The sequence below is a fragment of the Rhinoderma darwinii genome, chromosome 2 (genome assembly GCF_050947455.1).
Source record: "Rhinoderma darwinii isolate aRhiDar2 chromosome 2, aRhiDar2.hap1, whole genome shotgun sequence".
Lineage (NCBI taxonomy): Eukaryota > Metazoa > Chordata > Amphibia > Anura > Rhinodermatidae > Rhinoderma > Rhinoderma darwinii.
Window position 1 is genome coordinate 251438389 of NC_134688.1, and position 71776 is coordinate 251510164.

Below are 71776 nucleotides of genomic sequence, written 5' to 3' on the forward strand. Positions count from 1 at the left end.
AGGCTGTGGCGGAATGGGTCCAACCTGCCTCCCTGAAGGCGCTACAGTGTTTTTTGGGGTTCGCTAACTATTACAGGAGATTTATTGCCAACTTCTCGGTCGTCGCTAAGCCTCTTACGGACCTTACTCGCAAGGGTGCTGATGTCCTCCATTGGCCCCCTGAGGCCGTCCAGGCTTTTGAGACCCTCAAGAAGTGCTTTATCTCGGCCCCCGTGCTGGTTCAGCCCAACCAAAGGGAGCCATTTATTGTGGAGGTTGACGCATCCGAGGTGGGAGTGGGGGCCGTCTTGTCCCAGGGTACCAGCTCCCTCACCCATTTCCGCCCCTGTGCTTACTTCTCTAGGAAGTTTTCGCCCACGGAGAGTAACTATGATATTGGCAACCGCGAACTTTTAGCCATTAAATGGGCTTTTGAAGAGTGGCGTCACTTCCTGGAGGGGGCCAGACACCAGGTAACGGTCCTTACTGACCACAAGAATCTGGTTTTCCTAGAATCCGCCCGGAGGCTTAATCCTAGACAAGCTCGTTGGGCACTATTCTTTACCAGATTTAATTTCTTGGTTACCTATAGGGCTGGGTCCAAAAATATTAAGGCTGATGCACTATCACGTAGTTTCATGGCCAATCCTCCTTCCGAGTAGGATCCTGCTTGTATTTTACCCCCTGGTATAATCGTTTCTGCCACTGATTTTGATTTAGCTTCTGACATCGCGGCTGATCAAGGTTCAGCTCCCGGGAACCTCCCTGGGGACAAACTGTTTGTCCCCCTGCAATACCGGCTAAGGGTACTCAGGGAAAACCATGACTCCGCACTATCTGGTCATCCTGGCATCTTGGGTACCAAACACCTCATTACCAGAAACTATTGGTGGCCTGGGTTGCCTAAAGACGTTAGGGCTTACGTCGCCGCTTGTGAGGTTTGTGCTAGGTCCAAGACCCCTAGGTCCCGACCTGCGGGCTTACTACGTTCCTTGCCCATTCCCCAGAGACCTTGGACCCATATCTCCATGGATTTTATCACCGATTTGCCTCCATCCCAGGGCAAGTCGGTGGTGTGGGTGGTAGTAGACCGCTTCAGCAAGATGTGCCACTTTGTGCCCCTTAAGAAACTACCTAACGCCAAGACGTTAGCTTCTTTGTTTGTTAAACACATCCTGCGTCTCCATGGGGCCCCAGTCAATATCGTTTCTGACAGAGGGGTACAATTATTTTGGAGAGCTTTTTGTAAAAAGTTGGAGATTGATCTGTCCTTCTCCTCCGCCTTCCATCCCGAAACTAATGGCCAAACGGAAAGGACTAACCAATCCCTGGAACAATATTTAAGGTGTTTCATCTCTGACTGTCAATTTGATTGGGTCTCATTCCTTCCCCTTGCCGAATTTTCCCTGAATAACCGGGTCAGTAACTCGTCAGGGGTCTCCCCGTTTTTCTGTAATTTCGGGTTTAACCCAAGGTTCTCCTCCGTTTCTCCTGGTTGTTCCAATAATCCCGAGGTAGAGGACGTTCATCGGGAACTGTGCACAGTCTGGGCCCAGGTTCAGAAGAACCTAGAGGCGTCCCAGAGCGTACAAAAGATTCAGGCTGATAGTAGACGTTCTGCTAACCCCCGGTTTGTCGTCCGGGATCTGGTCTGGTTGTCGTCCAGGAACTTGCGCCTTAAGGTCCCGTCCAGGAAGTTTGCTCCCCGATTTATTGTACCTTATGAGATCATTGAAGTCCTCAACCCTGTATCCTTCCGTCTGGAGCTGCCCCCATCCTTTCGCATACATGACGTCTTCCATGCCTCCCTCCTTAAACGCTGCTCCCCGTCCTGGTCCCCCTCGAGGAAACCTCCTGTTCCCGTTCTCACCCCTGAGGGGGTGGAATTCGAGGTGGCCAAGATTATGGACAGTAGGATGGTCCAGGGCTCCCTCCAGTACCTGGTCCATTGGAGAGGATACGGGCCGGAGGAGAGGACTTGGGTACCTGCTCGTGATGTTCACGCTGGGGTATTGATCAGGAGGTTCCACCTTCTCTTCCCCACTAAACCGGGTCCTCTTAGTAAGGATCCGGTGGCCCCCCATAAAAGGGGGAGTACTGTAAAGGATCTGCCAGGTACTACGTCTGTGTATACTCCCGGGATTAATCAGTCGACACCTGAGGCCAGACCTCTTAGACTGACACCGGCTCCCACCAACCAGGGTGGCAGGCTCAGGAGTGGGAGAGCCTATCGCGGCCTGGTCAGTCGGAGTTAGCTCCGCCCCCTGTCAATTTATACCTGCCGTGTTCTGTTCCTCAGTGCTTGTTGTTCTTCTTGGATTCCTGGCCCCACTGCTGCCTTGCTCCAGCCTGCTTCTGCCGTGCTTCTGCCTTGCTTCTGTTCCTCTTATCCTGCTTCGCTTTTCCCCTGGCTTGCTTCCTGCTCCGTGCTCTCGTTGGTATACTCCACTACATCCTGATCCTGACTGACTCATTCACCGCTCCGTTTCCTCGCGGCGTTACGTGGGCTACCGCCCCTTCCCTTGCGTGTTCCCTGTTTGTACTCCCTTGCACTTAGACAGCGTAGGGACCGCCGCCAAGTTGTACCCCGTCGCCTAGGGCGGGTCGTTGCAAGTAGGCAGGGACAGGGCTGTGGGTAGATTAGGGCTCACTTTTCCCTTCACCTCCTTCCTGCCATTACAAAATTATTTGTTTTTGCATCGTTGCTTTCCAAGAGCCGTAACTTTTTTATTTTTCCATCAATGTAGTGATTTTTTGGGGTTGTTTTTTGCGGGACGAGACGTAGTTTTGATTGGTACTGTTTTGGGATGCATGGGACTTATTGATTCATTTTATTATGACTTTTTTGGGGGCGATGGAAAAAAATTGCAATTTCGCCATTGTTTTTTGCGTTTTTTTTTACGGTGTTCACCTTGCGGTTTAAATTACATATTAACTTTATTAATTCAGTCATTACGGTCGCGGCGATACCATATATGTGTACTTTTATTTATTTTTTACCAGAGCATTATTGTAAATCTGACAGGCAATCTATTAGGACGTGCCTCTGGCGCGTCCTAATAGGCATATGTCCAGGGCAGACCTGGGGGCTTTTATCAAGCCCCCAGCTGCCATGACACCCCATCGGAGACCTGCACTCCCTCTGTAAACAAGAAAAATGCAGCGGTCTAAATTGACGGCGGCATTTAACAGGTTAAACGGCCGCGATCGAAGTAAACTTCGATCGCGGGTGTTGGAGCAGGAGCCCAGCTGTCATCAGACAGCAGAGCCCCGGCTCCAGCCTGCACGGGACACCCGTGCAGGACTTAGACTGGGCCAACGTGAAAAGGCGCCGGCCTAGCCTAAGGCACCTTAGTGACCAACGTGAAAAGGCGTATTGGTGGTCACTAAGGGGTTAAACTCACCCATTACGTATAGGCCTATATGGGCACATTCAATATCCTAAGCGTGCTCAGCCCATTTAGTTAGGCTGTGCACATCAGAAGGGTGGAGGACAGTGCGGAGTGCACAGTAAGCCGCGACAACTCTCCCGCCTAATGCACAGATACGGTGTCAGGAGCAAGCTCAGTACATATATACAGCACCAGAATGAAGCTCAGTACATATATACAACACCAGAACAAAGCTCAGTATATATACACTAGTCCTTCTCAATGAATTAGAATATCATCAAAAGTTAATTGATTTCAGTAATTCAATTCAAAAAGTGTCTCTCATATATTATATAGATTCATTACACACAGAGGGATCTTTTTCCAGCATTTTTTTCTTGTAATGTTGATGATTATGGTAACAGATCATGAAAACCCAAAATTTAAGTCACCCAGAAAATTAGAATATTATATAAGCCCAATTTCACAAAAATGATTTTTAATACCGAAATGTTGTCCTACTAAAAAGTATGTACAGTATATGCCCTCAATACTTGGTCGCTGCTCCTTTTGCATGAATTACTGCATCAATGGTGTGGCATGGAGGCGATCAGCCTGTGGCACTGCTGAGGTGTTATGGAAGCCCAGGTTGCTTTGATAGCGGCCTTCAGCTCGTCTGCATTGTTGGGTCTGGTGTCTCATCTTCCTCTTGAAAATACACTATAGATTCTCTGTGGGGTTTAGGTGAGGTGAGTTTTCTGGCCAATCAAGTGCAGTGATACTGTGGTTATTACACCAGGTATTGGTACTTTTGGCAGGGTGGCAGGTGTCGAGTCCTGCTGGAAAATGTCATGCTAGACGCTGCGCTTACTCTGGACTTGATATAACACAGTGGACCAACACCAGCAGATGACAGGGCCCCCAAACCATCACTGACTGTGGAAACTTCACAGTGGACTGCAAGACACTTGGATTGACGCCTCTCCACTGTTCCTCCAGACTCTGGGACGAGATTTCCAAATGAAATGCAAAATTCACTTTGTGAAGTTTCCACAGTCAGTGATAAGCAACCTGGGCTTCCACAACAGCTCAGCAGTGCCACAGGCTGATCGCCAACATACCACGCCGCATTGATAACACCTCAGCAGTGCCACAGGCTGATCGCCTCCATGCCACGCCATTGATGCAGTAATTCATGCAGAGTCGGAGCCCCGACCAAGTATTGAGGGCATATACTGCACATACTTTTCAATAGGACGACATTTCTGTATTAAAAATCATTTTTTAAATTGAGCTTATATAATATTCCAATTTTCTAAGACTACATTTTGGGTTTTCATTAACTGTTCCCATAATCATCAACATTAAAAGAAAAAAATGCTGGAAATAGATCCCTGTGTAATGAATCTATATAATATATGAGAGACACTTTTTGAATTGAATTATATATGTTTTGAGCTCGGTTGTTCTGATATATATGTACTGAGCTTGGTTCTGGTGGGTATATATGTACTGAGCATGGTTCTGATGCTGTATTTAAGTACTGAGCTTTATTCTGGTGTTGTATTTATGTACTGAGCTTGGTTCTGGAGTTGTATATATGTACTAAGTTTGGTTCTGGTGTTGTACATGTGTATGAGTTTGGTTCTGTTGCTGTATATGTCACGAAAGGTCTGTGGACCCACTGGGCCGTACCGCTTTGGCGGTAAGGCAGCTGGCCAACGGGGAGCAGGTGAAAGTCTATAGGTATCTGTGGCAGCGTAGACAGCAGCAGGGCAGGTTCGGCTGGGACTAGGTAGCAGGCGGACATCAGGCGAGGTGAAGCAGGTCAGACGTGGATGCAGCACGGCACGACTTTGGCACAGCACAGTGCTAGACCAGGAATGTATGGATTGCTAGGAACAGGAACTGGAAACAGGTATAGGTACAGGGACTGGAACAGGAAACACACTAGGAGGCCATCACAAAGACAAAAATAGGGAACACAACAACGCTCAGGCATAGAACTAGGGGGCTGGACCCCTCTTATAGTCCAGGGTTCTCAGTTCATCAATGAGGTCCGGTGCGCGCGCTGCCCCTACGGGTTCCGGCAGAGGTGAGTGGACGCGAGCGCTGGCGTCTCCTGAGGAGGAGGCTGGGGCCAGAGCTTGCCGATTCGTGGCTGCGGCTGTCAGGGGGAGGTTGGAGCTTACAGCCCGCAACCACGGACATTACAGTATATATGTACTGAGTTTGGTTCTGGTCTTGTATATGTGTATGAGCTCTGTTCTGATGCTGTATATATGTACTGAGCTTGGCTCTGATGTTGTATATATGTACTAAGCTTGGTTCTGATGCTGTACATATGTTCTGAGCTTCTCTTTGGTGCTGTATATATATATTGAGCTTGGTTCTGGTGTTGAATATATGTTCAGAGCTTCTCTTTTGTACTGTATATATGTATTGAGCTGGTTGTTATGATGAATATAGCTCCAGAACCAAGCTCAGTACATATATACACAGCACCAGAACCAAGCTCAGTACATATATACAGCACCAGTACAAATACAGCTCAGTACAGAGATAATATGCAAATTTAGTTTAACCCCTGCCATATAAGTTTGTACAGAATAAACCTACAGCTCCCAGTATAGCCAGAAAGATGGTAAGGATATGCTGGGAGTTGCAGTTTCACAAAAAAGAACGCTACACACATCATCTCACTGCAGATCATACAGTGACTACAGTACTGAGCAGTCACAGGGAGAATAAACATTTACATTTAGTGACTTACCAGTGACGACTTCTCAGATTCTAGTCGTTCTCTTTACTTTTCCATCTGGTCCAGAACTCTATGATCCCTCCTGGCCATGACCCATTTCTGCGGAAATGGGTCCATTTGCTCAATCAGATGTCTTCGGAAGCTCACTTTTCAACATTTCTGCACCTATGAACGAAGAGCAAATTCTTATGGTGCCACACTCTATGCCACTAAATATAATAGTATCATACACTGTGTCCCCGAATATAATAGTACTACACACTGTGTCCCTGAATATAATAGTACCATACACTGTACCAGATTATAATAGTACCATTCACTGTGCCCATGAATAAATTTGTTTCAAACACTGTAAAGTAATGCACCACACACAGTGCCCCCTGTAGATAGTGCCCCTCATAGAGCCCTCTGTAGATAGTGCTCCCAGTAGAGCCCTCTGTAGATAGTGCTCCCAGTAGAGCCCTCTGTAGATAGTGCTCACCGTAGAGCCTTCTGCAGGTAGTAGCGTTCCCTGCATATAGTGCCCCATGTACCGTTCCCTGCAGACAGGGCTCACTGTAGCATTCCCTGTAGATAGTGCCCCCTGTGGCATTCACTGTAGCGTTCCCTGTATAGTTCCCCCTGTAGATAGGGCCCCCTGTGGTGTTCCCTGTAGACAGGGCCCCCTGAGGCGTTCCATGTAGATAAGGGCCCCTATATAGTCCCATGTAGTTAGTGTTCCCTATATAGTCCCCTGTAGTTAGTGCTCCCTATATAGTCCCCTGTAGGTAGTGCTCCCTATATAGTCTCCTGTAGTTAGTGCTCCCTATATAGTCCCCTGTAGTTCTGTTACCTATGTATAGTCCCCTGTAGTTACTGTTCCCTATATAGTCCCCTATAGCTACTGTTCCCTATATAGTCCCCTGTAGTTACTGTTCCCTATATAGTCCCCTGTAGCTACTGTTCTCTATATAGTCCCCTGTAGCAACTGTTCCCTATATAGTTCCCTGTAGCTACTGTTCCCTATATAGTCCCCTGTAGTTACTGTTCCCTATATAGTTCCCTGTAGCTACTGTTCCCTATATAGTCCCCTGTAGCTACTGTTCCCTATATAGTCCCCTGTAGCTACTGTTCTCTATATAGTCCCCAGTAGCAACTGTTCCCTATATAGATCCCTGTAGCTACTGTTCCCTATATAGTCCCCTGTAGCTAATGGGGACTATATACAACGCTGCCCACAGTAGAAGGAAAAAAAACCAAACCATTTCTTACTTGTCCCATTCCAGCTCCACTTCATGTGCCTCGCCAGGGCAGCGCTAGTGAAGTCAATTGTATCTGCGTCCTAAGGACGCAAATACAATTGTGTGCAGGGGACCTGTTCCGGCTTCCCGCTTCACCCGGTTCTGGGAACCGGCTGTAATTTTAACAACTGGTTCGGGGCGAACCGGCCGGATCCCACCCCTGGTTGTAACTACATCTGTCATGTACGATTTTGATATATGAGTGTTGAACATACTTTCTTTGGCTCTTTCTGGCCTCTTATATGTACATGCAGCTTGTATGCTGTGACCTACTCCACATTCACTTGCTCTCTCCAGTCAATAGTCCCATCTTGTGTGTCACTGTTTGGTGTCCATCTATACTGTGGTAATCATCTCTATATTTGAACTTGTTTGTTGTCTCATTGCCATTAATACATTTATACCTATTTAATAATCTGGTGTGTCAGACTCTGAATTTTTGGGTTGTTACTCTTGATACAAAAGTCCAGAGGCTTAATGCTTTACTTTCTACTTACCACTATGTTATATGGAATTTGACTAGAAATAAATGAGAATTCGAAACTGTTCAACTAGATATGACTGGTCCTCTATAGAAGAGGCCTATGGTCCCATTAGTCCGCAGTACAAAATATTGGGTAATTCCTGAAGATGAACTGTATGGTTATGTCACTGTACATATATACTCTCTAATCTGTAAGATAGAAGCTCATATATAACATGTTAATTGAAATGTTCCATTACAATGTCTGTGGATAAGCGAGTCTACATCTATGTATACAGTCATTGAATCTGGTTTACTGATAATGGATGATTCAGTGGTACAATAAATACCCTTGTTCCTGTCACCCCCTTTTCATGTAGACTGTACGCTTGTGAGCAGGGCCCTCCCTCCTTATATTTACATTGTAACTTATTGGAATTGAAGGTCACTGTAGCCTGTAACTTATTGTACAGCGCTGTGGAAAATGTTGGTGCTTTTTTAATGAAATTATTATAATTTATAATGTGTAGTTACAATGTTATTATAAAGAAAGCGCCGTTACATAAATCAGCGCAGTGACGATATATATTATACAATCAATGCCACCCCCTCACTTTACTATAGGATGCTGCCTGAGTTCAGGGGGCTCTAGAGTTCATACAGGTTGTGTCCATGGGGCTTCCTATAGGGCTGGGATATTGGCAGTGGCGGATCCACATATGGGCGTGAAAAAAAACTCTCCAGGGCTGCTGCCGGCCGCATTCTAGCGGTCATCGGTCCCACGTGCTGATGAAGAGGAGGGGGGGATGTGCAGGGGGAGACAATTGCGGCCAGGGAACAGGGGCACAGAACATCAGCTGTAGAGAGCAGATTGTCAGAGATTGTGATTGGCAGGTGCTGGAGTCTCCCTGACAGTCAGCTCCTCTGTGCTGCTGTACACTGTCCCTCCTGTTTAAACCTCCAGCAGCTGCCTGATAACGGCAAAACTGAAACTAGATGGTGAAGGACCTGTGGTGACATCACAGTCACATGATTAAGGTCCTGAAGGCTGCCAGAGACAAGCACCGCAGAGGAAGAGACTGGTAAGTGTGTGTGTGTGTGTGTCATAATGTAAGTCTATATAGTGTGTGCTGTGTATATAGTGTGTGCTGTGTATATAGTCTATATAGTGTGTGCTGTGTATATAGTGTGTGCTGTGTATATAGTCTATATAGTGTATGCTGTGTATATAGTGTGTGCTGTGTTTATAGTGTGTGCTGTGTATATAGTGTGTGCTGTGTATATAGTGTGTTCTGTGTATATAGTCTATATAGTGTGTGCTGTGTATATAGTGTGTGCTGTGTATATAGTCTATATAGTGTGTGCTGTGTATATAGTGTGTGCTGTGTATATAGTGTGTGCTGTGTATATAGTGTGTGCTGTGTATATAGTGTGTGCTGTGTATATAGTCTATATAGTGTGTGCTGTGTATATAGTGTGTGCTGTGTATATAGTCTATATAGTGTGTGCTGTGTATATAGTGTGTGCAATGTATTTATTCTATATAGTGTGTGCTGTGTATATAGTGTGTGCTGTGTAGATAGTCTATATAGTGTGTGCTGTGTATATAGTGTGTGCTGTGTTTATAGTGTGTGTGCTGTGTATATAGTCTATATAGTGTGTGCTGTGTATATAGTGTGTGCTGTGTATATAGTCTATATAGTGTGTGCAGTGTATATAGTGTGTACTGTGTATATAGTCTATATAGTGTGTGCTGTGTATATAGTGTGTGCTGTGTATATAGTGTGTGCTGTGTATATAGTCTATATAGTGTGTGCTGTGTATATAGTGTGTACTGTGTATATAGTCTATATAGTGTGTGCTGTGTATATAGTGTGTGCTGTGTATATAGTGTGTGCTGTGTTTATAGTGTCTATAATGTAAGTCTATATAGTGTGTGCGTGTAGTGTGTGTGGTTTGAATATATAGTGTGTGGTGTTAGTGTGAATTGTATATAGGGTGATTAATCTCACATTTTTTGTGTGCAAAATAATTTCCCACCCATAGAGCCCTCTGCAGTAAGTCAGATGCTGAGAACGCCCCCTGCAGTGTAATCTCCCCCATAGAGCCCTCAGTAGTTATTATACTGCAGGGGGGGGGGTCAGAGAGTTTGATTGACTGTTGAGGGTTCTATAGGGGAATAACTCCTTCCCCCCCCCAGAGCCATAAGGGCGGATTTACACGAACATGTAATACGTCCGTGAAAAGCACGCGCGTCGCACGGACCTATGTTAGTCTATGGGGAAGTGCAGACTGTCAGTGATTTTTGTGCAGCGTGAGTCCGCTGCTTAAAACTCACGACATGTTCTATATTTCTGCGTTTTTTGCGCATTACGCACCCATTGAAGTCAATGGGTGCGTGAAAATCACGCATGCCACACGGAGGCACCTCCGTGGGACGTGCATGATTTGCTCAACAGCAGTAAAACTATGATTGCAAACAGAAAAGCATCAGGTGCTACAAACATACAAACAGAGTGTCATAATGATGGCACACGGAGCTGTTAAGTGCCTTTTGCGCGCGCAAAACGCCGCATTTTTTGCGTGCGCAAAACGCACACGCTCGTGTAAATCCGCCCTAAGTGTCAGACGCTTAGACCCTCCCATAGGGCCCTCAGCAGTCAGTCAGATGCACTGGGGAGGGGTGTCTGACTGCTTAAAGGGTAACTAACGAAACTTTTTAAAAAAAATTACATGTCATAGTCACATGTCAAATGTTCTAATCGGTGGGGGTCCGGGCACTGAGACCCCACCAATCGCTGAAACAAAGTGGCAGAAGCGCTCAGGTGAGTGCTGTGCCACTTTGTTTCTGATCGTCTTTCCTCTGATAGCCGAGCATGCAGTGTATGGGCACAACAGAAAGTCTATGAGTCCGTACACCGCGCCAAGGAAAGACAATCAGAAATTAAGTGGTACAGCGCTCACCCGGGCACTCCTGCTGCTTTGTTTTAGTGATCAGTAGTGGTCTCAATGCTGGGACGCCCATCGATCAAAACTTCTGACATATCACTCTCACTATGACACGCCAAATGTTTTTTAAATGTTTAGTTACCTCTTGGGGACTGAATTTATTGGTTTGAGTTAATGTATGGGCCTGGGTCTTAATTTGCTTAGAGGTCTGGGGTATAAGACAATTTATGGTGTTTATGTCTGAATTTGTATGTTGCTATAGACGCTGAAAATGGCTACAGAATCAAGGGGAAAAGATTTCTCATCAGGAAACTCTGCAGTCATCAGGAGAAGTCGCCATAACGGTCTGTGTCAGATGGAGAAGAAAAGAGAACGACCCATCAGTGAAGACATCTCCTGTGAGTCATTGCATTTATAGATCTGTCCCCTCTCCTGACATGTCTGTTATCAGAATTCCTTGTATTCCACATAAAGTCTTTGTGTACCCAGGGCTAATAGACAAATGCGTGTTACCATTCTCCTTGTCACGAGGATGTGTCCTTACACAGTGTGATACTGTCAGCGATGGTTGGAGACTGTCAGTATGTAGGGACACAGCCCTTTGACAAGGGGAATCGTAGCACCCATTTGTCAGTGCTCACACTGAAAGGTGGTGTTTAATATAGACATGACGTGGCAGGGCGGTGGTGGAGAAGGGGGCCCAAGCTTGTGGAACAGCCCAGGGCCCATGGTTTACTTAATCCGCCACTGGATATTGGTGTCCTACTGGGGATATATTATTGGGTGTAATTGCACCCACCAGCTGATCGGGGATGTTGGTTATGAACGTTATCAATGTAAACCGCATGTCATTGCAATATCTAAGTTATTTCCTTTGACTGACATTTATTAAATTAATTAAAACTTTTCTGACCTGTCTGTGTCCTTTTGTAAGTATGGCCTTTTTTGTGTTTTTCTGTATATATGTCCCCGTGTTTTTATCTGTATGGTTTGCACATCAGGAACATTAAGTTGCAGTTAGGGACGCGCAAGTCTGGGGATCCTTGTCGTGGATTGAGAACTCGCGTCCTTTTGGCCAAAATGATTACTAATACCCCATGTAATTTTCATGCTTACTTGCATTATATTTGCTTCTTTTGGACACAGCGGGGTCTTTGATGCTGGGAGAGTATGGTGTGTTGTTGTTTGGCATAGCAAGCCGGGTAGCCCGCTCTATGAATTATCAAGGCGTCACAAATAGGCTTCTACCTGGCTATATACGCTGCGCCTCATGACTTACACATTATCCCTCCATGTTTCACACACTTGCACCCCACTATTCAATTTATTTTTATTTAGGCACTTTACTCATTACTGCCCCCTATATTTCACTCCTCATATTATCACTTGCGCATACACAATTCATTTATTATTTTTTACTACAAAAAAGGTTTGAATATGGAGACCAAGTGGATAAAGTGAAGAGATCATATAGTTGGTTTGTGATTGGTTGGCATGTGACTGGCATATGATTGGCCACTCCCTGGCACTCTGCCTGGAATGGTATGATTTGAATTTTCTGCTCGGCCTACAGGTCAGTTGGTTAGTTGGTTGGAAGCAACTGCAGCGTCTTGATACACTCAAGGAGCTATTCAGAGATATTTGAGCCGCAAAGGCACATTTTGGGTTTTTGGGGGAGTTTTTTTTTTGCTGTTTTTCATTCCAGGATTACACCATACTTTCCTGATCATCTACCGGTAAGTGCAGATCTTTACACACCACACACACTACACACAGGACAGTATATACACAGTACACAAGGTATTTGATGACGGGTGTGACCTGTTCAGTCGATTGATATTTTTAGGGGCCATGTAATTTACAGATCAGTTTTCACAGAGAATTGCTGTGGACATGGAGACTGCTTCAGAAGTAAATAATGTCATTCTTAACCCCTTGTGGACACAGCCCATGTTTTCAAATCTGACATGTGTCACTTTATATGGTAATAAATTTGCAACGGTTTTACTTATCTAAGCGATTCTGAGATCGTTTTCTCATGACATTGTACTAAAATTTGGTCGATAAACTCAGTATTTATTTGTAGCAAAAACAACATTTTGGGGAAATTAGCAAAAATGTTCATTTTTCAAAATGTAAATGTACCTGCTTTTAAGACAGATAGTAATACCGCACAAAATAGTTACTAGTTAACATTTCCCATGTCTATTTTATTTTTTTTAAATTTCCAAAGCCTATTTTTTTAGGGACTAGTTGAGTTCTCTAGTGGCTTTGAGGGCCTTATATATTAGAAGGCCCCCCATTTAAAAAAAAAACTCTCAAAGTATTCAAAAACAGCATTTAGAAACTTTCCTAACCCCTTTGTGTTTCACAGGAATCACAGCAAAGTGGAAATGAGATTTACAAAATTCCTTTTTTTTTTTTTAGAAATTCATTTTAATTAATTTTTTCCTAAAACACAGGATGTTTTACTAAAGAATTGCAACTGAATATTTAGTGCCCAGGTTCGGCAATTTTTAGGAATATCCCACCTGTGACCCTAGTGTGCTACATGACTGAAATACTTGCCTCAGAAGCAAAGGAGTACCAAGTGGATTTTGGGGCCTCCTTTTTATTAGAATATGTTCTGGGCACCATGTCAGGTTTGAAGAGGTCTTGTGGTGCCAAAACATAGGAAACACCCCCAAAAAGAGACCATTTTGGAAACTACACCCCCCCCCCCCAACTAATTTATCTAGGGGTATAGTGAGAAATTTAGATCCCACAGTTTTTTTGATAAATATATTGGAATTAGGCCGTGAAAATCAACATTTTTTTTCTCATAGAACATACATTTAGCTCAGATTTTTACATTTAAATAAAGAATTATGGAGAAAAAGCACCCCAACATTTGTAAAGAAATTACTCCCGAGTACGGCAATACCCCATATGTTCTCACTAACTGCTCTTTGGACACACGGCAGAGCTCAGAAAGGAAAGAGAACCATTTGGCTTTTGGAGTTCAAGTTTTGCTATAATGGTTTTTGGGTGTCATGTCGCATTTGCAAAGCCCCGAGGTACCAAAACAGTGGAAACACCCAAAAAGTGACTCCATTTGGAAAACTACACCACTTAAGCAATTCATCTATGGGTATAGTGAGCATTTAGACCCCACAGGTCTTTTGCAGAATTTGTTGGAATTAGGTCATGAAATTAAAAATATACAGATTTTACCAATAAATTGTAGAATTTTTTCATTTTTATAAGTGATAACGGAGAAAAAGAACCCCAACATTTGTAAAGCAATCTCTTCCGAGTACGGCAATACCCCATATGTGATAATAAACTGCTGTTTGGATACACAACAGGGCTCAGAAATGCAGGGGCACTATTTGGCATGATTTTGCAGGATTGGTATTCAGGCGCCACAGTGAATTTGCAAAGCCCCTGTGGTACAAGTACAGTAGAAACCCCTGAGAAGTGACTACATTTTGGAAACTACACCTTTCATCTAGGGGTGTAGTGAGCATTTTGACCCCACAGTTGTTTCATAGATTTTATTAGAATTAAGCAGTGAAAATAAAAAAAAATATTTTTCTCAAACATATGTAGATTTAGGTCCCAATTTTTCCTTTTCATAAGGGGTAATAGGAGAAAAAAACACTACCAAACTTGTTACTCAATATCTCCCGAGTATGGCAATACACTATATGTGGTCGTAAACTGCTATTTGAGCACACGTCAGGGCTCTGAAGGGGTGGAGCGCCATTTGGCATTTAGAGCTCAGATTTTATTGGATTGCTGTTCGAGCGCCATGCCACATTTGCAAAGCCTTGAGGTACCAGAGTACAGTGGAAACCCCCAAGAAGTGACCCCTTTTTTTAAACTACACCCCTCAAGGCATTTATCATTTGCCTGGACATATGACAGAGCTCAGAAGTGAAAGTACCATGCCCATTTGAGTCCTATTTTGGTGATCTTCACAGCATTACCCCACAATTGCAGGGCTCCGGGGTCAAATAGTGAAACACACCCCCAGAAGTGACGCCATTTTTGAAACTACACCCGATTAGGCATTTTTTTAAGGGGTGAAGTGAGCATTTTGACACCACAAGTGTTTTTTTTTATTAGATATCAATGCACAGCGGATGGTGTAAAGCAGAATATTTTTTTTCAACTAATTCTCTAATTATTATGCCGTGTTTCCTAGCTTTAGACACACCCTACATGTTTCCCTAATATTTTTCCTGGACATACGACAGGGATCAGAAGTGAAAAAGCACCATGCGCATTTGAGGTCATTTTGGCGATTTATGCAGCATTGGCCGACAATTGCTGGGCTCACAGGTCAAACAGTAAAACAAATCCCCAAAAAGAGACCCCATTTTGGAAACTACACCCTCAAGGCATTTATCAAGAAGAAATCAATGCGCAGGGGATGGTACAAATTGAGAATTGGAATTTTCTACTGATATGCCATTTTAGAGCACAATATATTGTGCCCAGTTTGTGCCACTGAAGACAAATACCTCATAAACTGTTAAGTGGGTTCTTCCTGGTATGGCGATGCCATATATTTGGACGTAAACTGATGTTTGGGCACACAGTAGGGTTCAGAAGGGAGGGAGCGCCATTTGGAGCGCAGATTTTGCTTGGTGGTTGTTCTGTTTGGGGTTTCGCCGGTGTATCAGTTTATAATTTGGGAGTATATGTATGTTTGTAAGTTGCGCGGAGTACATCAGGGTATAATAATGCAGTTATTAAATAATAATCCACATGTAACACCACTTTGGGCCGACCTCTACAGGCAGGGTGTATTGTAGTTCTCGCCTCTCCGAATCTTGCTAGGAGCTCTATAGGAGCAGGAGGGCCTTCCTCTTCTGCCGGCGGTCGACTCGGGAAACCCCCACCTGAGCTAAGTACACACTCACAAGCGGTTATGGTGAAACTACTCAACAGTTTTATTTAGGGAAAGGTAAACAAGGGCGATCAGAATAAGAATGATGCAAATAAAGAAATAAAGTGCAAATGATATAACAGTTACAGTTTTGTGTGAATAGTGGTGGGCATGGACTATATGCCAGGCCTGGCTGGTACAACACATATCAATATTCCCTGAAATGTTATGGGGATAACAAAGGGTTAAGATACTGTCTTCACCAAACATATACAGTATATCAGTGACCCACACAGGATAATGATCACTCACCCACACTTATACTACTGGTAATAGCTGGAATACAATACAAAATTACTAATGGCTGCAGTAAGTACAAACGTTGGGGCCCTGTTGCCGTGGACGTTGGCGCACTTTTCAGGAACCGTTGGTGCACTTAGATACTGAAATTCCTCCCAAGAACAGTTCTCTCACTAAGTCCTAAATATCAGCACAATAAGTTCCAGCAATGTGTACTACTTCTTGCTGCAAAGATGATATTCCCTCGGGATCCAGCTCGGCGCCGCAGCGTTCAGACGCGTGGACGACAATGGAGTGGCAGGCAAAATCCTCCTGTGCTGCAGACCAGGGAACCTCCCTGGTATCAGGCTGTTTTGCAGAGGTGATGCTGCTGCAGCATTTCTTTCTCTCATACAGTGATCAGGTGGGCTGTCAGGACTGTCTGTACGTCTCTGTGCTGTGTGCCCCAGTGCAGGACTCTCTTCTCTCTGCACTCACAGTCTACCTATCTCCTGACCATGTGTCTCTCCCAAAGATGGCCACTGTCTCTCCTCCCTGCTCAGCCTTGTTCCACAATCCCCTGCTCAGCCAATCAGTGCTCCACTCTGCTGCTCCTCTCCTAGGCTGCAGGGGTATAGAGAAGCAAGTGGTGCTGGGACATGTAGTCCACTGCACTTCAGAAGAAGAAGTGCTAATGTCTGTTGAGATGAGTCCCTGCTTGGCAGTAACTACAGCATCCTCTATACACAATGCTTTCTCTGCAGGTGTTACACACAGATATTTGGCCAGTGTCGAACTGATAAATGGTGCCCGATGTTATCCCCCTTTTGGAACACACTCTGCACATTTTCTGAGAGGCAGAATTTTTTTATATTTTCGTCAACTGAGCTGTGTGAGGGCTTATTTTTTGCGGGACAATCTGTAGCTTTTATTGGTACAATTTTGGGGTACATGCAGCTTTTTGATCACTTTTTATAAAAATGTTTGCGAAGCAAGGTGACCAAAAAACAGCAATTCTGGTATTGTTATTTTTATGGCGTTCACCATGCATTATAAATGACATTGAATTTATTCTGCGGGTCGATACGATTACGGTGATACCAAATGTAGATAGATTTTTTACGTTTTACAGCGCTACCATGGATAAACTTTTTTTTTTTTTAAAGCATTTATTTTTTGGGCTGCCATGTGCTAAGAGCCATAACTTATTTTTGGGTCAACAAGGCTGTGTAAGGGCATGTTTTTTGTGGGACGAGCTGTAGTTTATATTGGCACCATTTTGTGGTACATGCGACTTTTTGATCACTTTATATTACAACTTTTGGGAAGGCGAGGTAACAAAAAAACAGTGACTCTGGCATTGTTTTTTATTATTTATGTTTTTATGGAGTGCACCATGCGGGGAAAGTAATCTTATAGTTTTATATTTGGGGTCGTTACTGATGCGGCAATACCAAATATGTGTAGTCTTTTACGCCCCATGCACACAAACATGCTTTTGCTGCCGCAATTCCTACGAAAATCCACAGGAGAATTGCGGCCCCATTCGTTTCTATGGGGCCATGCACACAACCATGGTTTCCGTGCATGGCCCAGGAGCCTGGACCGCAGAAAGAACGGGCATGTCTTATTACGGCCGTGTTCTGCGGTCCAGGCTCATAGAAAATAATAGACGTGGTCATGTGCATGGCCCGCGATTTGAGGGCGGCTCGCAGGTGACACTCCGCTGCCAGCCGACCCGATAATCACGGCTGTGCACATGGCTACGGTCGTGTGCATGAGGCCTTAATGTTTTCAGTTTTTTCCTATAATAAAACATCTATTATAGGGAAAAAAGCAGTATTTTGTTTATGTAACTTAAAACTTTTTTTTTTTTTATTCAACATTTTTAGTAACTTTTTTTTTGTCCCACTAGGGGACTTAAAGGCGTGAAGCCCTGATCGCTATTCTAATACACTGCACTACATATGTAGTGCAGTGTAAAAGAGCTGTCATCTATTCACTGACAGCAAGCCTATTAGGTACCACCTGTGGACGGGGCCTAATAGGCTTCCGTACTTGGCAACCAGGAGGCCATTGTTAGGCCTCCGGTTGCCATAGCAACCATCAGCACCCTTGCGATCGCATCACAGGGGTGCTGATATTGTACAAACCAACTAAATACTGCCATTACAGCAGAGTGTCAGCTTCTGAGCCTGCTCCATCACTGTCACGTACAGTTACGCGACAATGCGCTAATCCCTTGGCGGCAGCGACGTAACTGTACGTGACATGTCACCAAGGGGTTAATAATATATCTTCTATTTTCTCACATATATGGGGGTCACAGAAAATCAGTACAAGTATTAGATTGTGTTACAAACAAAATCACATTTTTTTACTGAGTTAAAGTCTCCCAATATGTCTCATGCCTTACAATGGTAACTTTGGAATAGATTATCTGAAAAGTTACAAAACTTTTTATATTGGCCCAGTTTTTAGAATTAGAAAACTAATTGCTTATAGTCATGGCTGGAGGCTGGGCATTACCTGGCACATGTACCCGCTTAGCATGTTAGAATTTGAACTGAAACTATTTGGGCCTCTGTAGATTTTTGCTGCAGCAGTCCTATCCATTCAGTTCTGCGCACATAACCCATAAATACTGTGCGGGGCAAGAATTTATTAAGACTGGTCTTCCAGTCCTAATAGGAAACCAGCGGAGTAAGATGCAGCTAAATTATTAAGAGGCACATGCTAGATTTACGCTATAATTTACACCAGTTTCTGGCAGAAATAATAGTAAATGCGTCTGGCCATTAAAAAAAAAGTGTCAAGAGCAACGAAAACAACCCAAAAGTTGAAATTTGTCACTTTTGAGCCGTTTACGGTTTTTTGACGCTAGATAACAGGCGTAGAAAAGTTGTTAAATTCCACCCTATGTTTTCACATGTGATAAGAAAAAGATAATAGTTCTAGAAAATGCTACTAGTACTATTTCTATTCACACCACACATGGATCCTGCGGCAGGGTTGTTGGTGGAGTGATAGTACAGATCTACCAGGTCTGCACAGAACTTTATTCTTTTACAAGTGACTCTGTCATAAAGACGGACTGAAGACCCGACTGAAATGTAGAAGATGAAGCTCCAGATCTCTTAGTGCTCAATGTAGGAATGACTCCCTCCTTACACTTCACATATAAGAACACTACATATTTCTCCATGTTTAAATATCTTTATATACTATCTGTGTGTTCAGCTGCCAGCGACACACGAACTGCCCGCTAGAGCAGAAGACGTGGAGCCGGCAAGAGAAAAAGGCACCGACGACATGAGCACCATGAAGGCATCAGCAGTGCGGACCAGCTTCACTATAAAGGTATGTTCACACGTTGTTTAAACACTGCGGATTATACGTAACGTATTTCATTGTGGAAAATCCACAGGATATTATAGTAGCAGCAAAGTGGATGGGATTTAAACAAATCCCATCCAAACGCAGCATAAAAAGTTCACCAAAAAGACTGAAATGTACCTGTGGTGCGGTTTTTTAATCCGCAGCATGTCAATCGCTGCTTTTCTGTTGTGCATTTTCTCTATTCAATTCAATGGGGTGGTAAAACCCGCAACAAATAGAATATGTTGCAATTTTTGCAGGGGAAAAGATGCGACTCCGTAACAAAATTAGCAATTTAAAGGAAAAAAAAAGCTTTTTGTCGTATAAAATGAGTCAAAAGGTTTATAGTTACGATCCACGCCTTGTCATAGCGATGCATTATTTTATTGTTCGTCATGGCTGGCCTCCTGGGATGACGTTTTATCCCATGTGACTGCTGCAGCGGTCCCATGGGCTGTAGCGTTATCCCAGGAGGCCGGACTGTAAGGACAACAGAGGGACGCGTCGCCATAACTATGGAGAACGGGCTAATTATAAGCTTTTTTTTTCTGCAGCGGAGATTACGCCCGGAAAAACTGCACCACAATTTGGTGTGTTTTTTCAGCCGGAATTCCGTGCGGGTTCCAGGGTGGATATGCTGTGTACTTTTATGCTGCGTATCCGCCCTGTGTGAAAATGGCCTTACTGTCAGGGTCTTTTATTTCTTCATATACAATGAATAGTTATATATATATATATATACACATCAGATAATTGGTGTAGAAAAGTTCCACCGTATGTTTTTACATGTGATAATAAAAAGACAGTAGGAATAGAAATAGTACTAGTAGCATTTTTTAGAACTATCCACACTTCACATGGATCCTGCGGCAGGGTTGTTGGTGGAGTGATAGTACAGATCTACCAGGTCTGCACAGAATTTTATTCTTTTACAAGTGACTCTGTCATAAAGACGGACTGAAGACCTGACTGAAATGTAGAAGATGAAGCTCCAGATCTCTTACGCCTCATTCACACGACAGGGTCCGAGTGTCGGCCGGGAATATCGGCCGTTTTTGGCCGATTTTCCCGGCCGGTTTGCATCCGTTTTGCATCCGTTCCGATTCCGTTCCGGGCCGAGTTGGCGTTTTTACCGGCCGATTTGGACCCGATTTGAATCCGTTTTTTCCCTGTCCGTTTTAAAATCGGATGAATTTCATTTAAAATTTGTTGCCACACACAGCCCTTTGTAGATAATGCCACAGCCCCCCTGGTAGGTAATGCCACCCATCCCCCTGTAGGTGATGCCACACAGCCCCCTGTAGGTGATGCCACACAGCCCCCTGTAGGTAATGCCACCCAGCCCCCTGTAGGTAATGCCACCCAGTCCCCTGTAGGTGATGCCACCCAGCCCCCTGTAGGTGATGCCACCCAGCCCCCTGTAGGTGATGCCACCCAGCCCCCTGTAGGTGATGCCACCCAGCCCCCTGTAGGCGATGCCACCCAGCCCCCTGTAGGCGATGCCACCCAGCCCCCTGTAGGCGATGCCACCCAGCCCCCTGTAGGCGATGCCACCCAGCCCCCTGTAGGCGATGCCACCCAGTCCCCTGTAGGCGATGCCACCCAGTCCCCTGTAGGCGATGCCACCCAGTCCCCTGTAGGCGATGCCACCCAGCCCCCTGTAGGCGATGCCACCCAGCCCCCTGTAGGCGATGCCACCCAGCCCCCTGTAGGCGATGCCACCCAGCCCCCTGTAGGCGATGCCACACAGCCCCCTGTAGGCGATGCCACACAGCCCCCTGTAGGCGATGCCACCCAGCCCCCTGTAGGCGATGCCACCCAGCCCCCTGTAGGCGATGCCACCCAGCCCCCTGTAGGCGATGCCACCCAGCCCCCTGTAGGCGATGCCACCAAGCCCCCTGTAGGCGATGCCACCAAGTCCCCTGTAGGCGATGCCACCAAGCCCCCTGTAGGCGATGCCACACAGCCCCCTGTAGGCGATGCCACACAGCCACCTGTAGGCGATGCCACACAGCCACCTGTAGGCGATGCCACACAGCCACCTGTAGGCGATGCCACACAGCCCCCTGTAGGCGATGCCACCCACCCTGCCCCCTGTAGGCGATGCCACCCACCCTGCCCCCTGTAGGCGATGCCACCCACCCTGCCCCCTGTAGGCGATGCCACCCACCCTGCCCCCTGTAGGTGATGCCACACAGTCCCCTGTAGGTTGCACCCATCCCCCCCCCCTTTCCAGGAGAAGTCACTGACTTCAATGTCCATATATGGACAGTGTAGTCACTGACTTCTCCTGAAGAGGAATTCCCTGCCACAGGTCGGGAATTCCGCTTCAGAAGTGAGTGACGTCACTGTGTCCATATATGGACAGTGTAGTCACTCACTTCTCCTGTAGCGGAATCCCCGGCCATAGAGTCGGGGATTTCGCTGCAGAAGTGAGTCACTTCGCTGTGTCCATATATGGACAGTGTAGTCACTCACTTCTCCTGTAGCGGCATCCCCGGCCATAGAGTCGGGGATTCCGCTGCAGAAGTGCGTGACTTCGCTGTGTCCATATATGGACAGTGTAGTCACTCACTTCTCCTGTAGCGGCATCCCCGGCCATAGAGTCGGGGATTCCGCTGCAGAAGTGCGTGACTTCGCTGTGTCCATATATGGACAGTGTAGTCACTCACTTCTCCTGTAGCGGCATCCCCGGCCATAGAGTCGGGGATTCCGCTGCAGAAGTGCGTGACTTCGCTGTGTCCATATATGGACAGTGTAGTCACTCACTTCTCCTGTAGCGGCATCCCCGGCCATAGAGTCGGGGATTCCGCTGCAGAAGTGCGTGACTTCGCTGTGTCCATATATGGACAGTGTAGTCACTCACTTCTCCTGTAGCGGCATCCCCGGCCATAGAGTCGGGGATTCCGCTGCAGAAGTGCGTGACTTCGCTGTGTCCATATATGGACAGTGTAGTCACTCACTTCTCCTGTAGCGGCATCCCCGGCCATAGAGTCGGGGATTCCGCTGCAGAAGTGCGTGACTTCGCTGTGTCCATATATGGACAGTGTAGTCACGCACTTCTCCTGTAGCGGAATCCCCAATCCCCAGCCGGGGATTGGGGATTCCGACTCCTACAGCGAGCAAAAAAAGATCCTCCTCCTCACATGCACTCTGCACTGTGAGGAGGAGGAGGAGGAGAGAGAGTGCGCGAGCGACGGTAGACCCGGCCATCACTCGGGACACATTCCGGTGATGGCAGTGTATTACCCGGCCCCATAGACTTCTATGGGAGCCGGGCGGCCGGGCACCCGGCTGAAAATAGAGCATGTCCTATTTTTTGACGGGCGGTTTTCCCGGCCGTCAAAAAATCGGTCGTGTGAATAGCCCCATTAGGGGTCTATTATTCCTAATGCAGCCGGGTGCCGGCCGATTTATGAACGGCCGGCACCCGGCCGGGAATCCCTGTCGTGTGAATCCCGCCTTAGTGCTCAATGTAGGAATGACTCACTCCTTGCACTCCACATACAGTATATAAACAAATATACACACACATGTATATGTATACATAAACATATACACATACGCATATATATATATATACACACACACACACACACACATATACATATACATACACATATATATACACACATTTCTATACATATAAAAACTCTTACATGTTCTGAGTGATCTATGTGATATAAATGGTGCTATTTCTACGCAGACTAGCCCCTATAGAAACTGGCAAGTGCGAAACTGGTCTATCATATACCAATTTTCTACAGGGGCTAGTCTGCAGAAATGCCCAGGTTTTCAACCATATAATACTGAATAGAGAGCCATAATATCTAGTCATAATGTGACATAAGAGATTTCTCTAGTGGAGCCAGGGCAGGGGCTAGTCTACCCTCACACAGAATCAGAGCGCCTCCTGTTGTGTCTGTGACTCCTCCGAGTTTATCTCCTGCTGCCTTAGGTCACAACTGCGGCCGCTGCGACTACACCACTGGGTGTTGAGTGATATTTTTAGAATACTTTTTGAAAATTCTAAATATTTTTAGCATTTTCTTGGAATGTCTCTAAAATTTAAATAAATGGAAATAAATCAAGTTAATTTATTCATTAAAAAACATTTTTTAAGTTAAAAATAAAACTAAGTACAAACTGTTCTATTGTAGCTTCCGTCACTCTTCAGCAAGAAGTACATCCTGAGGCCTGCCGAGGACTATGTAAGTTATATCAGCAGGTAATCCTATTATTACACAGAACATCTGTAAATCCACAGAAAAAAATCTCCCCAGAATAAATTTCAACCCTCATCACACACACACACGCACACGCACGCACACGCACACGCACACACGCGTGATGTATTTTGTTTATGTAACTTAAAACTTTTTGTTTATGTAACTTAAAACTTTTTTTTTTTTTATTCAACATTTTTAGTAACTTTTTTTTTGTCCCACTAGGGGACTTAAAGGCCTGAAGCCCTGATCGCTATTCTAATACACTGCACTACATATGTAGTGCAGTGTAAAAGAGCTGTCATCTATTCACTGACAGCAAGCCTATTAGGTACCACCTGTGGACGGGGCCTAATAGGCTTCCATACTTGGCAACCAGGAGGCCATTGTTAGGCCTCCGGTTGCCATAGCAACCATCAGCACCCTTGCGATCGCATCACAGGGGTGCTGATATTGTACAAACCAACTAAATACTGCCATTACAGCAGAGTGTCAGCTTCTGAGCCTGCTCCATCACTGTCACGTACAGTTACGCGACAATGCGCTAATCCCTTGGCGGCAGAGACGTAACTGTACGTGACATGTCACCAAGGGGTTAATAATATATCTTCTATTTTCTCACATATATGGGGGTCACAGAAAATCAGTACAAGTATTAGATTGTGTTACAAACAAAATCACATTTTTTTACTGAGTTAAAGTCTCCCAATATGTCTCATGCCTTACAATGGTAACTTTGGAATAGATTATCTGAAAAGTTACAAAACTTTTTATATTGGCCCAGTTTTTAGAATTAGAAAACTAATTGCTTATAGTCATGGCTGGAGGCTGGGCATTACCTGGCACATGTACCCGCTTAGCATGTTAGAATTTGAACTGAAACTATTTGGGCCTCTGTAGATTTTTGCTGCAGCAGTCCTATCCATTCAGTTCTGCGCACATAACCCATAAATACTGTGCGGGGCAAGAATTTATTAAGACTGGTCTTCCAGTCCTAATAGGAAACCAGCGGAGTAAGATGCAGCTAAATTATTAAGAGGCACATGCTAGATTTACGCTATAATTTACACCAGTTTCTGGCAGAAATAATAGTAAATGCGTCTGGCCATTAAAAAAAAAGTGTCAAGAGCAACGAAAACAACCCAAAAGTTGAAATTTGTCACTTTTGAGCCGTTTACGATTTTTTGACGCTAGATAACAGGCGTAGAAAAGTTGTTAAATTCCACCCTATGTTTTCACATGTGATAAGAAAAAGATAATAGTTCTAGAAAATGCTACTAGTACTATTTCTATTCACACCACACATGGATCCTGCGGCAGGGTTGTTGGTGGAGTGATAGTACAGATCTACCAGGTCTGCACAGAACTTTATTCTTTTACAAGTGACTCTGTCATAAAGACGGACTGAAGACCCGACTGAAATGTAGAAGATGAGGCTCCAGATCTCTTAGTGCTCAATGTAGGAATGACTCCCTCCTTACACTTCACATATAAGAACACTACATATTTCTCCATGTTTAAATATCTTTATATACTATCTGTGTGTTCAGCAGCCAGCGACACACGAACTGCCCGCTAGAGCGGAAGACGTGGAGCCGGCAAGAGAAAAAGGCAGCGACGACATGAGCACCACGATGGCATCAGCAGTGCGGACCCGCTTCACTATAAAGGTATGTTCACACGTTGTTTAAACACTGCGGATTATACGTAACGTATTTCATTGTGGAAAATCCACAGGATATTATAGTAGCAGCAAAGTGGATGGGATTTAAACAAATCCCATCCAAACGCAGCATAAAAAGTTCACCAAAAAGACTGAAATGTACCTGTGGTGCGGTTTTTTAATCCGCAGCATGTCAATCGCTGCTTTTCTGTTGTGCATTTTCCCTATTCAATTCAATGGGGTGGTAAAACCCGCAACAAATAGAATATGTTGCAATTTTTGCAGGGGAAAAGATGCGACTCCGTAACAAAAAAAAACAAAAAAAGTGACTCTGTCATAAAGACGGACTGAAGACCTGACTGAAATGTAGAAGATGAAGCTCCAGATCTCTTACGCCTCATTCACACGACAGGGTCCGAGTGTCGGCCGGGAAAATCGGCCGTTTTGCATCCATTTTGCATCCGTTCCGATTCCGTTCCGGGCCGAGTTGCCGTTTTTACCGGCCGATTTGGACCCGATTTGAATCCGTTTTTTTCCCTGTCCGTTTTAAAATCGGATGAATTTCATTTAAAATTTGTTGCCACACACAGCTCTTTGTAGATAATGCCACAGCCCCCCTGGTAGGTAATGCCACCCAGCCCCCTGTAGGTGATGCCACCCAGCCCCCTGTAGGTGATGCCATACAGCCCCCTGTAGGTGATGCCACACAGCCCCCTGTAGGTGATGCCACACAGCCCCCTGTAGGTGATGCCACACAGCCCCCTGTAGGTAATGCCACCAAGTCCCCTGTAGGTGATGCCACCAAGCCCCCTGTAGGTGATGCCACCAAGTCCCCTGTAGGCGATGCCACCAAGCCCCCTGTAGGCGATGCCACCAAGCCCCCTGTAGGCGATGCCACCAAGCCCCCTGTAGGCGATGCCACACAGCCCCCTGTAGGCGATGCCACACAGCCCCCTGTAGGCGATGCCACCAAGTCCCCTGTAGGCGATGCCACCCAGCCCCCTGTAGGCGATGCCACCCAGCCCCCTGTAGGCGATGCCACCCAGCCCCCTGTAGGCGATGCCACCCAGCCCCCTGTAGGCGATGCCACCCAGCCCCCTGTAGGCGATGCCACCCAGCCCCCTGTAGGCGATGCCACACAGCCCCCTGTAGGTGATGCCACCAAGTCCCCTGTAGGTGATGCCACCAAGCCCCCTGTAGGTGATGCCACCCAGCCCCCTGTAGGTGATGCCACCCAGCCCCCTGTAGGTGATGCCACCCAGCCCCCTGTAGGTGATGCCACCCAGCCCCCTGTAGGTGATGCCACCAAGCCCCCTGTAGGTGATGCCACCAAGTCCCCTGTAGGTGATGCCACCAAGTCCCCTGTAGGTGATGCCACCAAGCCCCCTGTAGGCGATGCCACCAAGCCACCTGTAGGCGATGCCACACAGCCCCCTGTAGGCGATGCCACACAGTCCCCTGTAGGCGATGCCACACAGCCCCCTGTAGGCGATGCCACCCACCCTGCCCCCTGTAGGCGATGCCACCCACCCTGCCCCCTGTAGGTGATGCCACACAGTCCCCTGTAGGTTGCACCCATCCCCCCCCCTTTCCAGGAGAAGTCACTGACTTCAATGTCCATATATGGACAGTGTAGTCACTGACTTCTCCTGAAGAGGAATTCCCTGCCACAGGTCGGGAATTCCGCTTCAGAAGTGAGTGACGTCACTGTGTCCATATATGGACAGTGTAGTCACTCACTTCTCCAGTAGCGGAATCCCCGGCCATAGAGTCGGGGATTTCGCTGCAGAAGTGAGTCACTTCGCTGTGTCCATATATGGACAGTGTAGTCACTCACTTCTCCTGTAGCGGCATCCCCGGCCATAGAGTCGGGGATTTCGCTGCAGAAGTGCGTGACTTCGCTGTGTCCATATATGGACAGTGTAGTCACTCACTTCTCCTGTAGCGGCATCCCCGGCCATAGAGTCGGGGATTCCGCTGCAGAAGTGCGTGACTTCGCTGTGTCCATATATGGACAGTGTAGTCACTCACTTCTCCTGTAGCGGCATCCCCGGCCATAGAGTCGGGGATTCCGCTGCAGAAGTGCGTGACTTCGCTGTGTCAATATATGGACAGTGTAGTCACTCACTTCTCCTGTAGCGGCATCCCCAATCCCCAGCCGGAGATTGGGGATTCCGACTCCTACAGCGAGCAAAAAAAGATCCTCCTCCTCTCATGCACTCTGCACTGCGAGGAGGAGGAGAGAGAGTGCGCGAGCGACGGTAGACCCGGCCATCACTCGGGACACATTCCGGTGATGGCCGTGTATTACCCGGCCCCATAGACTTCTATGGGAGCCGGGCGGCCGGGCACCCGGCTGAAAATAGAGCATGTCCTATTTTTTGACGGGCGGTTTTCCCGGCCGTCAAAAAATCGGTCGTGTGAATAGCCCCATTAGGGGTCTATTATTCCTAATGCAGCCGGGTGCCGGCCGATTTATGAACGGCCGGCACCCGGCCGGGAATCCCTGTCGTGTGAATCCCGCCTTAGTGCTCAATGTAGGAATAACTCACACCTTGCACTCCACATACAGTATATAAACAAATATACACACACATGTATATGTATACATAAACATATATACATACACATAAGCATATATATATATATACACACACACACACACACACTCACACTCACACACATATATACACATATATATACACACATTTCTATACATATAAAAACTCTTACATGTTCTGAGTGATCTATGTGATATAAATGGTGCTATATCTACGCAGACTAGCCCCTATAGAAACTGGCAAGTGCGAAACTGGTCTATCATATACCAATTTTCTACAAGGGCTAGTCTGCAGAAATGCCCAGGTTTTCAACCATATAATACTGAATAGAGAGCTATAATATCTAGTCATAATGTGACATAAGAGATTTCTCTAGTGGTGCCAGGGCAGGGGCTAGTCTACCCTCACACAGAATCAGTGCGCCTCCTGTTGTGTCTGTGACTCCTCCGAGTTTATCTCCTGCTGCCTGTCCTGCATAGAATGAATGGCTCTTGCCAGTCCAGTTCTTTTCTGTTCTGTGCCTCTGGCAGTGCATGCCACCCTCCGCCAGCCCTTACAGTAAAGTCCCTAGCCACCCCTGCGCCACTAAGGCTGAGATCTGTGTTGTAGCCGATTACATGACGTCACAGCACCACAGAGCTCCTCCTAACTCCTGCTACACAAAGATGAAGAGATCACATGAGGGGACATGATGATACAACTGGGGGAGGTCTGATGTTGATGGAAGTGCTCGCAGCCTCCCCTGCAGACTGCAGTTGTGACTTTTGCTAGCACTGCGCTCGCGGTCCCCGTCATTTAAAGAGGTTTGCCCATCAGGGACATTTATGGCATATCCACAGGATATGCCATAAATGTCAGATAGATGCGGGTCCATCGCTTGGTCTACACAGTGGACAGTGTGGTAATGGGGGCCTGTGGCTTAGAGCTCAGGTCACAACTGCGGCCGCTGCGACTACACCACTGGGTGTTGAGTGATATTTTTAGAATATTTTTTGAAAATTCTAAATATTTTTAGCATTTTCTTGGAATGTCTCTAAAATTTAAATAAATGGAAATAAATCAAGTTAATTTATTCATTAAAAAACATTTTTTAAGTTAAAAATAAAACTAAGTACAAACTGTTCTATTGTAGCTTCCGTCACTCTTCAGCAAGAAGTACATCCTGAGGCCTGCCGAGGACTATGTAAGTTATATCAGCAGGTAATCCTATTATTACACAGAACATCTGTAAATCCACAGAAAAAAATCTCCCCAGAATAAATTTCAACCCTCATCACACACACACACGCACACGCACGCACACGCACACGCACACACGCGTGATGTATTTTGTTTATGTAACTTAAAACTTTTTGTTTATGTAACTTAAAACTTTTTTTTTTTTTATTCAACATTTTTAGTAACTTTTTTTTTGTCCCACTAGGGGACTTAAAGGCCTGAAGCCCTGATCGCTATTCTAATACACTGCACTACATATGTAGTGCAGTGTAAAAGAGCTGTCATCTATTCACTGACAGCAAGCCTATTAGGTACCACCTGTGGACGGGGCCTAATAGGCTTCCATACTTGGCAACCAGGAGGCCATTGTTAGGCCTCCGGTTGCCATAGCAACCATCAGCACCCTTGCGATCGCATCACAGGGGTGCTGATATTGTACAAACCAACTAAATACTGCCATTACAGCAGAGTGTCAGCTTCTGAGCCTGCTCCATCACTGTCACGTACAGTTACGCGACAATGCGCTAATCCCTTGGCGGCAGAGACGTAACTGTACGTGACATGTCACCAAGGGGTTAATAATATATCTTCTATTTTCTCACATATATGGGGGTCACAGAAAATCAGTACAAGTATTAGATTGTGTTACAAACAAAATCACATTTTTTTACTGAGTTAAAGTCTCCCAATATGTCTCATGCCTTACAATGGTAACTTTGGAATAGATTATCTGAAAAGTTACAAAACTTTTTATATTGGCCCAGTTTTTAGAATTAGAAAACTAATTGCTTATAGTCATGGCTGGAGGCTGGGCATTACCTGGCACATGTACCCGCTTAGCATGTTAGAATTTGAACTGAAACTATTTGGGCCTCTGTAGATTTTTGCTGCAGCAGTCCTATCCATTCAGTTCTGCGCACATAACCCATAAATACTGTGCGGGGCAAGAATTTATTAAGACTGGTCTTCCAGTCCTAATAGGAAACCAGCGGAGTAAGATGCAGCTAAATTATTAAGAGGCACATGCTAGATTTACGCTATAATTTACACCAGTTTCTGGCAGAAATAATAGTAAATGCGTCTGGCCATTAAAAAAAAAGTGTCAAGAGCAACGAAAACAACCCAAAAGTTGAAATTTGTCACTTTTGAGCCGTTTACGATTTTTTGACGCTAGATAACAGGCGTAGAAAAGTTGTTAAATTCCACCCTATGTTTTCACATGTGATAAGAAAAAGATAATAGTTCTAGAAAATGCTACTAGTACTATTTCTATTCACACCACACATGGATCCTGCGGCAGGGTTGTTGGTGGAGTGATAGTACAGATCTACCAGGTCTGCACAGAACTTTATTCTTTTACAAGTGACTCTGTCATAAAGACGGACTGAAGACCCGACTGAAATGTAGAAGATGAGGCTCCAGATCTCTTAGTGCTCAATGTAGGAATGACTCCCTCCTTACACTTCACATATAAGAACACTACATATTTCTCCATGTTTAAATATCTTTATATACTATCTGTGTGTTCAGCAGCCAGCGACACACGAACTGCCCGCTAGAGCGGAAGACGTGGAGCCGGCAAGAGAAAAAGGCAGCGACGACATGAGCACCACGATGGCATCAGCAGTGCGGACCCGCTTCACTATAAAGGTATGTTCACACGTTGTTTAAACACTGCGGATTATACGTAACGTATTTCATTGTGGAAAATCCACAGGATATTATAGTAGCAGCAAAGTGGATGGGATTTAAACAAATCCCATCCAAACGCAGCATAAAAAGTTCACCAAAAAGACTGAAATGTACCTGTGGTGCGGTTTTTTAATCCGCAGCATGTCAATCGCTGCTTTTCTGTTGTGCATTTTCCCTATTCAATTCAATGGGGTGGTAAAACCCGCAACAAATAGAATATGTTGCAATTTTTGCAGGGGAAAAGATGCGACTCCGTAACAAAAAAAAACAAAAAAAGTGACTCTGTCATAAAGACGGACTGAAGACCTGACTGAAATGTAGAAGATGAAGCTCCAGATCTCTTACGCCTCATTCACACGACAGGGTCCGAGTGTCGGCCGGGAAAATCGGCCGTTTTGCATCCATTTTGCATCCGTTCCGATTCCGTTCCGGGCCGAGTTGCCGTTTTTACCGGCCGATTTGGACCCGATTTGAATCCGTTTTTTTCCCTGTCCGTTTTAAAATCGGATGAATTTCATTTAAAATTTGTTGCCACACACAGCTCTTTGTAGATAATGCCACAGCCCCCCTGGTAGGTAATGCCACCCAGCCCCCTGTAGGTGATGCCACCCAGCCCCCTGTAGGTGATGCCATACAGCCCCCTGTAGGTGATGCCACACAGCCCCCTGTAGGTGATGCCACACAGCCCCCTGTAGGTGATGCCACACAGCCCCCTGTAGGTAATGCCACCAAGTCCCCTGTAGGTGATGCCACCAAGCCCCCTGTAGGTGATGCCACCAAGTCCCCTGTAGGCGATGCCACCAAGCCCCCTGTAGGCGATGCCACCAAGCCCCCTGTAGGCGATGCCACCAAGCCCCCTGTAGGCGATGCCACACAGCCCCCTGTAGGCGATGCCACACAGCCCCCTGTAGGCGATGCCACCAAGTCCCCTGTAGGCGATGCCACCCAGCCCCCTGTAGGCGATGCCACCCAGCCCCCTGTAGGCGATGCCACCCAGCCCCCTGTAGGCGATGCCACCCAGCCCCCTGTAGGCGATGCCACCCAGCCCCCTGTAGGCGATGCCACCCAGCCCCCTGTAGGCGATGCCACACAGCCCCCTGTAGGTGATGCCACCAAGTCCCCTGTAGGTGATGCCACCAAGCCCCCTGTAGGTGATGCCACCCAGCCCCCTGTAGGTGATGCCACCCAGCCCCCTGTAGGTGATGCCACCCAGCCCCCTGTAGGTGATGCCACCCAGCCCCCTGTAGGTGATGCCACCAAGCCCCCTGTAGGTGATGCCACCAAGTCCCCTGTAGGTGATGCCACCAAGTCCCCTGTAGGTGATGCCACCAAGCCCCCTGTAGGCGATGCCACCAAGCCCCCTGTAGGCGATGCCACCAAGCCACCTGTAGGCGATGCCACACAGCCCCCTGTAGGCGATGCCACACAGTCCCCTGTAGGCGATGCCACACAGCCCCCTGTAGGCGATGCCACCCACCCTGCCCCCTGTAGGCGATGCCACCCACCCTGCCCCCTGTAGGTGATGCCACACAGTCCCCTGTAGGTTGCACCCATCCCCCCCCCTTTCCAGGAGAAGTCACTGACTTCAATGTCCATATATGGACAGTGTAGTCACTGACTTCTCCTGAAGAGGAATTCCCTGCCACAGGTCGGGAATTCCGCTTCAGAAGTGAGTGACGTCACTGTGTCCATATATGGACAGTGTAGTCACTCACTTCTCCAGTAGCGGAATCCCCGGCCATAGAGTCGGGGATTTCGCTGCAGAAGTGAGTCACTTCGCTGTGTCCATATATGGACAGTGTAGTCACTCACTTCTCCTGTAGCGGCATCCCCGGCCATAGAGTCGGGGATTTCGCTGCAGAAGTGCGTGACTTCGCTGTGTCCATATATGGACAGTGTAGTCACTCACTTCTCCTGTAGCGGCATCCCCGGCCATAGAGTCGGGGATTCCGCTGCAGAAGTGCGTGACTTCGCTGTGTCCATATATGGACAGTGTAGTCACTCACTTCTCCTGTAGCGGCATCCCCGGCCATAGAGTCGGGGATTCCGCTGCAGAAGTGCGTGACTTCGCTGTGTCAATATATGGACAGTGTAGTCACTCACTTCTCCTGTAGCGGCATCCCCAATCCCCAGCCGGAGATTGGGGATTCCGACTCCTACAGCGAGCAAAAAAAGATCCTCCTCCTCTCATGCACTCTGCACTGCGAGGAGGAGGAGAGAGAGTGCGCGAGCGACGGTAGACCCGGCCATCACTCGGGACACATTCCGGTGATGGCCGTGTATTACCCGGCCCCATAGACTTCTATGGGAGCCGGGCGGCCGGGCACCCGGCTGAAAATAGAGCATGTCCTATTTTTTGACGGGCGGTTTTCCCGGCCGTCAAAAAATCGGTCGTGTGAATAGCCCCATTAGGGGTCTATTATTCCTAATGCAGCCGGGTGCCGGCCGATTTATGAACGGCCGGCACCCGGCCGGGAATCCCTGTCGTGTGAATCCCGCCTTAGTGCTCAATGTAGGAATAACTCACACCTTGCACTCCACATACAGTATATAAACAAATATACACACACATGTATATGTATACATAAACATATATACATACACATAAGCATATATATATATATACACACACACACACACACACTCACACTCACACACATATATACACATATATATACACACATTTCTATACATATAAAAACTCTTACATGTTCTGAGTGATCTATGTGATATAAATGGTGCTATATCTACGCAGACTAGCCCCTATAGAAACTGGCAAGTGCGAAACTGGTCTATCATATACCAATTTTCTACAAGGGCTAGTCTGCAGAAATGCCCAGGTTTTCAACCATATAATACTGAATAGAGAGCTATAATATCTAGTCATAATGTGACATAAGAGATTTCTCTAGTGGTGCCAGGGCAGGGGCTAGTCTACCCTCACACAGAATCAGTGCGCCTCCTGTTGTGTCTGTGACTCCTCCGAGTTTATCTCCTGCTGCCTGTCCTGCATAGAATGAATGGCTCTTGCCAGTCCAGTTCTTTTCTGTTCTGTGCCTCTGGCAGTGCATGCCACCCTCCGCCAGCCCTTACAGTAAAGTCCCTAGCCACCCCTGCGCCACTAAGGCTGAGATCTGTGTTGTAGCCGATTACATGACGTCACAGCACCACAGAGCTCCTCCTAACTCCTGCTACACAAAGATGAAGAGATCACATGAGGGGACATGATGATACAACTGGGGGAGGTCTGATGTTGATGGAAGTGCTCGCAGCCTCCCCTGCAGACTGCAGTTGTGACTTTTGCTAGCACTGCGCTCGCGGTCCCCGTCATTTAAAGAGGTTTGCCCATCAGGGACATTTATGGCATATCCACAGGATATGCCATAAATGTCAGATAGATGCGGGTCCATCGCTTGGTCTACACAGTGGACAGTGTGGTAATGGGGGCCTGTGGCTTAGAGCTCAGGTCACAACTGCGGCCGCTGCGACTACACCACTGGGTGTTGAGTGATATTTTTAGAATATTTTTTGAAAATTCTAAATATTTTTAGCATTTTCTTGGAATGTCTCTAAAATTTAAATAAATGGAAATAAATCAAGTTAATTTATTCATTAAAAAACATTTTTTAAGTTAAAAATAAAACTAAGTACAAACTGTTCTATTGTAGCTTCCGTCACTCTTCAGCAAGAAGTACATCCTGAGGCCTGCCGAGGACTATGTAAGTTATATCAGCAGGTAATCCTATTATTACACAGAACATCTGTAAATCCACAGAAAAAAATCTCCCCAGAATAAATTTCAACCCTCATCACACACACACACACACACACACACACACACACACACACACACACACACACACACACACACACACACACACACACACACACACACACACGCACGCGCACACACACACACGTGATGTATATATATATATATATGTATATTTTATGTATATGTATTATATGTGTGTATATACTGTATGTATTATGTATGTATTATGTGTATATATATATATATATATATATATACACATACATGCACAACCACACACACACACACTGTATCTTTTTGACATACAGCTGCTCTGTATCCTGTATATGGAGCAGCTGTATTGTGTGCTAAGACCTGAATCCTTCAGATCCGCGGGACGGACACGTAGGATCCACCTGTAATCGATCACATCTAAGTTAGGAACCTGACGCACACAGGACCTGATGGCCACAGGATTCAGCCGCACTGTATACAGGATACAGAGCAGCTGTACCTTAAAGAGGCTCTGTCACCAGATTTTGCAACCCCTATCTGCTATTGCAGCAGATAGGCGCTGCAATGTAGATTACAGTAACGTTTTTATTTTTAAAAAACGAGCATTTTTGGCCAAGTTATGACCATTTTTGTATTTATGCAAATGAGGCTTGCAAAAGTACAACTGGGCGTGTTTAAAAGTAAAAGTACAACTGGGCGTGTATTATGTGTGTACATCGGGGCGTTTTTACTACTTTTACTAGCTGGGCGTTCTGACGAGAAGTATCATCCACTTCTCTTCAGAACGCCCAGCTTCTGACAGTGCAGACACAGCCGTGTTCTCGAGAGATCACGCTGTGACGTCACTCACAGGTCCTGCATCGTGTCGGACGAGCGAGGACACATCGGCACTAGAGGCTACAGTTGATTCTGCAGCAGCATCGGCATTTGCAGGTAAGTCGATGTAGCTACTTACCTGCAAACGCTGATGCTGCTGCAGAATCAACTGTAGCCTCTGGTGCCGATGTGTCCTCGCTCGTCTGACACGATGCAGGACCTGTGAGTGACGTCACAGATCTGCACTGCCAGAAGCTGGGCGTTCTGAAGAGAAGTGGATGATACTCCTCGTCAGAACGCCCAGCTAGTAAAAGTAGTAAAAACGCCCCGATGTACGCACATAATACACGCCCAGTTGTACTTTTACTTTTAAACCTCATTTGCATAAATACAAAAATGGTCATAACTTGGCCAAAAATGCTCGTTTTTAAAAATAAACGTTACTGTAATCTACATTGCAGCGCCTATCTGCTGCAATAGCAGATAGGGGTTGCAAAATCTGGTGACAGAGCCTCTTTAAAAGTAAAAATCATTTTTAATAAAAACTAATTATAAAATGGCACAAAACACACTGACTGACCTTTTTATAAAAAAAAAAAAAATCATTTTCAAAACGTTTAAATAGCCTTTATACAATGTTATCTTTCTAGCTCTCCAAGGATCTACAAGTGGAGGAATTTACCATGGAGAAGGTAAGAGCCTCATTTCTTGGACATCATAAAATCCTCCTAAACATGGATTGTAACATAGTAATCTCCACACAGCAGAGAATAGGAGTAAATATCCCAGAGGCCAACATGAGTGTCATGTAATTCTGCAGTGTTATTATTAGCACACGGTCTTCTACTGAAAAGTGGATATGGATTGTAGCTTCACACGGACACTGATCACAAAAATCTGTTTTGTCTACTAAGGAAATTTGTAAAGTTGCAAAATGAAGTGTAGATGAGAACTCCATACGCTCAGTTTTTTTGCTATCTTATACCCTTAACACCTTAGGGCACATTCACACGTTGCGGAATTGCTGTTGAATTCCGCTGCGGACAGTCCGCAGTGGAATTCTGCTGCAGCCGTTTTTTACATTTGTTTCTATACAATTTTTGGAAAGTTAGTTCAGACTTTGCAGAAAATAACTGTGCGGAAATTAGGCTGCGGTGCAGAATTTCCCCTCCGCAGCATGCTCATGACGTTGCGGAGAAACAGAATTTCACTGCGAATTTCAGCCTTTGCAATGCAAAAACTGAAATCTGTGCCAAGTCCGTTGTGATGTCTGCAACGTCTGAATTACCTGTCAAATATTCGTTGCGTAATTGCCCCAAATCTGCACCAATATTTGCAGCGGAAAAATTCAGCCACGATATTATGCCTCGTTTTACGCCTGAAAATAGTGCTACAATACGTCGGCAAACATCTGCCCATTCATTTGAATGGGTTTGCCGACGTAATGTGCAGACGACCTGTAATTTACGCGTCGTCGTTTGACAGCTGTCAAACGACGACGCGTAAATTGACTGCCTCGGCAAAGAATTGCAGGGTACTTCTTTGCAACGTAATTTGAGCCGTTCTTAATTGAACTCAATGAAGAGCAGCTCAAGATTTACGAGCGTCACAGACGTCTCGTATATTACGAGGAGGAGCATTTACGGTTGAAACGACGCAGCTGTTTTCTTCTGAAAACAGGCTGTCATTTCAGCCGTAAATGCCTGCTATCGTGTGAACATACCCGTAAACTGAATCACTGACAGGCAGTAAAGCTTTGGTATACGGAGGAAAGCAAAGTATTATATCAGCGTTCAGGAGATTGCATTGTGAAATCTCCTAGTGGGACTAAAATACTAATTTAAAGAAATAAAAAAAAATAATACAGTAAAAATATAACCATATTTTTGCATAAAAGGTGGTTTTAGTTTTAAGTGTAAGACGAAAATAAAAAATAAACATATATGGTAGCACCGCAAACGTACCGGCCGGAACAATAAAGTTAACACATTAATTAAACTGCATGGTGAATACCGTACAAAATTGTTAAAAAAAAACGCAAAAAAACAATGACAAAATTGAAAAAATTTCCATTCCCACCCCAAAAAATATTATGAAAGTTTATCAATAACTCCCATGTATCAATAAAAATGATAAAAAACAAGCCCACTTTTGGCTATATCGGCAGAAAAATAAAAAAAAACGTATGGTTCCTGGTATGAAGCAATGCAAAAAAACAAATAATTTTGGTTTCAAATAGTTTTTATTCTGAAAACATAAAAATCCTATACATATGTGGTATCGCCATAATCGTACCGACCCATAGAAGAAAAGGTAACGTTATTTACGCCGTTCAAATTTAAAACACGAAATACAATGCTGGAATAGCGTTTTTTTCAATTCCCTCCCATAAAAAGTTAATAAAAGTTAATCAACATATTATATGCAGCCAAAAATGGTGCCATTAGAAAAAAAAACAACTTGTTCCTCAAAAAGCAAGCCCTCATATGGCTATGTCAATGGAAAAATTAAAGACTCTTGGAATGCGAAGATGAAAAAACGAAAAATAAATCTTGGTCATTAAGACTTTAAGGGGTTAGGACTAAAGTTACCAGTCCTCTTTGAGTTTAAAGGCAATGTGCATCTTCGAAAGTAATTTTTTTATTTATTTTTTCATTAAAAAAAAAGACAGTGTGTTTGGTACAACTTTAAAATTAGTTTTTATTAAAAAATATTTTTACTTTTTGAGATACAGCTGCTTAGCATCCTGTATACAGAGCAGCTGTATCATTCGCTGAATCCTGTATCCGTCAGGTCCGTGGCACTGACGTCTTCAGTGATAGAGGGTCCTGCGTGTCTCTGACACGCAAGATCCATCTGTTATCCATCACCTGTTATCCATGTGTGTCAGAGACATGCAGGACCCGCTAACACTGAACCCATCAGGTCCACAGGACTGACAGATTCAGGTCTTGGCAGACGATATAGCTCCACTGTAAACAGGATACAAAGCATCTGTTTTTAAAAAAAGTAAAAATAATTTTTAATAAAAACTACAAAGTTGCACCAAACACACTGACTGACATTTTTATTAAAATAAATAAATCACTTTCAAAGTTTTAGACAGCCTTTAAAGTGTAACTAAATTTTCAACAAACTTCTGACATGTCATAGTGACATGTCAGAACTTTTGATTGGTGGGGGTCCGAGCACTGGGACCCCACCAATCGTTAAAAATAAGCGGCAGAAGCTTAGTTTCTGTTTGGCTTTTTCCGGAAAGCCGACATAGCGGAGTACAGGCTCATAGACTTTCTATTGAGCCCGTACTCCGCTACATCAAGTTCCGAAAAAAGCCGTACAGAAACTAAGCAGCTATGCGCTCACCGGAGTGCTTCTGCAGCTTCGTTTCAGCCATTGGTGGGGGTCTCAGTACTCGGACCACCACCAATCAAAACTTCTGACATGTCCCTATGACATGTCAGAAGTTTGTTGAACGTTTAGTTACACTTCAATTTTCCAGGAACTTCTCTAGAGCAGTACTAGATCAAAAAGACAAGAATCAATTTATTTTATGTATTTTATTCAATTTAATTACAGATGAGAGACATAGAATTGAAGATGACCGAGTACTATGTAAGTTACATAGTTACATAGTTTGTACGGTTGAAAAAAGACACATGTCCATCAAGTTCAACCAAGGGATGGGAAAGGGGAAGTAAATAATTTCTACACATAGGAGCTAATATTTTTTTGTTCTGGGAGAGTATGGTGTGCTGTTGTTTGGCATAGTAAGCAGGGTAGCCCGCTCTATGAATTATCAAGGCGTCACAAATAGGCTTCTACCTGGCTTTACACGCTGCGCCTCATGACCTACACACTATCCCTCCATGTTTCACACACTGGCACCCCATTATTCATTTATTTTTATTTATGCACCTTACTCATTACAGCGCCCTATATTTCACCCCTATTATTATCACTTGCACATACACTATTCATTTATTATTTTTTACTACACAACCCATGCACCACACGCCACTCCCCTCAAGACTAGTGGGAGTGGCTATTATTATTTAAAGCACCTGTTCACTCTCCTTCATCAGCGTTTCTGACCTCTCTGTGTCCATTTGTAAGTATGGCCTTTTTCTGTGTTTTTGTGTTATATGTCCCCTTGTTTTTATCTGTTTGGAAGCTTAGTTTCTGTTTGGCTTTTTCCGGAAAGCTGACATAGCGGAGTACAGGCTCATAGACTTTCTATTGAGCCCATACTCCGCTACATCAAGTTCCGAAAAAAGCCGAACAGAAACTAAGCAGCTATGCGCTCACTGGAGTGCTTCTGCAGCTTCGTTTCAGCCATTTGTGGGGAACTCATTGCTCGGACCCCCACCAATCAAAACTTCTGACATGTCACTATGACATGTCAGAAGTTTGTTGAACGTTTAGTTACACTTTAATTTTCCAGGAACTTCTCTAGAGCAGTACTAGATCAAAAAGACAAGAATCAATTTATTTTATGTATTTTATTCAATTTATTTACAGATGAGAGACATAGGATTGAAGATTACCGAGTACTATGTAAGTTACATAGTTACATAGTTTGTACGGTTGAAAAAAGACACATGTCCATCAAGTTCAACCAAGGCATGGGAAAGGGGAAGTAAAGAATTTCTACACATAGGAGCTAATATTTTTTTGTTCTAGGAAATTATCTAAGCCTTTTTTAAAGCCATCTACTGTCCCTGCTGTGACCAGCTCCTGCGGTAGACTATTCCATAAATTCACTGTTCTCACAGTAAAGAAGGCTTGTCGCCTCTGCATGTTGAACCTATTTTTCTCCAGACGGAGGGATTGCCCCCTTGTTTTATGAGGGGGTTTTACATGGAACAGGATTTCACCATATTTTTTGTATGTGCCATACATATATTTATATAAGTTAATCATGTCCCCCTTTAGTCATCTTTTTTCAAGGCTAAATAGGTTTAGTTCTTTTAATCTTTCCTCATAACTTAGATTCTCCATGCCCCATATTAGCTTCGTTGCTCTTCTTTGAATTTTTTCTAACTCCAGGGCATCCTTTCTATGAACTGGAGCCCAGAACTGAACTGCATATTCTAGATGAGACCTCACTAATGCTTTGTAAAGTGGTAATATTACATCCCTGTCCTGCGAGTTCATGCCTCTGTTAATACACAACAATATCTTGCTGGCCCTTGAAGCAGCTGATTGACACTGCATGCTGTTTTTAGTTTATGATTTACAAGTACACCCAGATCCTTCTCAACAAGTGACTCCCCCAGTGTAGCTCCCCCTAGGACATATGATGCATGCAGGTTGTTCGTACCCAGGTGCATAACTTTACATTTATCTACATTAAACTTCATTTGCCAAATGGACGCCCAAACACTTAGTGTGTTCAAATCAGCTTGCAATTCACGAACATCTTCCATAGACTGAACTATATTACATAGCTTGGTGTCATCTGCAAAAATAGAAATAGTGCTATTAATTCCATCCTCTATATCATTAATAAATAAGTTGAATAATAGTGGTCCCAGCACTGAACCCTGTGGTACACCACTTATAACTGGTGGCCATTCAGAGTAGGAATCATTGACCACAACTCTCTGGATACGGTCCTTGAGCCAATTCTCAATCCAATTACAAACTATACTTTCTAAACCTATAGTCCTTAATTTACCCATTAGACGTCTATGAGGGACAGTGTCAAATGCCTTTGCAAAGTCCAAAAACACTGCATCCACAGCGGCCCCTCTGTCTAGGCTTCTGCTCACCTCTTCATAAAAACAAATCAGGTTGGTTTGACAGCTTCTGTCCTTAGTAAAACCGTGCTGGCTGTCACTTATAATACTATTTTTTGTCACATAATCCTGTATATAGTCCCTCAATAGCCCCTCAAACATTTTCCCCACAATGGATGTTAAGCTTACTGGTCAATAATTACCCGGGGAAATCCTAGAGCCCTTTTTGAAAATAGGCATCACATTTGCCCTGCGCCAGTCCCTTGGTACTATACCAGTCACTAGAGAATCTCTAAATATTATGAAGAGGGGGACAGAAATAACTGAACTAAGCTCCTTAAGAACTGGGTGTAACCCATCTGGTCCCGGGGCCTTGTGTACGTTTATTTTATTTTATTTTATTTAGCTTGCAACATATCTACATTCATCCAATTCAGTATATCAACTGATATATTAACAGCACTGGCACCAACTACATCAGCTGCTCTTTCTTCTGTTGTATATACAGAGCTGAAGAACCCATTTAGTAACTCTGCCTTCTCTTGATCCCCTGTGACCAACTCCCCATTACCACTATCTAGGGGTCCCACATGTTCAGACCTTGGCTTTTTTGCATTTATATACTTGAAAATTTTTTGAGGATTTGTTTTACTATCCTTGGCCACCTGCCTTTCATTTTGTATTTTTGCTGGTTTTATTAAGCTCCTTATATTTTACAAAGGCTACAGCTGTAACCTCAGATGTCTATTTTTCAAATGCCCTTTTTTTGTCATGTATTGCCCTTGTTACAGACGGTGTAAGCCATGTGGGGTTTAATTTTAGTCGTTTATACTTGTTACCTATAGGAATAAATCTTGCACTATAATTACCCAAAGTAGATTTGAAAATCTCCCATTTATCATTTGTACCATTATTTGACATTAGTTCTTCCCAGTCTATATCCTGAATTGCAGCCCTCATCCTGGGGAAATTGGCCTTCTTAAAATTAAGTATTTTTGCCCTCCCAGCTTGTGTTTGTTTTTTACAGTATATGTAAAATATAACTATATTATGAACACTGTTACCAAGGTTTTCACGAACATTGACATTCCCAACAAGCTCTGCATTATTATAAATGACCAGATCCAACAGAGCTTCACCTCTACTCGGGTCTTCCACAAACTGGTCCATAAAATTTTCCTGCAACAGGTTGAGGAAATGTCTCCCCTTTGCAGTTGAAGCCGAACCATGACACCAATTAATATCCCGGAAATTAAAATATCCCATTATCACTACAGTACCCGCCTGTGCAGCCTGCTCCATCTGTTTATATAGCTGACCTTCCATCTCCTCAGTTATATTGGGGGGTCTATAGATTACACCAAAAGCAATTTTTTCAGTGTTTACCTCTCTTTGTAATTCCACTCACAAGGTTTCAACCTCCTCACAATCTTCACCCTCTAATGTCTCATTGACACTCACCTTCATATCGCTTCTCACATGCAGACATTCACCACCACCTTTCCTATTCGCCCTGTCTTTCTGAAACAGTGTAAAACCCTGTAGATTTACAGCCCAATCATGTGAAGAATCCAGCCATGTTTCAGCAACACCAACTATATCTATATTTTCTTCCAGTATCAAGGCCTCCAGCTCCCCCATTTTGCTAGACTTCTGGCATTTGTGAACATACACTTTATCTTGCCTTTAAATGTTTCACTTTCAGTATCAGAAATGTGATTTTTATTTTCACTGCTGTTTTGTAACTAAAGGATCTCCTTATCCTGTTGCCTAGTTCTCTCCCCACAGTCTGTTTCTCCCCCCACCAATATAGTCTGACCCCTCTCTAACCTCACTATCCCTTTATTTTCTACATTGGCCTCCCTCCTCAGCCCCAGTTTAAATACTCCGCCACCCCAGCTAGAATTCTCTCCCCCAGCACAGCGGACCCCCTTCCATTTAGGTGCAAATCATCTGCAGAATACAGACCATCCTATTAACACATAGAATATTTGTAAAGATACACACACACATATATATATATATATATATATATATATATATATATATATATATATATGTGTGTGTATATATATATATATATATATATACATACACCTCACATAAAAGCCTATGTCTGCACTCCAACAGCTGAAAGTAGGAATTAGACCTACCGGTAATTGTATTCCCAGGAGTCCATCATGACAGCACCACAGGAGGTTTCCCTCTTGACCTCTATAGGGACAGGAAGACAGAGGTTAAAAGGCCCCTCCCTCCACCCACTTGCCAGTGTTTTTCAATTACTACACCAGGATGGATGCAACCCTATTTTATTTTTAGGGGTAATGACTGACATGTTACTTGCACAAATCAGAATTTTCCTAAAGGGAGGGAATGTAAGGGTGCTGTCATGATGGACTCCTGGAAATACAATTTACCGGTAGGTCTAATTCCTCCTTTCCAGTACGTCCCTCGTGACAGCAACACAGGAGCAATACCAGATTATAATGCTCAGGGAGGGAATACAGATTGGAGGATTTTGCGGCCAAAACTTAAATCCGTATCTGACAGAACATCTAGCCTAAAATGTCTGCAAAACGTACGATGGCTCGACCAAGTGGCATCTCTGCAGATTTGGTCCATAGAGGCTTCTCTTCTTCCTGCTCAGTATGCCGAAACTGCTCTCGTTGCATGAGCTTTTATGCCTTGGGGGGCACAGAGTCCTTGGGACTTGTACGCTACTTGTATGGTAGTTTTCACCCATCTTGCTAGAGAGCTTTTTGAAGCTTTCTTTCCTTTATTCTTTCCACCATATAAGACAAATAGATTTTTATCCTGTCTCCAAGAGGAGGTTCTATCCATATACTAAAGACTTGTTCGTCTCACATCCAAGCAATGGAACTTTTCTTCTTGTTGGTCTTTTGGGTCTGGACAAAAGGAAGATAGAATTATTTATTGGTCTCTATGGAAGGCAGTAGGCACTTGTGGAATAAAAGAAGGGTCTAGCTTTAGAATGATCTTGTTTTCTTGAATTTTTAGGTAAGGTTCTATGATCGAAAGAGATTGGATTTCTCCAAACCTTCTTGCTGATCTAATAGCGACTAAAAATGCAGATTTTAGCGTAAAAAATGTTATATCAATTGAGTCGATGGGCTCAAAAGGAGGATCACAAAGAGCCGTTAGAACTATATTCAAATCCCTGGCAGGTACCGATTTCTTTAGGGATGGTTTTAATTTAGAAATTTTTTTGTGTGAATCTTATGATCCACTATGTTCAGCTAGGGGAGTATTGAAAAAAATAGCTTACAGCTGAAATTTGTACCTTTAAGGAACTAGGGCTAAGCCATTTTTTTAATCCTGATTGTAAAAAATGTAGGATTTTTGCGATGTTAGGAAAAAAGTGGTCTGGTCCAGGATCTTCATACCAGGAACAGAATTTCTTCCAAATTTTTCGATAGATTTTTGAGGTAACTTCTTTATGGCTTAATAAAATAGTTGAAATTACCTCGTCTGACAGACCATGGTTCCTCAGGATCTGCCTTTCAGGATCCATGCTGACAACTTCAGAGTTTCTACTCCTTAAAAAAGTAAGGGACCTTGGGAGAGAAGGCTCTTTTTGACTGGGAGCAGGATAGGGTCTTCCAATGCCAGGTACTTTAGGATTGGAAACCATTTTCTCTTTGCCCAATAAGGAAGAATGATGATGACTTTTGTCAATTCCTCCTGAATTTTTCTTAACACCACTGGAATTAGAGGAAATGGAGGAGAGGCATAGGCCAGATTCATGTCCCAGGGTTGGGACAATGCAACCGCTCCCCAATGGGTTCTCTCTGAGATCCAGAAAGCAGAATGCTTCTACCTGGGAGTTTTTTCTTGTGGTGAATAGTTCCACTTGAGGATAACCCCATTTTTGGGTTAGGAACTGGAAAACTGCCAGGGGACCATTCCCCTGCATCTATTTTCTTCCGGCTCAGGAAGTCTGCTAAGCCTTTCACGTGGACTGCGGAAACCGACATAACATTTTCTTCTGCCCAACTGATGGCGAAGAAAGGATACTGCAGTTGTGCTGTCCGATAGGACTCTTACATGCATCCCTTTTATGATGGGCATAGCTTTTATGAATGTTTCCCATACGGCTTTTAGTTCTCTGTGGTTTAAAAACGTAATCTTCACCTGAGGAGGCCACGTGCCCTAAAACTGTTTGTCTTGGACCACGGACCCCCAGCCTTGTTTGCTGGCATCTGTGGTTATTACCACATAAGGAGAAGTTTTCCATGGGACCCCTTTGTTTATGTTGTTTGAGCAGAGCCACCAGTGGAGAGATGATTTCACTGTCTCGAGAAACCAAATTTTTTAATTCAAGGACTTTTGTTTTCGATTCCACTGGGATAGAATTAGATTCTGTAAGGTTTGGGAGTAGAATTGGCTCCACGGAATGGACTGTATGCAAGACGTCATCAAACCTAACATCCGCATTCCTTCTCTTATGTAACAGGTGTCTTTTTCACAAAATTTTCTCACGTCAGTCTGTAGATGAAATGGTTTCTCCCGTGGAAGGAAGGAATGTTGGGGGGAGGAATCTAACAATAGTACTAGTACCTTCTGTTTCTGGGGAGGAAGACTTTTCGAAGTATATTATCCATCCCAATTTCTGTAGTAGGGTAAGAACCTGTAACCGATGGTTATTTAGTATAGAGTATCCGCTACCAGTAGGAAATCGTCTAGTTATGGGATGATAACTATGTCTTGACTCCTTAAAAACGCCATAATCTCTACCAGAATTTTTGTAAATACTCTGGGGGCAGAGGAAATGCCAAAGGGGAGACAAACAAATTTGGAGTGAAGAATGGAAGGACTGTCCTGAATCGCGAATCTGAGGAATCTTTGGTAGGCTGGGTGGAAAGGGACGTGATAGTAAGCATCTTTTAAATCTATCGTACACATTGAAGCTTCTTGGTTTATCAGTGGAGTAGTCGATCAGATAGACTCCATCTTGAACCTGCGATATTTCACCCATTTGTTCAATATTTTCAGGTTGATGATAGTCCTGTAAGAACCATTTTTTTTTTGGCCCAAAAATTTTTTGAGTAGTGGCCCTTGTTTCTTTGTGCGGTACCAGAGCAATCGCCTTTAGTTGTGGAAGTTTCTGGATGTCCAAGATGAGAAATTGATGGCGATTTCTTAATTGGTACATGGTTAGTTGAAATTTCCCTGGTGGAAGAGAGGAGATTTCTATTTTGTACCCATCTTTGATAATTTGTAGAACCTAAGGGTTCTGGATATTTTGGTCCACCTGGTTTAAAAGTGTAGGAGTCTTCCTCCTACACTTCTGGCGTCATTGCTTTGAGGGCTGGAATGAGTTGTTGGGGTAGAGAAGATATCCCCGACCTCTTCGATCTTTGGGCTAACTCCAGCGGCCCGAATTTCCTTTACCTCTGTAGTTTGGTTGTTGGCGAAACTTACGAAATTGAGTAGTCTTTTTGGGTTTCTTCTCGAAACCCCTTCTTCCGATCTGTTGCGGTTTCGAACATATTGTCTAGGAGAGGCCCAAAAGTCAAAGATCCTGTGAAGGGAATGGAGTAAAGCTTGTTTTTAGATTTCGTGTCTCCTGACCACATCTTGAGCCACAATGCTCTTCTAGCAGCGTTGGATAGAGCCCCATTCCTGGATGCAAATCTGACCGATTCGGCTAATGCGTCTACCAAAAACCCTGTTGCCATTTTTAGTAAAGGTAGAGATTCCAATATATCTTCTCTTGAAGTTTTCATCATTAAATGGGCCTCGAGTTGGCTCAACCAAATAAACATCGATCTTGCGACAGACGTAGCAGCGACATTTGTAGAAATTAATGCGTATGAAAATTCCCAGGCTCTTTTCAGCAGCCCTTCTGCTTTTCGGTGCATGGTATTTTTTAACTGAGAGGAATCTTCAAAGAGGATTGCCTTTTTTTAGCAACTCTAGCCACCAGGACGTCAACTTTTGGGACTTCATCCCAAGGTTTTGTGTCTTCTGGATCAAAAAGAAGTCTGTTTTTGAATTCTCTTGAAATGAAGAGACTCCTTTCAGAATCCTCCAATTCCGCCATAATCATTTTTATTCACAGGGAAAACTTTAGTTTTCCTTTCTGTAAGGCCCCTGCACATCTTATCCAAGACGGTATGGGGTTGGTTTTCTTCTGGGATATCCATTATTTCCCTAATAGCCTGGATTAAGGTATAGGACATGTCAGAAGAGAAGTAAAATATCTTCTCCTGTGTGGATGAGGTTGAAGGTAACAGTTCTTCCCCTTCTTCCAATTCACCTTCCAATAAATAATAACATTCTTGTTCAGAGTCAGAACCCTGATAAGATGGGCACCATATTTGCTCTACTTCTATTTTGGTTTCTTTGCACGGGAGTACGACAGAATTTCTTGAGGAGAGGCAAGGGAGGCTACAGACTGATTCAATTCCTCACAAATAATAGCCCTCAGCTCAGACATAAACGTGAGTTGCTCTTCTTTCAGTAGTTTTGTGATACAATCCTGACAACTGTTTCTTATGTTATTCTAGCTATTTTTTAACTTGCTTTTTAAGGTCTGTTTGTCTCTGGAAGGATTCTTTATCCTAGAGACACAAAAGGCAGATAAAGCAAACCTTATTTCATTCGGAGTCATCCCCTTAACCCCCAAGGGTGAGACTGGAATTCCATCAGAACGAGGCAGTTCCATCACCGCACCAAGCATATAATCCAATATCCAACTCAAAAGATATATAATATAAACTGTAAATATCCACGTTAGTGTTATTAGCTCCAACACATACCTGTGCGTGTCCCTTTATACATCGGTGTTTAGAATTTTCCCGTCTTGCAAGATGGCCGCAGACCGGAAGTAGCCGGATGTAAATTCTGGTGACACGGCTACTCCCGAGATGCCAAGGTTACTTCCGGTGTTCCAAATATATGGAGCTTCCAGTCTCCGAGTGGGTCCTCGCGGTTTTCGGCTCAAAGCCGTATTTGGGAGTCCTGAACCTGCACGCAATAAGAATCCAGCCTAGGATCTATAAAGGTTAGCGCTTTGGTTCGGTAAGCTAAAGGACCTGTCATATGAAAGGTGTTAGCCTAGGCCAGGGGTGGGCAAACTTTTTGACTCGCGGGCCACAATGGGTTCTAAAATTTGACAGAGGGGCCGGGCCAGGAGCATTTGGAGGGAGTGTTTGGGCCGGATATACTAAAGCATTAAATGTAGTGTGTGCAAACCTCATAGCACAGTAAGAACACTACAACCCAATTTATTAACTGTCTTTCAAATGTGAAAAATAGCCCTTATCAGTTAATAAATTTGTCTCAAGGAATATGCAAGATATGGCATTTACATACTATTTCGCAGATACTGGGAGGAGGAAATGTAAATAGATTAAAATAACATACGCACTGTGATTTATCAAGAAAAAAGTTCTGTTGACTCTGTAAATTAGCTGCCAACCTCTGAGCAGTAGCCGCCCGTTCTTGTGTTGACTGCTTGCTAGCATAGTTTGCATGCTTCGTGGCAAAGTGACGGCTGATATTGTACTCTTTGAAAACCGAAGGGCTTAATGGTGACGTGAAACGAAGTGAAAATTAAAGTGAAATAAAGAGAAATACGCGCCACATTAACCCCTTAATGACCGGGCCATTTTGCACGTTAATGACCAAGGATTATTTTTTGTTTTTTCATGGTCGCATTCCAAGAGTCGTAACTTTTTTTTTATTACGTCGACATAGCCGTATAAGGGCTTGTTTTTTGCGGGACGAGTTGTATTTTGTAATTGCACCATTTTTAGATGCTTACAATATATTGATTAACTTTTATTAACTTTATTTTAGGAGAGAATTGAAAATAAGCAGCTATTCCAGCATTAATTTTCACGTTATAAATTTATGCCCTTTACTATGCAGCATAAATAACATGTTACCTTTATTCTACGGGTCGGCACGATTACGAGGATACCAAATATGTAAAGGTTTTATATGTTTTCCTATGTTTGCACAATAAAAACCCTTTTAGAAAAAAATTACTTGTTTTTGCATCGCCGCGTTCCAAGAGCCGTCATTTTTTTATTTTTCCGTCGATGTGACCGTATGTGGGCTTGATTTTTGCGGGCCAATGCGTAGTTTTCATTAGTACTATTTTGGGGTACATAGGACTTATAGATTAACTTTTATTTTATTTTTTATGGGGGGAATGGGAGAAAAGAGAGAATTTTGCCGTTGTTTTTTGCGGGTTTTTTGGACGCCGTACATCCGGCGGTTTCATTAATGTGTTCATTTTATTGGTCAAGTTGTTATGATCGCGGGGATACCATATATGTGTATGTGTTATTTGTTTTGACACTTTTACTGAATAAAACCACTTTTTGGGCAAAAAAAGTAGTTTTATTTGATTTTGACTGTAATTATTTTATTTTTTTTCAACAAACTTTATTTAACTGATTGACATTTTTTTTTTAAGTCCCACCAGGGGACTTCACTATGCGATGTGCCGATCGCATATATAATGCTTTGGTATACTTAGTATACCAAAGCATTATTGCCTGTCAGTGTAAAACTGACAGGCAACCTGTTAGGTCATGCCTCCGGCATAGCCAAACAGGCAGTTGCGGAAGACAGACCTGGGGGTCTTTGTTAGACCCCCGGCTGTCATGGAAACCCGACGGCGACCCGCGATTTGTTTGCGGGGGCGCCGATCGGGTGACAGAGGGAGCTCCCTCCCTCTGTCAAACACATTAGATGCCGCTGTCACTATTGACAGCGGCATTTAATGGGTTAAACTGCCGGAATCGGAGCGCGCTTCGATTCCGGCAGTTGCAGCAGGAGCCAGGCTGTGTATAACAGCCGTGCTCCTGCCGCTGATCGCGTGGGTACACTGGCAGTACCCGCGCCATCACAGGACGGATATATCCGTCCTCCTGCGCGAACTAGCAGCTGCTGAGGACGGATATATCCGTCCTTCGGCGTTAAGGACAACGGTCAATGTGTTTTGAGTGCGCCATCTATTGGGAAAACGTGGGCATTGCAGGGAAAGGGGAAAAAAAAGGAGGTTTTTACTATGATTTGGACAAGTTCGGCGGGCCGGATTAAAAAGCCTAACGGGCCGTATGTGGCCCGCGGGCCATAGTTTGCCCATGTCTGGCCTAGGCACATAGGGGGAATAGAAGGAGAAGTTCACTGACTCCCCGATCTTGCCCCCTGCCTGAATTTTCTAGTACCGATCTCTCTCTGCACCTGACCCTGTAGGGACAGGAAGAAGACTGGAAAATGGGTGGAGGGAGGGGCCTTATAACCTCTCTGTCTTCCTGTCCCTTAGGAGGTCAAGAGCGCAATCTCCTTTGGTGCTGTCATGAGGGACGTACTGGAAAAGTAGATTTATCACAGTAACTGCTTTAACAGCACAAATGCCCCCCTCCCCCACCACACATATATATAAAAGAATTAAAAGAAAATGATATGGTAGAATTATATTTTATTTCTTTCCTTCTACAAGGATAAAGATGCAGAAGATCCTGAGGACGGGGTAAGAGCCTCACTGTTACTATTACTAGATAGACATAACATAAATTTCACAGCACAGAATAACATTAAACATCTCAGTGCCCAACCAGAGGGTCTATAATTCTGCAAAATATTGTTCAGAAGGAGTTTTCCATAGATAAATCTACAGGTAGGATTATTCAGTACTGACAGCAGAGCGTGAGAAAGAACCTTAAATGGGTGAACATGGCATTCACAAGAAAAATAGGAAATGAAATGTAACATTATTATATAACCCAGAAAAACTAATTATTACCTGTTCTGTTGTAGCCGATCTACATGAAGCTGGACGACGGCATAAAGATCCCGGAAGATGTAAGTGATGTCAGCAGATAATGGTATTACTTTATGAAGATTCACAACTTCTCTACATATTAACCTGACATTAAATTCTTTATATTCACATCATAATAAACCAAAAACCTACTTATTACTGGAAATAGCGCTCACAATGTCTCTGACAGATTCCTTACATATATCACACTCAGCATTTATGCATTCTTAACATTATCTGTTACATTTAAATGTGTAGTCCTGGGTTTCATAGATATCATTGACTCCCTAGCTTATAGACGGGCCGGCCTTAGATTAACCCTTTCCCATCGCTTTTTATGTCAGGACAGGGTATTTAAAAATGGCGCCCACTTAGAAGCCCAGCAGGTGCCATAGACCCTGGGTCTCTGTTGTGTTTCACAGCAGGGGCCCAGTGGCAATGCTTACTATCAGAGACATCTCTGATTGCAAGCATTTAACCCTTCAGATGCTCGGGTCAGATGTGACCACCGCCATCTGAGGGGTTTTCAACTTTCACTTCCTGTTTGTGGCCGGTCACTGTCTCCTGTGTGGCGACATTGCGGGAGCCGGTGTGTTCCTATAGCAGTCGAGAACCTTGTAAACGCTCCCAGTCCTGCTATAGGAAAATTTGCACTGATGCAATTAAGCAATGTACTGATTTTGCAGTAGATTTCAATACAGTGATAGTGCAGTCTATGGCATAAATGATCTACTGGCTATATAAAAAAACAAAATAAACAAAGTTTTGAAAAAAGGAGTGGGGAGCGATAAGTGATGGTGGCTGTTATGTATTGAATTTGATTTGCATAGCTGAATAAATAAGCTTCAGATTCTTTCTACTGTAGAAGTTTTCATTTTGCTTTCTTTGAGATATTAGTATAAATAGCTCAGCGTTCTGCACATTTAACATTAAATGCAAAGGAAACGGCATTCTAAATTATTTCCTAACGTACTGTTATTTAATAGGCAATAGCCACTCCCATAAACCTGCTATAAACACCCACACAACCCGTAGGTGCTTTTTTCTTGCGTTGCAGTTCCGCGTGACATCCGTGTACGGTGCGCGTCTGCGTTTTTTACGCGCATATGTCATCCGTATGTCACGCGTTTTTTACGTCAGCAAAAAAAAACTGAAGGAGGTGGTTTTCTTTTTCTCATCATTTCGTTAGCAACTGTTGTGTAAATCACGGACAGCACACGGGTGACCTTCGTGTGCTGTCCGTGATTTTCACGCACCCATTGACTTCAATGGTTGCGTGATGCGCAAGAAACGCACAACAAAGGAAATGCAGTAAGTTTCACGCAGCGGACACACGCTGCGTGAAAAACACTGACTGTCTAAATGGCCCCATTGAATTGCATAGGTCCATGTGACGTCCGTTGTTTTAACGCGCGTAACACAGACGTGAAATACGCTGGTGTGAATAAGGCCTAAAGCTAACCCTGCATATAGAGATGCACTAGCATCCCTACAGAAATAAACTACATTATACATAGCTATTATCACTGTTAGGCTCCAAAATCAATACACATGGGGGAGTTCAGTGTACAGAACATACGGTCTTTGAAATTGCTTCATTTTGTTCACAGGAACCAGCAGAACCATCTGAAGAAGAGGAAACACAAAGCTGCGCCTGGTTCTGCATTCCAGCATTTCTGATCGTCAGAAGAGCAAGGGCCAGGATTGCGTCCTTCTTCAGGGTGTAAAGGGAATCTTCGGTCTGAGAGGAATCTGGGGTCTGGGATGGAGGGCAGGCATCGGTAGACAGGGGTGGAGGGCAGGCATCTGGGGTCAGGGATGGTGGGCAGGCATCTGGGGTCAGGGATGGTGGGCGGGCATCTGGGGTCAGGGATTGAGGACGCGTATCTAGGTCAGGGATGGAGGGCGGGCATCGGGGTCAGGGAAAGAGGGCGGGCATTTGGGGTCAGGTATAGAGGGCAGTCATCTGGAGTCAGGGATGGAGGGCAGGCACCTGGGGTCAGGGATGCAGGATGGGCATCTAGATCAGGGTTTGATGGCGGGCATCGGGGTCAGGTATAGAGGGCAGGCATTTGGGTCAGGGATGGAGGGCAGGTATCTGGGGTCAGGGATGGAGGGCATCAGGAAGGAAATCTGGCATCAGAGAGGGAGGGCATCGGGAGTCAGAGAGAGAGAGTGTCAGGCGTCAGAAAGGGAGGGCGTCAGGCGTCAGACAGAAGGGCGTCAGGAAGGAAATCCGGCGTCAGAGAGGGAGGGCATCAGGAAGGAAATCTGGCGTCAAAGAGTGCATCAGGAAGGAAATCCGACGTCAGAGAGTGAGGGCGTCAGGACAGAACTCCGGCGTCAGAGAGGGAGGGTGTCAGTAAGGAAATCTGGTGTCCGAAAGGAAGGACGGAAATCCGGCGTCAGGGAGGGAGGACGTCAGGAAGTTAATCCGGCATCAGAATGAGAGGGCGTCAGGAAGGAAATCCTGACGACCTCAATCTCTGACGCCGGAGTTCTGTCCTGACGCCCTCACTCTCTGACGTCGGATTTCCTACCTGACACCCTCTTTGACGCCAGATTTCCTTTCCGACGCCCTCCCTCTCTGACGCCGGATTTCCTTCCTGACGCTCTCCCTCTCTGACGCCAGATTTCCTTCCTTACGCCCTTCCTCTCGGACGCGAGATTTCCTTCCTGACGCCTTTCCTCCCTGACGCCGGATTACTATCCTGACGTTCTCCCTCTCTGACGGACGCCGGATTTCCTTACTGATGCCCTCCCTCTTTGACGCCGGATTTCCTTCCTGACGCCCTTCCTCTCTGACGCCAGATTTCCTTCCTTACGCCTTCACTCTCTGACGCCTGACACCCTTCATCTCTGGCGCCCTCCCTCTCTGACGCCGGATTTCCTTCCTGACGCCCTCACTCTCTGATGCCAGATTTCCTTCCTGACGACCTCAATCTCTGACGCCGGATTTCCTTCCTGACGCCCTCTCATTCTGACGCCGGATTTCCTTCCTGACGCCCTCTCATTCTGATGCCGGATTAACTTCCTGACGTCCTCCCTCCCTGACGCCGGATTTCTGTCTTTCCTTTCTGACGCCGGATTTTCTTACTGACACCCTCCCTCTCTGACGCCGGAATTCTGTCCTGACGCCCTCACGTCGGATTTCCTTCCTGTTAAAAAAGTATTAGCAATAGGGCCCCATCCAGTGTTATCACTGCAGTGAACCAGGGAGTAGCCGATCGCCAGTACTTGGGGTCAGGAAGGAATTTTTTTTCCCCCACATGGGGGTTATGTTTCGCCTTCCTCTGGTTCACACCTCTTTTATTGCAGTAAATTCTATAAATTGTCCTGGATGGTTTAGGTAGGTAGTTATAATAGGTATTAATAAAACCTATTTTAATTTACTTATTGTGTCCGTGTCATCTTTTCTCTGTGATAGGTGTGAAATCACCTGAACGATTTGGTAATAAATTGTAAATTCCTGCTGTCTGTTACTTCTAAAAAAAAATAACATTAACATAAATATACCAAAATCCCTTCAGTCTGGTACAGAACAGTCCACAGAAGCGGATTATCTGGAGTCTGAGAAAAGTAAACATAAAGGAACGGGCATAACAAGAACTTTATGGGACCTGAGCCCCTTCTCACTTGTGTCACGCATTATGCATCTTACCCCTGGATAATAACCCCTCCTGAAATAAGGACCTGGAAACCATTATGATCTGTGGTGTATATGGTACAGTATCTGGTCTAAGGTGAGTAGTCCATATGGTTTGACAATTAAAACAAACCATCACCATGGTTGACATGTAAAGCTGAGTAAAAGACACGTTTCTTCTCTTACCACTGGCTTTGGATTCCTGAATGATCCTATGTCTCCTTCCTATAAAAGATTACAATAGAATGAGTATGTGGGTTATTGCTTTATAAATGTATTGTGTGAAGTCAAGGCCGGTCTTGAGTTATGTGGTGACCGGTGGAGAAATATTCCCTCCCCCGCCACCAACTAAAAATGGTGGACATTGCTTTTGATAGAAATCTGAGCACCATAGAAAGGGTGATATGAGTGACAGTTCTATACGGCAGTTCAGAAGATAATTTTAGGCAAAATTACAGATTCACCAACAATACCACAATTAATATGCACATTGAAAGTGCAGTCTGATGAGGAATGTTTTTAGTAAAGAAAGAAAAGAACATTTTTTACTAGGTAATGAGCCACTATCAGGGGCGGATTGGCCATGTAGTTTGCGGGGAATTTTCCTGGTGGGCCGGCCGCTCCACTGAGAGGTACAGTATGTAGGTACTGAACCAGGAGCGGGCTGGGCCGGGGGGCAGTGAGGCCTGTAAACTTTATTAAAAAGCTGGGACAGCGCAGAGGACAGGAGCTGTGTGTGTAATGTACTGCATTCTCCTGCACAGGAACAGCGTGTATTATACGTCACATGTGACGTCATATAATGCAGCTGGCCACTCTCTGCCTGTGAGGAGAACATTGTTTTCGGCCCCAGCTGTTTACATAGCAGACATGCCGGGAGGATGGAGGAAAAGAGTGCTGGGAAGGAGCAGTTATACACACAGCTCTCCTCCTGCCTGCAACGTGTGACCCATGAGAACATGAAGAATCCCTCCATGGAGCTGAGGACGGGTAAGTACAGCTGTAGTGTTCTGAGCAAGTAGGGGAACTGTAAGTGTTATGTGTGTGGGGGGAATATTCTTTATAAATCGTTTTTGTGGGGAGGATGGAATTGTGTGTGTGTTTACAAATCGTTTTTTGTGTGGGGGAGGGGGGACTTGACTAAATATGTGTGGGGTGAGGGTATTCTGTATTTTTGTGGGACAGGGAGGATTTTACTGTAAATGCTATGTTTTGGGGGAGGGGGACTTCTTAATACATAGTTTTTTTGTGAGGATGGGGGTGAACACTATGTGTGGGGGGACTTATTTAGTGTAGCGCCCATGGCCGCGGGCCGTCGGGTTCACTCACCTCCCGACGCCCGCAGCCATGGATCTGTGAGCGCTGGCCTCCCTCTCCCTCCTAGGAGATGCCAGCGCTCACTTACGCTCCGTCCGGCCGTGTCCCGTAGGGTGCGAGCGCACGTTCGCGCCCGCTCTTAAATGGCCAGCGCGCGCACATGAAAACTATGATCATTAACCCACGTGATTCCCTGCTCTATAAGAATGCCCCAGCCCTTCTGATCCTTGCCTGAGCGTTGTTAGTTTTTCCCTGTCTGTCTCGCAAATGGTCCCTTAGTGTCTCCCGTTCCAGCTGTTTCCCGTGCCCTGTTACCGCTCCTGTATTCCGCTTTGTTCCTGTTCCTATTTTTACAATTCGGGTGAATGTATACCATGTGATGATACTGAAAGGGAGGCCCTTAGAGCATTGGAGGAATTAAGGGAGGAAAGTTCTGTTGAATTGATTAGTACATCTATACTTCCCCCATGTGCCCGTAAGAAATCCGCGACATTTCCATCCTTTTCCCTTTGTCCACAGGTTGATATTTTTGTTAGATTGGTAACTGAGGATTTGAGATCTATCTCCAATAATTTTGGTGACAACCTGGCACCTTGTGAGAGGGAGGCTCTCAGGGAATTAAAACAGATGAAAGACGTTATATTTAAACCAGCGGATAAGGGTGGAAATGTCATGGTGTGGCCATGTGATATGTATGAAAAAGTTATATTATGATAATCATTGTCATACCTGATGGTTTGATATATGCTCTAAGTACAATTTCTGTTGATAAAATAATTAGTTTATTAAAATATAGCTTTTATTATTAAAGTTAATATTGAGCAAAAGAACGTAAAACATGTAGTTAGTTAAAAACTTGCACAGAGTCGGTTAGCATGTCATTAGAAATGATGTGTGTGCTGTACATCTCATAGATGCAGTGTGACTGACACATTCAGTAGCTGCAGACTGCTGAGAAAACCCTTTTGTCACACTGAGGTTGGATATAGTTGCTAAAGCCGACTGTGTTGATTAAAATTGCGCTAGCCCCCCCCCCCCCCAAGTCTCACTGCATAAGCTGCGTCCTCAGGGGATAAATCAGGGCTAATACGCGCGCGTGCGATTTCCTCTTCCTTTTGTAATATGGGATAGACCTCCGAAAGGAGTGTCTTCCCATATGACAGCCAGTCAAGGCTCGCAACGAGGGACGAGCCCTCGTGTAGCCAGACTGGCATATCGGGTGACCAATGGGGTGAGTCAGCCATGTACCCAATCACCGAGCGATCTGGGCGCATGTGCCTTACGGCCAAGCCGGGTGATAGAATATCTTATAGCCGCGAATGCGGCTACCCCAGTCAGTCAGTGAATGCAGAAAGATGCGTGCTATGCGCATGCGCATCGCGTCAAGTCGCGATGACAGCCACATTCATGGGTATCTCCAGAATAGTATGTATATTTCTATTTGGGGTGATTAGCCCATGTGTGGGAGGGGGTAATTTACCACTTGCAAGGTGCCAGAATTGATCTAACACCGCAAAGAAAAGACATTAGTCCAGGAAAACTGGACCAGTATGCGTTTATGTTACTATTGTTATTATTGAAATGCTGTTTAGATATCATTACTGGATTCACGAGTGACAGGCTTCATCTATAGGTTGGAATTAATGAGGATAGAATATCGTTAGATAAAAGGAAGGAGGAAACTTTACTTAGTGTTGTACATTGGTAACAGATTGCATAAGTGGTTGCTGGTAGCTTATGTATAGATTTATAAATATGTACCAAATATTAGTGATATAGTAAATTCATAATTTCGAATGATTATTGTAGGAGTGGTTGTCAATGACAACAGTGTTGCTATAGTTAAAGATATTAGGTTTATAAAGGGAATCTATAGGAAGGCTACAAAGGTAAAGCCCTCATTCAGTCCAGTAGGACTGAGAGAGCTAAGCCTATGTATCCAACGATTGCAGCAACTTCCTGTCCAGATTGCCGGCCCTAGGGCCCAGCTTGACTCGAGTGATGCCCCAGAAATGAAGGGTCTTGGCATTCCCATGGTGGAAGGATCTAACGTATCTGGAGAGGGGGATATCTTCTTTTGTATTAATGGCACTAATATGCCTAGAGATCCTTCTCCTAAGTTGTTGGATGGTCTTACCATGTCAGGAAGGTGCTCCAGGCCCTTCGGGAACACAAACTCTTTGCTAAATCCGAAAAATGTGTGTTTGGGGTGCAGGAGATACCATTTTTGGGTTAAATCCTCCTAATGAATTCCGCATGGACCCTGCCAAGGTGCAGGCTGTGGCTGAATAGGTCCAACCTGCCTCCCTGAAGGCGTTACAGTGTTTCCTGGGGTTTGCTAATTATTACTGGAGATTTATTGCTAACTTCTAGGTCATCGCTGAGCCTCTTACGGATCTTACTCGCAAAGGTGCTGATCTCCTCCACTTGCCTCCGGAGGCGGTCCAGGCTTTTGAGATCCCTAAGAAGTGCTTTATTCCGCCCCAGTGCTGATTCAGCCTAACCAAATGGAGCCATTCATCGTGGAGGTTGACGCCTCCAAGGTGGGAGTGGGTGCTGTCTTGTCCCAGGGTACCAGGTCCCTCACCCATCTCCGTCCCTGTGCCTACTTCTCCAGGAAGTTCTCGCCTACTGAGAGTAACTATGACGTGGGCAACCGCAAACTCTTAGCCATTAAATGGGCATTTGAAGAGTGGAGCCACTTCTTGGAGGGGGCTAGGCACCATGTAACAGTCCTTACCGACCACAAGAATCTGGTCTTCCTAGAATCTGCCCGGAGGCTAAACCCGAGACAAGCTCGATGGGCGTTGTTTTTTACTGGATTCAACTTTGTGGTCACCTATAGGGCTGGGTCTAAAAGTATTAAAGCTGATGCACTGTCGGGTAGCTTCATGGCCAGCCCTCCTTCGGAGGAAGATCCTGCTTGTGTTTTGCCCCAGGTATAATAATATCCTCTGTTGATTCTGACTTAGTCTCCGAAAGTGCGGCTGATCAAGGTTCAGCTCCCGGGAACCTTCCTGAGAACAAGCTGTTTGTTCCCCTGCAATTCCGGCTAAGGGTACTCATGACTCTGCACTATCTGGCCATCCAGGCATCCTGGGTACCAAGCACCTCATTGCTAGAAACTATTGGTGGCCTGTGTTGCCTAAAGACGTTAGGGCCTACGTCGCCGCTTGTGAAATTTGTGCTAGGCCCAAGACTCCCAGGTCCCGACCAGCGGGCTTACTATGTTCTTTGCCCATTCCCCAGAGACCTTGGACCCATATCTCTATGGATTTTATCACCGATCTGCCTCCATCTCAAGGCAAGTCGGTGGTGTGGGTTGTAGTAGACCGCTTTAGTAAGATGTGCCACTTTGTACCCCTCAAGAAACTACCCAATGCCAAGACGTTAGCTACCTTGTTTGTCAAACACATCCTGCGTCTCCATGGGGTTCCTGTCAATATTGTTTCTGACAGAGGGGTTCAATTTGTTTCATTGTTTTGGAGAGCTTTCTGTAAAAAGTTGGTTGATCTGTCCTTCTCCTCGGCCTTCCATCATGAAACTAATGGCTAAACTGAGAGGACTAATCAGTCTCTAGAACGATATTTAAGGTGTTTTATCTCTGACTGTCAATATGATTTGGTCTCCTTCAATCCCCTCACTGAATTTTCCCTTAGTAACCGGGTCAGTAACTCGTCAGGGGTCTCCCCCTTTTTCTTTAATTTTGGGTTTAATCCACGGTTCTCCTCCGTTTCACCTGGTGGTTCCAACAATCCCGAGGTAGATGTCGTTTATCGGTTACTGTGCACAGTCTGGGCCCAGGTTCAGAAGAACCTAGAGGCGTCCCAGAGAATACAAAAGACTCAGGCAGATAGAAGACGTTCTGCTAACCCCTTGTTTGTGTTCGGGATCTGGTGTGGCTGTCTTCAAAAAATTTGCGCCTTAAGGTTCCGTCCAAAAACGTTGGTCATTGAGGTCCTTAACCCTGTCTCCTTCCGGCTGGAGTTACCCCCGTCTTTTCAAATACACGACGTGTTTCATGCCTCCCTCCTGAAACGCTTCTCCCCGTCCTTGGTTACCTCGAGGAAACCTCCGGTCCCTGTTCTCACCCCTGAAGGGGTAGAATTTGAGGTGGCCAAGATTGTGGACAGCAGGATGGTCCAAGGCTCCCTCCAGTACCTGGTCCATTGGAGAGGATACGGGCCTGAGGAGAGGACTTGGGTACCCGCCCGGGATGTTCACACTGGGGTATTGCTCAGGAGGTTCCATCTTCGGTTCCTCAATAAGCCAGGTCCACCTAGGAAGGGTCCAGTGGCCCCTCATAAAAGGGGGGGTACTGTAAAGGATCTGCCAGACACAGCTTCTGTGTCGACGCCCGTGGTTATTCAGTCTGCATCTGCTCCTAGGTCTGATAGAGTGACCACTCAGGCTGGTAGGCTGAGGAGTGGGAGAACCTATCACACTCTGGCCTTCATTTGCTTCTGGTCTTTGCCTGTGATTCTCTCTTGTTTCCTGGCTCTGCTGTTCCAGCTATTACTATTGACCTCTGCTTCATATTGACCCTGGCTTTACTGACTACGTTCCTGCTCTGCATTTGGTACCTCGTACACTCCTGGTTTGACTCGACTCGTTCACTACTCTTGTTGCTCACAGTGTTGCCGTGGGCAACTGCCCCATTTCCCTTAGCTTCTGTGTACCCTTGTCTGTTTGTCTGTCGTGCACATACTGAGCGTAGGGACCGTCGCCCAGTTGTACGCCGTCGCCTAGGACGGGTCGTGCAAGTAGGCAGGGACTGAGTGGCGGGTAAATTAGGGCTCACCTGTCTGTCTCCCTACCCCGTCATTACAATTACAGTATGGAGCAGTATTCCCGCGGAGAAGCAGGGGCTTCAAGCAGCATTGATAACTATGCCCGGCTCCCTGAATTGTGGTTGGCCTGGGAAATACAGCCAATACACGCTCCGTGTATCACGGACCGAACACGGCAGTCTGAATTAGGCCCATTCACACGAGCGTGAGTCATGTCCGTGTACTGTGCATTGAAACAACGCACAGCACACTGACCCATTGATTTCATGGGGCCATTCACACATGCGTGATTTTTCTTGTAGCGAGAGTCCGTTGCATGAAACTCACTGCATGTTGTATATTGGTGCGTTATCATGCACCTATGCGCCCATTGATGTCAATGGGTGCGTGAAAGCCGCGCACCGCACACAGATGCACATGCGTGTGCTGTGCATGATTTGCACATCAATTCAATTTAAATAATTTTTTTAAATATTATGTGCTTTGCGAGTGCGTGAATAACGCATGCCCCTCACAAAGCACACTGATGCATAATGCAACACACATGGACCAGATTCACCCGCGTTTTTCACGCGCATGAAACTGATACGCTCGTGTGAATGAGGCCTAAGTCCTTAGTCATAATTACACAGTGCTGCCAAATCCCATTTTTTTTGCCACAATTTTTGCAAAGTCGCGACATGTAATCTGACCGCACTGTGAGAATATAGCCAAACAGAATATGATCGCGGAAAAACTGCGCAATTTTTGCCGTGATTGCAAAAATCGTGGCAAAAAAAATGCTAGGTAAACTGAAAAAAAACAAAAAACATTTTAACATACTTTATATATTCTACAAGTGGGGTCAGGAGGGATGGGAAGCAGGATGGAGAGGGGGGACGACGACACTCACCAGCCTACAGGTACAGGCGGCTGTGTAGAGAAGGAGCTGGCTGGGGGGCGGGATCTCTACACCGAGCTTCTGCTTCTCATGCTGCATCTTCCTCTTCTGTTATTCCTCTGGAATGCTAAAGTTGGTGTCCAGTTCGTGAAGTTACAACAGGTCTGCAGGGGGCACGCAAGCGTTGTGAGGGGGGGGCGACAGTCCAGGGTAGACGACAACAGCCCGACGGGCCCCTTTTCTTCAGCCATGTGGCCGGGCCCCTAACGGGAGTACCACTAGTACTGCCATGATGGCGGCCCTGCCCCACAGTATAATGCCCCCATAGCTGACTCTACGGTATAATGCCCCCCATAGCTTCCCCCCACACAGTATAATGCCCCCATAGTATAATGCTCCCCATAGCTGCCCCCCTCACAGTATAATGCCCCATGGTATAATGCTCCCCATTGCTGCCCGAACACAGTATTATGCTCCCCATAGCTTCCCCCACAGAGTACAATGCTCCCAATAGCTGCCCCCTCACATTATAATGACCCCCATAGCTGCCCCCATAGTATAATGCTCCCCATAGCTGCCCCCACACTATAATGCCCCCCATACAGTATAAGGCCCCCCATACAGTATAAGGCCCCTTATACAGTATAAGGCCCCCCTTAGCTGCCCCATACAGTAAAATGCTGCCACCATGCTGCCACAATATCAGCCCCCCTTCCCATACCCAGTATAATGCCCCCATATGTGCCTAATAAGAAATAATAACATAATTACTTACCTATCCCCGTTCCCACGACGAGTGGAGGATCCTTCTTTGTTCTGTGCTATGAGTGACTCGGCGCAGACAGGCGCAATGATGTCACAACATCGCGCCTGCCTGCGCTGACCCGCTCACGGCAGAGTGAATGCTGGGGCAAGGAGCCGTCACTCTTGCTCCAGCATGCAATTAAACTGTACCTGCATAGTAAGGATGCAGATGCAATTGGAACTGGGACCAGTGGCGGTTACATGGGATGGAACATCATCCCAGGAGGCTGGCCTGGATGACGTTAGAGGGCCGGCCTCCTGGGATGATGTTTCATCCCATGTGACCGCCGCTGCAGCCAGTCACAGGCCAACGGGGCGGATACCAGATACCGCAGCCCGGTACCAAATGATCCGCGGCCCGGTATTGGTCTGCGGCCCGGTGGTTGGGGATCACTGATGTAGAGACATACAGATACAGTTAAAGGATATAATTCTGGTTGCCCTCAGCTACTACTAGGGGGAGTTTAGTATTGCATTTAATCCCTTCCCTTCACAGCCAACTTTTTTATCTTTCCGTCAATATAGCCGTATGAGGACTTGTTTTTTGTGGGACGAGTTGTGGTTTTTCAGGGCACAATTTATTGTACCATAAAATGTACTGGGAAACTGAAAATAATTTATTTGTGGGGTATTGATTTCATGTATTGCAGAATATCGTGATTTTTACAGGCTCTTATTAAGCTTAATGAATATGGCAGAACTGAGGGCCCACATTAGACCCCCAGGCTACTATGACAACTTTCAGCATCCAGCTATCGTGTCGCGGGGAGCCAATGGGACATCAGAGAAGGCTGCCCCCTCTTTCTGGTGGCTTAGATGCTGAGGTCACTATTAACCACAGCATCTAAAGGGGTTAAACAAGCGGAATCACGCTCTTTGCAGTGAAGTTTCGACTGTAACATACAGCCAACATGCTCAAACAAAACTAAAACATAACTCTTTTAGATACCACCAAATAAAATATGTATAATATAAGACAAGTTCTGTCTTAGGCTAAAAATATGGGGGCCGTTGCTTTTGGGTTTTTGTTTAGGGTCAGATTACACCAGAATCTGGCATGCACTCAAATAAATGAGGATTATGGAATATGACCTTTGGAGAAGGATAAAGAAACAGCTGACATTAGCATGCACACCAAAACCGCAGAGAAAGGATAGCACACAATAATTATAGTGAGCACATACATACGTATAGTTGTTAGATTAAGAAAATACAATTCTTTCATGAGTCTCTACTAACAGATCAATATTTTATTTTGTTTTATTAACCCTGTTAAATGTGCTTACAAAGAAACATTTTCTTAATGCATCTGTGATTTTTGGCAACACCAAATTCTTGAGGGAGAAGCTAGTTTTACATTTTGCATGGATCACTTTCAAACAAAGTAAGGCAAAAAATTTGATATTGCGATGCTTGCTTTTTTTTTTTTTTTAAAGAAGTTCAAGGACACATTCCTAGAAGAACTACTTTTAAAAATTGTATAACTGTAAACAATAAATAAAAAGTGATTGTACATGCAGTTTTTTATACAGTAGTTTGTCCCCGATAAAAGTCAATTTTATAGTTTTGCTCTGACATCACAGATATGTTCTCTCAATGCCATAGAAAGGTCGATAAAGTCCCCTTAAGCCATGCTGGGAGTCAGAGGCATACCTGGGCCCCAATGGTAAATCTGTAACAGTGTCCCCCACCTACCATGTGCCATTTATAATGGTGGTGTCTACCTATGTGGCAAAGGGGCCCTTGGGACCACTCAGGCACCAATGCCTGGGTGCTACTGCTACCTCTGCATCTCCTATAGCTAGGCTCCAGCTAGGAAATGTAGTTTTGCAACAGCTGTAGAGCCGCAGGTTGGCGAATCCTGTATTAGAATACACTGTAGAACCTCCTAATTATGGACCTACTAGTGGCTACATGTATAAAATTGGTGGCAACCAATGGGTAAGAGTTATATCACAAAATGTGGGGCTAACAATTATTTCCAGTTCTACAACAACAACAAAAATTCAGATTCAGCGTGACATATTGCTTGACATATCTTATCTCAGGGGTGCACAACCTGCAGCCCAGGGGACACAATAGGCCCGCAATGCCATTCTGTGCAGCCCCCACCTATCAAGACATTAGACACCGATGTCTTTTGACAACCGCATCCATGGGAAAACACAGGATTTTTAAATGGGGTTTCCAAATGCATACTTTTTAAACCGTTATTTTCGCGACACTCCTGCTATCCTATGGTTTTTGCAATAGGAGTATTGTTCTGCATCTATCCACCAGCCTAGTCCTTTATATTAGAAAGTCTAATATAAAAACGGCTAGGCTAGTGGATCTGTGCTGACAACTACTTGTAGTGTAAAAACCAAGGTAGATAGTGTCAAACACTGCCCACCTGTAAATAGAGTGCCACACACTGCCCCTTGTAAATATAGTGCCACACACTGGCCCAAGTACAGAGTGCCACACACTGGCCCAAATACATAGTGCCACACAATACCCCCTGTACATATTGCCACACAATGCCCCCTTTACATAGTGCCACACAATGCCCACTGTACATAGTGCAACACAATGTCCCCTGTACATACCACCCGCTCTAACAAGCACTCACCTGTCCCTGTTCAGCCCCGTTCTCTCCTCCAGCGATGCAGACCAGGTCTCTTCTGACTAGGCCTGCTCCAGCAGAACAATGCAGGTACACCACCTTCATCACAAGAAAAGCACTCATGCGTCTTAATAAATTAGTCGCATCTCTGGAGTCCACGTGCCGTAAAATCACATCTACGCCAGCGACGAAGTGGTGCAGATTTGCACAGTAATTTACGCTAGTTTTCTGCGACTTTTCTATGGTGGTGTAGTGGGCTTCATAAATTTCCCATTATGTGTCTGGCACTGTTATGGTAGGAAAAGAGGCTGCATAAGTTCTATTTTGTAAACAAATTTTTATTGGGTTTTATAACATTACAAAAAACAGAAAATCAAAGAAAAATCAAATATTATATATCAAAATTGATCCATGAGAAAAGGAAATGTACAATAATAGCAACATATTGCATAAGATACAGCAGAGAATACAATATTCTGCAACATTCGCAGTATCGCCGATGTACATTGAGGTACTTGTTGTTACAAATAACATTAGACCAAAGTAACTTAAACAATCAAACGTACCCCCCGCCCCCACCATAGCTCAGGGGCCCATCAGTTTTCAATTAATCTTCAATAGAAACCAATATACGACATTTGGACATCAGATCTAATAATCATATATATCTTCATGGTCAAGCTTTGTGTACCCCCCCTCCCTGCACTAGACCTTCACTGAGACCCCAAGTTACCTAGCGTCCCCGCAACCGCTCTTGTCAAATACCAGGACGTGTAATGAAATGGTGCCATCAATTCCACAATCTCGCTTTGTTGATAATGCTTGGAAATAAAAGTCTTCCATTTCTGGAAAAATTTGGAAGCTTTAGCTTACCGTGTACGCTCTATGTCTAACTTATCCATATGTATACCCTTCTTCATCTGGTACATTAGATCTGTAAGTGTAGGTATAAGGGGCGTAAGCCATTGTGCCAATAAGCATCTTTTAGCGATCAGCAAGAATACATGAAGGGCTTGTGGTGCACTGGGGAGATCGGGAAAGACATGAAACAGCAGAGATAGTGGGTCCAGGGTAAGTGAGATTTCCCAAGTATCCTTTATAAATTGCACTATCTCGGTCCAATACGGAACGAGTTTGGGGCACTTCCATAATCCATGTAGAAGATCGGTTTTGGGAGTGGCACATCTTGGGCAAGCCTCCAATCTATCTGGCGCATTTGGATGTGGGGGAATATTGAAACCATAAATAGCGCGATGTATAAATTTAAAATGTGTCTCACGCCATTGCTCATTTACTACCGCTTTTCTCACTTTTAACCACCCTTCCAAAATTTGTTGAGATAATTCTGAGACCAGGAACTCTTTGCTCCATGGTTTAAACAGAAGTGCTGCCGTAGACCTCCCCTGTTGGTCCCGAAATGTTTTATACAGATGTGATAAGGAGGTTTTAGCTGGAGGAGATTCAATCATAGAATCAATGGGGTTTTCCAACCACGCCTGTGTCACCCCTCGACTTAAAGAAGCTCTGTCACCAGATTTTGCAACCCCTATCTGCTACTGCAGCAGATCGGCGCTGCAATGTAGATTACAGTAACGTTTTTATTTTTAAAAAACGAGCATTTTTGGCCAAGTTATGACCATTTTCGTATTTATGCAAATGAGGCTTGCAAAAGTACAACTGGGCGTGTTGAAAAGTAAAAGTACAACTGGGTGTGTATTATGTGCGCACATCGGGGCGTGTTTACAACTTTTACTAGCTGGGCTTTCTGACGAGAAGTATCATCCACTTCTCTTCAGAACGCCCAGCTTCTGGCAGTGCAGATCTGTGACGTCACTCACAGGTCCTGCATCGTGTCGGCACCAGAGGCTACAGTTGATTCTGCAGCAGCATCAGCATTTGCAGGTAAGTAGCTACATCGACTTACCTGCAAACGCCGATGCTGCTGCAGAATCATCTGTAGCCTCTGGTGCCGACACGATGCAGGACCTGTGAGTGACGTCACAGATCTGCACTGCCAGAAGCTGGGCGTTCTGAAGAGAAGTGGATGATACTTCTCATCAGAACGCCCAGCTAGTAAAAGTTGTAAACACGCCCCGATGTACGCACATAATACACGCCCAGTTGTACTTTTACTTTTCAACACGCCCAGTTGTACTTTTGCAAGCCTCATTTGCATAAATACGAAAATGGTCATAACTTGGCCAAAAATGCTCGTTTTTTAAAAATAAAAACGTTACTGTAATCTACATTGCAGCGCCTATCTGCTGCAATAGCAGATAGGGGTTGCAAAATCTGGTGACAGAGCCTCTTTAAGGAGCGTATAAAAGAGTGTAGCTGACAGTAAGCTAAATGATGATGCAAAGGGACATTAAAAGTATCTACCAGTTCCTGAAAGCTCCTTACACGGTTTTCAGAAGGGTGCAGAATGTGCCTGAGTGTTGTGATGCCCAAAGCCCGCCAATGCCGAAAATTAGAGTTTTCTCTCCCCTGCGTGAAGCCCGGGTGTCCCCATAGATTCATGTGTGGGGATATACGCTGAGGAAGCCCAAATGAAGACCTAAGGGACTTCCATGCCATTATTGTATCTCGTGATAATATGCGGTGTCTCACACTGTCAGGAAGTATACCAAAAGCAGTATGCAGTAACGATGACAACTGCAGCGGGTACACCACTCCTGCCTCTAGGGAATAATTGGAATAAAAGTTAGATTGCTGCAACCAATCTATCCCGTGACGAGCCAGGCATGCTAAATTGTACCTACGAAGGTCCAGGAAATTAAGGCCTCCCTGGTCTTTGGGTAACATAAGCTTCCTCAGCGCTATCCTTGGTCGTTTTTGGGACCAAATAAAGGAAGTAAAGGCTGCATTAAGTTTCAAAATATCAGTGTGTCTAAGGAGAAGGGGTATAGTCTGCATCGGGTACAGCAATCTGGGAAAGCTTATCATCTTAAGTAAATTACATTTTCCCATAAAAGATAATGGCAAGCTGCGCCACCTCGTTAATTCATTAACCAATTTAGACAACAGGGGGGGGGGGTAGTTGAGAGTATATATAGAATCTGGGGTACAGCCTATATGGATTCCCAGATATTTGATTGAACTTTTGGCTATGGTCACCGGGATGTTTAGAGTGGACCAGTTACTTGAGGTTCGTGTACGGGACAAATCTAGGAGTTCACATTTCTCCACATTCACCTTAAACCCGGAAGAGGCCTCAAAAGCCCTCAGTAGGTCAAAAACCCTAGGAAGGTCCCTAAGCGGGTCTGATAAAAAGACCAATACATCGTCTGCAAAATATGACGCCTTAACTACTGCCGAACCTACCGCTATACCATGAATATCCCCATCAGCCTCCAATGTCCTAATAAAAGGTTCAAGGGCAATGTTAAAAAGAAGAGGGGAAAGCGGGCAACCTTGTCTGGTGCCCTTAAATAAAGGAATAGGGGATGACAGGAAACCAGGAGTGTATACCCGTGCTGACGGTTCTGTGTAAAGTGCGGACAAGTATGTACGAAAAGGGCCCACTATATGCATGGAATCTAGAGTCCTACCCAACCATCCCCAGTCCACCATATCAAAAGCTTTTTCGGCATCCACGGTAAGGATTGCTGGAGATGGATGAGCAGGAGTATTAAGATTTACGTCGTCTAGAACACTCAGAATTTTCCGTATGTTTGACACTGCTGAGCGGCCCTTGACGAAGCCCACCTGGCTAGGGGAAATTAATCTAGGGAGAATAAAGGCTAGCCTATCTGCCATTATTTTAGACATAAACTTAAGGTCCAAATTAATTAACGAGATTGGTCGGTATGATGATGCTAGAGCAGGATCCTTATCCTGTTTCGGCAATACCTTTATATATGCGACATTAGAGGCTGGTGGAATCGGCTGTCCAGACAGGTAGCCATTATATAGTTGAAGCAAACATGGAGCCATTTGATCCCTCAGAGCTTTGAAATATTCCCCAGTATACCCATCGGGGCCTGGCGCTTTATTGAGTTTCAAGGAATTGATCGCAGATTTGAGGTCATCTTCCGTAATTGGGGAATCTAACAAGACCTTCTCTTCCTCGGTAAGAACAGGCAAATTTAGGGAATCTAAAGAAAGAGGAGTCACCCCCGGTATACTCTGGCGACTAGCGTATAAAGTGGCATAGAAATCCCTCAAAATGGAATTGATCTGTTTGGGGTGATTCTGCATCTGCCCCAATTGATCCTTTAACCTAGCGATAACAGAGTGTGACCATGGTCCTTTTGAGAGCCTGGCCAGAAGACTGCCTGCCTTGTTGCCAAAACGAAACAATTTCGCCTCTAAGGCCGAACGCTTCAATTTCTCACCCTTATCTAACCATAGCTCGTAGTCGCTTTTGGCTTTTTTCCAGGCTTCTCTATTAACTAGAGAAGGCGAATTCTGGAAAAGAGTGTAAGATGTCCTGAGAGTTGTACTGTAAGTCTCAATTTTTTGTTTAGTTACTTTCTTAAAATTAGCGACATATGCCATAATGTGACCCCGCATGACTACCTTCGCTGTATCCCAATAAAGCTGGGTGTTATCTGCATGAGCTCCATTTGTCAATTCAAACTCCTGCCACCATCCTTTAAGTTTGCTTTGGAAGGATTCCTCCGTAGCCAGATTTGACGGAAATCTCCATAAGTAATCCGTGCCGTGGGGGAAGCAATCATGTACGTCCAATACTACAGGGGAATGATCCGAGATAAGCATCTGCTCAATTGCACACCCTCGCATTCGGTGTAATAAAAGTGGGGATACTAACATATAGTCAATGCGAGACCAGGATTGGTGTGGATGTGAATAATGGGAATATTCCCTACCATCTGGGTTTTGAAGTCTCCAGATATCCGTCAAATCAGTGGCTGTAAGGAATTTTTTTAATATCGTTTCAGTTGTGATAGAGGGGGCTCTCCCCCCCTGAGCTGTGGTGGTCCTATCTTCACTCGGGTGTAAAACGACATTTAGGTCACCTCCTAGAATTTTATGTGTATGTCGATTCGCTCCAATTGTAGTGCTTAAATTGTGAAAAAAAGATGAACTACGTGTGTTTGGGCCATAGACATTGTACAGACTGATTTGTTCTGTGGAGCGAGTAAGTAATACATTTATCCATCGACCTTCCGAATCTCTAGACACCTGTGACACTGTTGAGGAAAACTTTTGGTGTATAAGAACAAGAACTCCAGCTTTCGAATCGACGGCCGGGGATCCGAACACTTGACCCACCCACAACCTTTTCATCCTAAAGAAATCTGCCTCTGCCAAATGCGTTTCTTGTAAGAGTGCTATGTCTGCACGCAAACACTTCAGATGACGCAGTATCATCATGCGTTTATGTGGAGACCTTAGTCCTTTGACGTTCCAGGATATAATTCTCATATAAGAGCAATTAAATATACGGTACGGAAATAGATGTCCCTGAGCATGGATTCCCACAACATAAACTGCCTGTTCAACCGTTTAACTAAAAACAATAAAACAATCCCCGCACTGGAGGTGTGGATTAATACCTTATCTCCCACCCATTGGTGCAATAAGACTTCACTTATTTCTGACACACAGAAATACATTACCAAAAAAGCAACTAGGTTAAGTATCATAGAGCAATTACATTCAGCCTTCCATTCCCCCCTTCCTAAGTAGAATCAACTGGGGTTGCTTAAAGGGAATGTGTTGCCAGAAAAACATGTTTTTTTTTTAAAAATTAAACATTTAGTGTGTGGGTGATTAAACATTGTTCAAATTTTTTTTTTTTTTTGCACGAGCCAGGAAAGATTATAAATTATTTCTAATTTATAATACTACCCATTTTTGGTCACTAGATGGAGCTGTTCCCAAAATTGCAGCATTGCAGCATTGGGTTAAAAGCCCTCGCTCTAGTGAGCTCTCGGCATCCCCCCCTCCTTTATCCTGGCTAGTGCCGGGATAAACGAGGGGTTTGAACCTCCTACACTGTGTGTCGCCATTGTTTGAGCTAACCCACAGTGTAGTAGGTTTACATACAGTAGTAAACACACAAAACACGAACATACATTGAAATCGCTTACCTGCTCCTGCCGCCGCGGCTCCCTCCGGCCCGTCCGCTCCGTTTGATGTCGCTGGTGCAAGTGCATAAATCCGGAAGCCGCGACCGGAAGTAGTAATATTACTGTCCGGCCGCGACTTCCGGTCCACAGGAAAATGGCGCCGGACGGCGCCAATTTCGAATAGGACTGTGTGGGAGCGGCGCATGCGCAGTTCCCACACAGACGCCGTACACTGCAGTCAATGGGACGGGAGCCGTTCGCAGTCCCTATGGGACTGTGGCTGCCGTATTCCATGTCTGTATGTGTCGTTAATCGACACACACAGAAATGGAACAAAAAATGGCAGCCCCCATAGGGAAGAAAAAGTGTAAAAATAAGAAAAAGTAAAACACAAACACACAAATGAATATAAACGTTTTTAATAAAGCACTAACATCTTTAACATATAAAAAAATAATTTGTGATGACACTGTTCCTTTAATAAAGAACAACATGAAACTGTTAGTATGTCCATACCACATCTTCCAAATCGGCAAGACTCAGAAGAAATGAAAAACCGTCATCCAGACCCTTCTCTTTTGATCTGGCAGGTAATATAGAAGCTGACTCAAAACAGGCAATCATCGGTGATCATCAGCTCTGTCCGACCGTATTAGCCATCAAAATCTTGTCAGGTATCAGCTGAAACCAGACGTCCCACCCGCTGAAGCTTCGGAGAAGATGGCGGAATTGTAGTAATGTCCCGACTGTCTTCTACGCTCTGCCTCCGAAATCCCGGAGCCGAGCGATGAGGTACATCCTTTGAAGTTGAGGGCTTCAAGCTTGCAATGGCCTCTTCCGGGGACTGGAATGAATCAAATGACCCATCCGAATGA

The 71776-nt window shown here is 44.8% G+C and overlaps 1 protein-coding gene across 7 annotated transcripts; it reads left to right on the top strand.

Moving 5' to 3' along the window:
• Window positions 1–8781: 8781 nt before the first annotated feature.
• On the top strand, window positions 8782–52632 carry LOC142741080 (uncharacterized). 7 transcript variants are annotated; one of them, XM_075850474.1, is made up of 14 exons: window positions 8795–8936; window positions 11066–11201; window positions 19199–19318; window positions 23497–23547; window positions 25113–25232; window positions 28919–28969; window positions 30538–30654; window positions 34365–34415; window positions 35932–35973; window positions 38858–38893; window positions 39800–39835; window positions 50501–50530; window positions 50818–50862; window positions 52432–52632. In XM_075850474.1, the coding sequence occupies exons 3-14, from the start codon at window positions 19271–19273 to the stop codon at window positions 52546–52548; spliced, it is 744 nt and encodes a 247-aa protein (XP_075706589.1). In that variant the 5' UTR covers window positions 8795–8936; window positions 11066–11201; window positions 19199–19270; the 3' UTR covers window positions 52549–52632. The 7 variants fall into 7 exon arrangements, with proteins under 7 accessions (XP_075706591.1, XP_075706592.1, XP_075706593.1 ...); XM_075850475.1 differs by having other exon boundaries at window positions 25116–25232; window positions 30535–30654; XM_075850472.1 differs by having other exon boundaries at window positions 8797–8936; window positions 30535–30654.
• The last annotated feature ends 19144 nt before the right edge of the window (window positions 52633–71776 follow it).

Excerpts from the sequence above, each read along its gene's own strand:
- LOC142741080 (XM_075850472.1), top strand. The coding sequence starts at position 19,271 with ATGAGCACCATGAAGGCATCAGCAGTGCGGACCAGCTTCACTATAAAG. Across the intron at positions 23,548-25,112 it reads TGAGGCCTGCCGAGGACTAT|CAGCCAGCGACACACGAACT; the intron begins GTAAGTTATATC and ends CTGTGTGTTCAG. Across the intron at positions 50,531-50,817 it reads CAGAAGATCCTGAGGACGGG|CCGATCTACATGAAGCTGGA; the intron begins GTAAGAGCCTCA and ends GTTCTGTTGTAG.